This window comes from Mytilus californianus, unplaced genomic scaffold, assembly GCF_021869535.1.
Source record: "Mytilus californianus isolate M0D057914Y unplaced genomic scaffold, xbMytCali1.0.p SCAF_8, whole genome shotgun sequence".
Lineage (NCBI taxonomy): Eukaryota > Metazoa > Mollusca > Bivalvia > Mytilida > Mytilidae > Mytilus > Mytilus californianus.
The window spans coordinates 81588990-81661078 of NW_026262734.1; the positions used below are offsets into that span (position 1 = coordinate 81588990).

At 31.4% G+C, this 72089-nt stretch overlaps 1 protein-coding gene across 2 annotated transcripts; it reads right to left on the reverse strand.

Annotated features, from left to right (window-relative positions):
- Positions 1–8732: 8732 nt before the first annotated feature.
- On the reverse strand, positions 8733–33199 carry LOC127710728 (uncharacterized). Of its 2 annotated transcripts, XR_007986301.1 has the most exons (12): positions 33073–33199; positions 30267–30337; positions 27324–27492; positions 25020–25328; positions 23640–23706; positions 19305–19387; positions 17481–17519; positions 16646–16705; positions 14196–14309; positions 13115–13265; positions 11838–11881; positions 8827–8924 (listed from the first exon to the last, which is right to left on the reverse strand). XR_007986301.1 is itself a non-coding variant. In XM_052216687.1 (11 exons), exons 1-11 carry the CDS (start codon positions 33164–33166, stop codon positions 8832–8834), a joined length of 1143 nt encoding a protein of 380 aa, XP_052072647.1. In that variant the 5' UTR covers positions 33167–33199; the 3' UTR covers positions 8733–8831. The 2 variants fall into 2 exon arrangements, 1 of the variants encoding a protein (XP_052072647.1); XM_052216687.1 differs by lacking the exon at positions 13115–13265 and having other exon boundaries at positions 8733–8924.
- Between the last annotated feature and the right edge of the window lie 38890 nt (positions 33200–72089).

The window sequence follows — 72089 nt, forward strand, 5'->3', positions numbered from 1 at the left end:
TTATTACTTGTTGAAGTCAACCTTCAATTTTGCAGGTGCAAATGTCGGTTTTTCGGTCTGTAAACTTAATTTTACAAAAAAAAAACCGTATAAAGTCGTTATTTCTCAAATATCCGCGTACCTGTTGCTGCATGATATTTCTGGTTTTAATGATGTAGCATGAAGCTGAAAATAATATATTTAAATGACATGTGGGTCATATTACAGGTTAAGCCAACGTGATATACCACTTATCTGATCGACCGAATTTGTCCGCTGTATTTTAATTCATTATCAGTTGGTTGATGCAGGTACAAGTGGACTAGCAGTTCGATAAAATCAGCAGTTGCTGTTAAAGTACGTACTATGCTTTATTATTTATAAAATAATCATTCAAAGAATTTGAATATAAAAAAATAAATAGATGAGTGAACGAACAAACAACAGACTGTTATATTGTATAACGAATGAGCGTATCGCGTTGCTCATTTCACAAGTTGTTTATCCAAGAGGTAAATAATGTTCGATATTCGAATTCTTTTATTAATTTATTTGTATTGCATTGGAAATGCAAGGAACCATTTCTATTTCTATGCGTTCTCACTACATTGTAATGCGACAACGCTGGTGATGATGATGACGGATTGGTGTTTAACTTCCAGTGGAAAATATAACATGCATATCAGGACGAAAATAAGTTGATGTAATATGAATATGAACACTGCTTTTCACTTAACCGCCATGCTGAGCCGAATTTTTAATGTGCTAGTTTACACGGTATAACGAAGAAAGACATGTCAGACTACCCGCACACATTATTCTTAGTCCGAACCGGTCAGTCGTTGCTCTTATTCCTAAATACCGCGTGATTAACGGCAGAGGATCAAACAAATGACCTGGCACTGTCGAGGCAATCACGCTACCACGAGACCACCAAAGGGGTTCATAAATAAAGGCAACACTATTATACCGCTTTTCAATAGTCGTAAATCGATTTAACTGAAACAAATCCGGGTCACAAACCAAAACCGATATCAACTATAAGAGGAAAACAACGGAACAACTTGAACACTGAACTGCTACAATAACAAACGCCAACATACATAGAAACGGACTATTTGATAACAACTGCCATATGCCTGACGTGGTACAGGACATTTTAAGAAAAAAAGGTGGGTTGAACCTGGTTTTATGGCTAGCCAAACCTCCCGCTTATATGGCAATGATAAAATACCGATAAAATGACAACATTACGTGACAGGAATACATTACAACAAAACGCAAGAACACTCAGGACAGAGACATACATGAATAAATAATATAATAGTACATAACAACAGGTAAACCACAGAATAAAAACGGAGACCTCCCATTTACACCACAATAGAATTATGAACTGTGTGTGTAACAGCCACTATGTTCCGTCAGTTTCTTTGTTCCGGCGGAACTTTTCAACTAGTTATTTCGTTCCGATGGAACTTTCCAACTAGTTGTTTTATTCCGGATGCAGTCGAAAAGTTCCGGAAAAAAGTAGCTAGTTGAAAAGTCCCGGAACAATGTAGCTAGTTGAATAGTTAGTGCGGAACAGAACAACTAGTTACATCGTTCCGAATATACCATAATTCGTCCTTTTTGTAGAAAGAGGGGGGAAGAATGAGTATCAGTATATATAAGAGCAAATCATTAATTTACAAGAATACCCAACGCACTGAAAGGGGTTTCTTTGGGGACAAATATGCAAAATTTAAGTTGTATTTCATAGCTCACATAAAACGGAATAAGTTGCATTATCATGCAAATTTAGTATTCATAGTACCCCCAAGAGAGGGAAGAATGCCCCCCTCCTCATGTGGTTCTTTGCATCAATTCTCCAAATGGAACTTTGGAACTGGTTGATAAGTTCCGTTGGAACTTTTGGGCTAGTTTGTTAGTTCCGGTTTTGACTTATTTGCCAAATAGGAACTTTGTGGCTAGTTGATAAGTTCCTTTTGACTTTTGTAATCAGTATCTTGGTTTCCCTTTGAAAGGTTCAAATATAATATGTTGCGCTTTTACTTTGCATCAGTTCTCCAAATGGAACTTTCTGCCTGGTTGACTTTTGGGCTAGTTTGTTAGTTTCGGTTGTGACTAATTTGGCAAAAAGGAACTTTCTAACTAGTTGATATGTTCCGTTGGAACTTTTCAACTAGTCACTTTGTTCCGGTTGAACTTTAAAACCAGAGGAAGAACAAAGTAACTAGTTAATAAGTTCCTTCGGAACTTTTCGGCTAGTTAGTTCTTTCCACCCGGAACTTTCCAGCGTCGGAACAAAAGAGCATTTACATGTGTCACACGAATGTATCAACGCCAAAAAAAGTGACGTCACAGGTACATTTCTAAAAATAGAATATAAAATTGGGATTAAGTTTGTAATGGTGTTATTTTATGTATTTTCTAACCATTATACAAGAATATTAATATAGAATTGTGTTAGAAATGGTGTAATTATTTGTATTTTCTAACCGGTTTGTCTTCTTAATCAAAATTGTAAAAACAAATAAATCCTGTGCATATAGTAGCTTTAAACTAAAAATCATATAAACGAACTAGCTGATTAATTATCTTAACTTTTACATACATGTAGAAACTAAAAGTAGAATTCAAACCACAAACAATAAGACAAAACACAATATCCAACCAGAATTACAAACGGAAAATCATAACTAAATACATGAATGTTGGATGTATTAATACCGAGACACGTCTAATAGCAATGCAAATTCACACTTGGGAAAACAGTCATATTCGGGAATAGGTCACGTACGGTGCTTAGCAGACCAATCGACATAGATGGTAAACCACAATCTAAGACGTGGTAAAAAATGTCGTTAGTTAGTTTAGACACAGACACATCGTATAGATCATGACAATCAATTCGTGATAATGTCCATAAAATTTATGGAGTGTCATTTTTAATCTTTCCTCCTCATAACTCTGCTTGAGCTGTTTCTGCGTAAGGAGCACACTCCTGTATATGAAGTCCTTATAGTGTGAACATGCACGAGCATAACGTATCACCTGAGATATGTAAACACCATACGATGGGGCAGAAGGTATGTTACTGATGAGAAATGGAAAATTGATAATTGGGAAGTTAAAATCGTCCCGTTTGACATAGATTTTAGTGTGATGTGAAGTCGTCCATATGTGTCAATATTGAGGAAAAAATCAAGGTATGAAGCAGTCCTTCTAGTATCAGTAGTATCTTAAATTTCAAATTCACTGGGATATATGAGATGTAAGTACTGACTGAAATATGGGTTATTCAGTGATAGCACATCATCAATATATCTGAAAGTAAAATTAAAGAATTTCGCAAGGTGCTTTTTCTTTTTGTCTTTTAGAAGGTTCTGAATGAATTCTGCTTCATACGAGTACAAAAACAAATCGGCCAGTAGGGGGTGCACAATTAGTACCCATTGGGATACCGACTGTCTGTTGAAATATCAATCCTCCAAACTCAACAAATATATTGTCGATCAAAAAGTTCAGCATTTTGATAATATCATTTTCAGTTTATGTTCTGATAGAATCAGTGTGGTTTTTCCAAAACAAGAAATTTATATCTACGATTCCATTTTTATAGAAAAAGCTCTGTTTGATGAGATGGTAAAAGTCGATCTTTAAATTAAGCATGGAGATACTAGTGTAAAGCGTAGAAAAATCAAAAGTTTTAATGTTGCTGCGAAATTGCAGAGATTACGATCTAAGATTTAACAGTAGATCTTTAGAATTTTTAAGAATCCACATCTGATTGACACCACTGGTTGAATATATGTCATCACAATATTTTTGAAGTCCATCTTTTACTGTAGAAAGAATAGTAGTAAGCACTTTCAAAAGATGTTAAGTTAAACATCTTGATGATCCAGATATGTATCGTTCTTTATAAGGAGTTTTGTGAAGTTTTGGTATCCAGTATAATGACCGTAGATTTTCTTCGTTTTCTTTGATGATAATTCCAAAAGAAAGAAGGACAGCTTTAAGATTTTGTAAAATATTATCCTTTGTAAATGATGTTAAAGAACATGTAGGATTACCAGTTTTGCTGTTTATTCCAAGCTCTTTTGTGAGACATTCCAAGTTATGGTTTTTACATATAAAGACATTATTATTGGAGGCTTTATCTGCTGGAACAACAACATATTTGTTTTGCAAAGAGGATAAAGCATCCACAACCTCCGGGTTCTTGAATGGGTTAGAAACCTTTGTGCCGATAGTATATTGTAGTTTCAGCGTCTTTGAACATATCTAAATAATATTTATTGTTACTTAACGTTTCTTTGCAACCAAAGTTATAACATAATTACATGTTTTGATTCAATTTTTTTGAAATTTTAACCATGCAAAACAATTTCGTATATAAATGATGTTCAACTATCTCACGAAAATTCACTGTATTTTGAAAATAAGAATAGGAATAACAGATGATTAGTGTATTAACAAAAATAAATGTTCATATGTGCTGGCTAATTTTGTTAATAAAGTATTTTTGGGTTACTTTCTGTTATATATCATTCATTGTATTTATAGATTTTTGACATTTTTACTTGGAGCGTTTTTATGGAGGTAAATGCAGAAATGAGCATCTCATTTAGAAAAAAATCACACACCTAATTAAATGAGCATTTTAAAAGTCAGAATGCGAATATATATGTTCAAACTCTTTTAGGTCATTTTTTAGTAAAAACAAACAAAATAACTATGTCAATTGGACCTGTTTTGATACGATAACAACACTTGAATTTTTACTTTTTTGTTCGCTATAGAGATTCCGTTTATCGTCAAGTTATCGGAATTCTAATTGGGATTAACTGTGCACCACTTATTGCGGACCTGTTTCTGTATTGTTATGAGTTACAATTTATGACTAAAATCAGCAAAGACCCATAAAAACAACATCTGATACAAAAATTTAATAACACTTTTAGAGATTTGGATAATATATTGGCTCTTAATAATGAAGACTTCAGTATGTACACTAAATAGATTGATCCTGCTGAAATGACTTTGATAAAGCTAACACTAACAATGAACACTGCACTTTCCTGGATCTTGATATCTATATCTTTAACGGGAAGCTTAATACCAATATTTACGATAAAAGAGATGATTTTTCATTTCCTATTGTTAATTATCCATTTTTAGATGGTGACGTTCCCTTGTAAACATCTTTTGGTGTTTATATATCTCAAATTGTTCGATTCGCTCGTACATGTAACAACGAATTTGATTTTAACGAAAGAAATCTCTGTATAACCGAAAAATAATTACACCAGGGTTTTTGATATCACACACTTGTCAAAACATTTACTTAAATTTATCATCGGTACAAGGACATCATTCGTAAATATACATCAACATGCAGACATCTTATATGTTCAGGTATTTCACATCCATTCTTTTATGGTAATATTCTATACAAAGCACAAAAATGTCGTCATTCACCTCAAAAGCTAACCAAATCTTTAACAGACTTATTCAGAAGGGATATAGTTACGATACTGCTGTCAGGACATTAAAAATGGCATATTTTGGAATTAATATTGATTCACTCATAGGGTCTTTGCATCGGAAATAAACACATAAAACCAGTTGTTGGCATGATACGGGTTTTTCCCATATATTTTATGATGGTCTGATTCCAAACCCCTAACTGGAGGGATTGTACTTCAAACTCGGAAGTAAAACTAAACTCTTCGATAAAACCTTTAAAAAAAAAAAGATCTAAAAAAATTAGTTTATGACACTCCATTCCTTTGGAAAAACAAAAAAAGGCCGGAACAATAATAAACAAACAACAAAAGAAATAATCAAACGTAGAAAAGAAAGGAAAAATAGGTCAGAACAACAATAAACAAACAACAACATAAATAATTAAACATAGAAAAGAAAGAAAAAAATAGTTAAACATATCGCATTTTTCGTGTTCTACATAAGACAAGTGCTATATATCCTGTACCGAGTCATGATCTAATATGTTGGGAAGGAATATCAATGATCTCGTATCAAAACAACACATGAACACAATGCATTGCATTAGTAGTTGAAATTAATCGGTGGAAAATGATGAGACAAAAACAAGAACGAATGACGTTTCTGAGTTGTCCTCAAATAGCTCTGTGTTGACTTTTGTTAGAGATGACAACGTAGTTGTCTGATAGATAAAATTACAAATTTGAAATATTGAACCAAAAAGCATGTAAAAAAATGTGTCAAAAGTTTTTTTCTTTGGTATTATATTTCTAATACTTTCAAACTATTTTAACACCAGGATAAATATTGAGATGAATAAATCGAATAAGTTATTGTAATTTTGTTTGACTGATCTTGAATTTGCATTTCGAGGGATCTTGTTTGGTTACAGAAAACCGTAAACATACTGATGTTTACTTTCCGGTTCATGCCTTGTATATGTTTTCAAATTTATCAATTATTATCAGAATATAGATTGTCAAATCTATGTTTTGATATTGTTTATTTTCATCATTTTATATTTGTATCATTTTTTTTCTTCTTTTGTTTTCAGAGTATATAGCTTTTGTTTTATTTCCAATATTTCATTTTTTATTATTTTTCTATTTATGATAAAAACATGATTGCTATTTATTTTAGGTGTGGGTGAGTATAAAGAAGCAAATCGTGAGTGATTTCTCCCTTGAAGGTTTTGTAAAGGTTTTTTGGTTATTTCTGAGGAGGATTTGTTCCAATCTTAATGATTTGACAACAGGAAGACAATTTGTAGCTGTCGTTTTTGCATTAAATTTGTCTGAAGGAGTCTTTATGAGACGATCTTGTCATAGACCGACTCTGATGTAATACATTATGCATATTTTCATTTACTATTTTCTGAAATATTATTAGTCTAGGTCGTAGACGGCATTCTTGGAGAGTTTGCCAATTCATGGTGTCTAACATCTCAGATACACTGCTGTTTTTATGATATCTGTTACATGCTTACCTCGACGCCCGTCTCTGAACAATTTCTATCGATCTTATATTTTCATTTGTTTATGGGTCCTTTACAATTTATCATAATATGATTTAGTAATAATCTAATAAGAGTTTGAAAAGTTCTTATTTTAATTCTTTGTGATTGCGCTTTGAGCTTTCTTCGGACGATAGATATGGATTCACTAGATTTGTCACCTGGGTAATTTCAAAATCTTCAAAAAAGCATTAACAAATACCGAGCTCCCACTTGTATGGCAGAAAAAATTACAAGACGTTCTTTGACAAAACCCTGGCTCATTTATTTTTGCTCAGACACCGATGACGTTTCACAAAATGTTAGTAGCAGCTGCAAGCTCTTGAATATCGTATGAGTTGAGACACGTATACTCCATACGTAGATAAACTACTGTCGACTTAATTAAGACATAATCAGGTGCAAAAAATCTACTTTTCAATGAAATGTCATTATGCATATCTAATTACAGATGTCTGCCTACGCTTGTGACCTATAAAGAAACTATTTAAGCTACTTCATGAATTGGAATGATATTTGTATATTTTTGTTTGCAGCTACTGCGAATTCAAATATCTTGACAAATATGATTGATATGCAAAGGATAAGAAAATACAAAGGGACAACCAAAAAGAGGAGAAAGACGCATAATCTCTAAAGATACAATATTCTAAAAGTTAAGTATCAGTGACAAAATCAAAAGTACGTGTAATTACAGGCACTCCTGACTGCTCGACAATTTACTCCCGTTGTGTGTACTGTTTAGTTCATTTCAGGACAAAAATATTTACTTTAGGTATAAATATGGAAAGAAATGCAATAATGAACTTTTATCCATCAAGGAGATAAAACCAGATGAGTTTCGTATGCAGAACAAAAACAACTTACTGAAAGAGTAGACACAGATATATATTTGTTTATAAAAAAAAAGGATATCTTTAGTGTTATTCACATGCGTTTTTGCATGTCTGAAGTCATCGACCTGGTATTTGATTTTTGTATCTTTTATTTTATCTTTAGGAAACTTTATGTTGTGGGTAAAGTTTTGATAGTCCCTGTGAAGTTCATGCTTACTGATTTTGACTTGGGGAGATTAAGTGCTTTACATATAGCATATTCTTTTGGAAAATTATGTGAAGACAGCATCTTGACCTGCAGATTAAAGTAATTAATGTCTGCATATTTGAATAACCTTAATAAATTTCTAGCGTCCGAACGCTTCATCATGAACACTGAACCTCAAACTTTTGAAATTCGTTGATGTATAAATACGGAAAACCTTTTAGGGCTATGTAACCAGAAAGGACGTATGAAAAATAACCAAACTCATCTAAGGTAAACTTAGACTCCAAATATGTCTTTTTAAAACCTGGTTTCTTATAATGAGGAATATCTTATCTTAATCATCATAGGTATTATAATGCTAAAGGAGGAGGTATGATAAGGCCACCATATAGCCCCTTAAATTTATCAGGGAGTATCTGTAAATGAATTTAACATACTTTAATAATCACATAGTTGTATATGTATACACAGTGATAGACCAGTGTTTTAATGCAAGTTATCTCATGTCACACGCACTTATAGGAAATCAACCTCGTGTCATTGTAATAGCATAATGGTTATTTGCTTGAAACGGTTCTGTTTCGTATTGCAAGTTAACATGGTCTTAAGTGATTTGAGATAAGCATAGATTCATTATAAACTACATATCTTTAATTAAAAATGTCTATCAAGAATTTCACACAAAGCATTCTTGTTTAGTGTCTTTGTACCCTATCCATGCTTTAAAATACCGAAACGTTTCCCCTGCCCATTTCTTCAATTCGCCAATAACAGTTGTGTTTTAATGCTCTACTTCCCTTCTACGAATAATGTAATCACTCTTATATTCCTCAAAAAGTTTTTGTATTGCTTGTTCCTCTTCAGTGTGCGCAATCTGTGAAAGAAAGATATTTAAGATACTTCAATACTATTAAAATTTTGTTTATAACAAGAAAATCGTATTAAGATGAATAGAAATTAAGCCATTAATGTCACGACAGCCTATAATATTCTAGTATCAACGATTCTTGAATAAGTCAGAGATTTCATTGGCATATCTTCCAATTTTTGTAAACAAATTGAATCAGTTTAAAAACGTACAGCTTACTCTTTAAAATGTATCTGCCTTAACATACTTCAGACACCAATTTTACTACATATTCGAAATGTGGTGTCAGCATACCTTTATTCTAACAAAATAGTCAAAAATTAATTACACAATGTACTAGTATTTCAAATTTACTCTCTGTTGCTTTGCTAGTACAATCAATTTGCATTGCAAATCTACCTTTATCTGTGTTCGTTCGGTTTTTTGTTTATTTTCTTCTTTACCCGTATTTTCAAAAAGGGTAATGCTATTGCCGAAAAGGTCAAATAGGCCGTGTTTAAGATCATTTTATTGACTTCATCTGCTTTACTTCATTTTTTTAAGGGTAATCTTACAGTAGTACAATACATCTTTGACCTCTACGCTCAACAAGTGTTTCAATTTTACTTTTTTCAATATACCTTTTCTTTAGTATGATTTAGGTCGGTGTTTCGTTACTTCATTCCCAAACTTTTTATATTAACACATACAGTTAATATATAATCAATAAAAAAAAACCAGATCAACGAAAGTGCAATTTAGTCTTATATCTTGTCATGATGTTTATAATGTGTAATTTATTTCCGACATTTTCCTACCTTGTTGTGTAGATAGTTGGTAACACTAACATCGGAAAATAATAACAAATAATCCCTTTTTTATATTTAATACGACACTTGAACTACATTAACAACAGTATGAAGAATAATATAATGATAGTTTCAAATTGCTTTTATAGTCAAATATAAACCAGTTGCACGAAATTCACATGAAGTACCTGAAAATTTTCACATAATAATACAATTACCGGAGTCGAAATTACAAAGAACGGAGAAATTTCTAATAATAATTAGCGGAGCTCAAAATAATATTAAGCGGAGAATAACAGTCCATAAATTTGAATAATGAATTTTTCGCTATTCGCGACACTCCCAACCACAAAAATGTCACACAAAATGTTCAAAATAGTCAATAACTACATCATATGTGCTGCCTGTTTCTTCTCCATTCACATAGTGTGTTCTTTTCCTCATTGATATTATAACTGTCTGAACATATTTTCCTGACCGTCCAACAGTAGTGTATTCACTCAACTCGTCGTCACTTATTGTTATTACACTAACGGCTTCAATGTTGTTTTCCTGGCTATTGATGTCCGTCTCCATATGCTCAGCTGGTGGTTCTTCGTTGGATGATTGACTATCAGATACCTCTAACTGTTGCCCCATATTATCATCTTGAGATTCATTGTTGTTTTCATCTGGTATAATTTTATCTACATCGAATGTTTGTGATGTGTCACTGAAATCCAGCTCTTCTATAAGATCGAAAATGGTGTCATCCTCACTGATATCTTCATAATAGGAAGGTTGTTGATTCTTGTCACCTCTTGTAGATTTCATTGCCATTCTTATTGATTTTACTTTATCCAAACCATGAATTTTCTGCAAATGTCTGTACAAGTATTCTCGTCTTATAAACTTCCTTTTGCACTTGCAAAGACTGTTGAATTTATGAGTGATTTTACATAAGAAAATATGTCATGAACTCTCAACTGAAATCGATATTTAACGTTAAAATTGTTTTGTTAAGCAGTTGATAGGTTGATAGTTTGTTTCCAATCTTAATATTTATATATTATTGTTGTCCGCTTAGAATCGATGTTATCAGTTAAACCTTTTACAGTTTGTTCTTATGTTGTGTTGTTACACCTTCGCAATTTAGGAGGAATGTACTTACAACTATGTATAATCCCGCAACATTCTTTATGTGTCTCTCACAAGTTATTATTATTGGTTGGTGTATGATTATTGATTTTCGTTTACTGCGGATTTATAGTTATTCGTTGGATTCCTATTTTTGAGGATGTCATGGGAAGCTGGTCGAGGTTATAAACTAATATGAATGTTAAACAAAGTACAAATAATTTTAAGGCTTGTATTCAGATATTGGCCACATCAAGAAATCAAGTATTTTCGAAATACAATGTTTCCTTAATCGACAAAAACTTGTACCATCAGAAATAAATAATGCCTAAGTAGTATGCATTCCTGCATACAAACTTTTGGTGAGACGAAATGGAAGAACTTTCCTTTTCCAGCTCCACTAAGATTAGCCATAACGACCTTTTTTTCGTTCTAAATTTTATATTTAGGTTAAAGTATCTGAACATTTCAGCAAAATCAGATAAAATAGTATTATCTAAACAAGGATTTAAATAGTTAAGATATCATCTTGATAACCTTGATATTTTTTAGATGCAAACAGGCCTTGTTTTTTTCAATACAGTGAAACCATATAAAAGACCATGAACCAACTCAAATGACAAAAGGGGGTAAACACAGGGTAATTTTCTTGTCAAAGAAGGAGATTTTATAGAAAAATAAAAAGATGTGGTATGATTGTCAATGAGACAACTCTCTATCAGAGACCACCTGACGTAGAATTTAACAACTATAGGTCACCGTTGGGTCTTCAACATTGAGCAAATCCCATACTGAATTGTAAGCCAGTTGACCAGATGTCGCAAAGGCAATTATATACCACAGCTCTTAATTTTTATATAAAATTTGGATTTAATCTATCAATCTTATTATATTGTTTATCCTAGTCAGTAACATTCTAGCATTCAAATTATTAAAATGTAGTTTTTCTTAAAAAAAACTTCAAGCAGTTTTATTTCATAAAACAAACGACACTAACATCATTTAAACTACTTACATATGTCGTATTTTTAGGAGAATCATAAATTTCTATCGTTCCATCTAAAATACAAAATGTACAATAACGTAAAGAATCTTTTCGTCACCGATGTCTGGGCAGAAAGTTGATGAACCAGGGTTATGTCAAACAACATCTCGCCCTTTTTCTAAAAAGTTCATCGGAAAATACCAAGACCTTGTTGATAATTATTCCGTATCAACTTCACAAATAATACATGATGGTCTTGAAGTATAGATTCTAGGTACTGATGTTGTTTATGCTCTTAATTACGTTTTATAGTGCGCTTTTTATTTGTCTTTGTATATATTTAACCTTAACTGTTTATTCCATTTTTGGTAATATACTTTTGGCGTGGCTTTGTATTTACACATCCTGCCATTGTGATATTGTGCTATTGTCATTTTTTGTATTCTTGTCTTTCGTTTTTGCTTATGTACTTTGCCTATAGAGTGTTTGTATGCGATTTTGTTTTTCATTGCTGAAATAGTTATTTGTTTTTATAGTGATTGAGATTATTACACAATGGTGACTGTTGTACCCCAATTTTTGACTATTTTACATATTATGTCTGTTTGTTTTGCTCATTCATTGTTGTCAATATAATGGAATTCTATGCAACAGTCATACAAGTGAGAGGTTTAGCTAGCTATAAAACCAGATTTAAGGATGTTCGCTACTCTGTTTCAAAATCACAAGATTTTTAAAAGACTGTTATAAATTAATAGTATATAAATAAAGAAACTAAAAAAGCAGAAAAAAATGAAGGGTCCGTGTCCTTGTTTTCGAGATATAAGCCATTGAAAATCTGGCGGGAAATAATTCTCTCTAGATTTTTCATAGATTTAACATTGACACCTTTTTCTTTCAAAAACGATGAAGAAATAACAAGGATTTTATAAGATTTTTCAAAGATGACATTTTAAACTATATGTAATCAAATTATGGAAAGAAAAGTAGGGGTTAGTGGGCAAAATTTTTAATGGCATTACATGGATAAAACCAAGGGATTCCGAATATCTGGCAAAAATTCAAAAACAAGAGGAGCGAACATCCTTAATCCATCATTTTCTACATAAGTAAATGCCTGTACGAAGTCAGGAATATTACAGTTGTTTTCCATTCGTTTGATGTGTTTGAGCTTTTCATTTTACCATTTGATTAAGGACTTTCCGTTTTGAATTTTCCTTGACGTTCGTTGTTTTTGCTATTTTACTTTTTTCTGTCGTCACAATAACATATATGAAGAAGGTTACCGTCAATAAGTAATCACGCACCTTCACAAACTGCTTCTGTTATACCGGAACTTATATTACCCTTCCCGAAATGTCAAGGGCACTCCCGGGTTTCTTGTAATTCACGAGACATAGTTTGTAGATTGGGGATATTTTTGTCTTTTCATCCCTTTTTTGTCAGCTTGGTTATTGTCTATTTAAATAAGAAAATGTTGTATGAGTGCCAATGAGACAACTCTCCATCAAAGTCACAATGTATAAAAAGCAAACAATTAAAGGTCAAAGTACGGCCTTCAACACGGAGCCTTGGATCACACCGAACAGCAAGCTATAAAGGGCCCCGATATGACTAGTGTAAAACAATTCATACAGGAAAACCAACGGTCTAATCTATATAAAAAAATGAAGAAACGAGAAACACTTATGAACCACACCAACAAACGACAACCACTGAACAACAGGCTCCTGACTTAGTACAGGTTTTCTTTTGTAATTTGATATGATTATTCTTATTCGAGTTTTATAATTGTTTTTCTTATAAGTCTGCTATTCATCTTAACCGCCAAACAAGTTGATAATGTGGACACTAAGTTATTAGTCCTTGAGGTTTTTCTGGTCCCCTATATGCATTAATGTATGATACTGATTTTGGTGTCCATGAAATGCACATCAAATACTATCGAGACCAAAGATTGATTACTTCTTGAACTTATTGTATTATACGAATTCAATAGGGTATACAAAAAGATCTTTATTTCATAGTATGACTGCAATTAAAGTTTATTTTGGGTAATGGTTTTATGAGTTAAGGTCTGAAATTATTTTATTTACTAAATGTGTATGAGCTACGTCCTTAGTCCTTAGCTTTACACGGGTTGTACCAATGCTAAAATGCGAAAATGTATGTTTTTATAAATTCAAAATATATTTTGCCCAGAGTGAAGTTAGAATATGATGTATTTTGAAAATGAAATTGTTTTTTACATTCAATTCTAATAAGATGAATACATAAGGTGATTAACATATAATGATATAAATAGTAGGTGATATTTACTATATGCTGGATGCTGGGTATATGAAGAAGAATAAAAAATACTTATGCAATAATTAATAGCTCACTTACCTTCAATAAGATCTTTTAATACTGTAAATTCATATGGTTTGTTCTGGTAAGACTCCAATTTGGCTTTGTGTATTCTATATTTACTTTTATATTCTTTTGTCTTCGTGTTTTGATCTTCAGCAAAGACAAAAAATTCGAAAGTAATTTTTACATTTATTTTTCCTGCAGTCATTTTAATAAGTTCTTTACAATAATATTGAATTCATTCATACAACTGTTACATAAAGAGATATGGAAAAAAATGATTTAACGGAATTAATAATAAAGAAACCAAAGATAGTTTCCTTATGATACATGTTAAACATGTTAAATGTATTGCGGTATTAAATGCTTTACAAAATAGTATACGGATTAATGGTGTATCATTTTGTGGCCATCTTGCCTTTAAAAAAGTACTATTGTGAAAACAATGGTCGATTTTGTTAAAAAAAAGTAAAATGTTTTAACGGGACATTAGCCCACCTTCGTAGCTCAAAGTTTTTAATTTTATTTATTAATTACTAAAGTATTTACAAGAATTGCTAATTGCTGTTTACTTTCCAAAGCAATTGCCTATCATTATTCTTTTTCAAGATGAAAAAGATTCAAGAATCAGCTGTAGTAGAGGGAAGTTGTCAAAGTGTTAATTTTATCTTCAGTTGAGATTGTTGTAAGGATTTAGTTTCTGCAAAATGAACAAACGAAACTTTTTTTTTGTTAATTTAGATGAATTAGTTTTGAGAAAATGTGTTTTTGCAGCTATTATATTGGCATTATCTCTTACCTAACTACTGTTTATAGAAATAAAATATGTTTATAAATAACAAGTATTCTATTGTCAACGTGTTGACCGATTTTTACACCCATCCCTTCTAAATCAAAAGCACATGTAATTTGGATGAAGTCAAGCATCATTTTCCGGATTTACAAATTGTTGTGTAAACAACACATGTCAAGACCACCTGGTCAGTTAACATTTCTTTATTGTATTTATTAGAAGTTTTAAATCGCTATTTCTATACTCTTTGCATAGACCATCGTAAGGGTAACTACCTTACTCAATTAAGTAACACATTTAATTAGTTGTACCTGAAACAATCCCCCAAAAATGTAGAGGTAAATTTTGAGAATAAATCTGTACAACTAACTGCTCGTTTTACTCATTACTGTTTGGGGTGAGTCAAATAGTTTATTATTCGTATATAAGGTTGCTTTTTTCTGTTTTGCTATTTTTGAATGACTGATTTTTCTAAACATGCTTAATAAATTTTGGCAAATATATCGCAAAGTACTCTTAAGACTGGTTAAGTTTCCTTTTCCATAATGGTTCAATTTGCGCACACGTGCATCACTTTAGTGAGATAGTTTTCATATAAGTAAATATGTTAATTGGAAAGGTCATTGAATCGTATCGAAATTATAAGCATACGAAGTTTGATGATATACATGAATTAGATGCTTCTATTATTTGCAGTTCATATCGTATCGATATTGTCGATTATAATTTCACTCATTTTATTTGACTACTCCATGCGCGTTTGACGATAAAGATCGTAAAACATATTTCACTGCTTTACTCATTTCTATGCCAGGCTCTTGCTCATTTATCTTTGTTGACAACAAACCAAAGAGTGTTGTTGGTCTAACCAAGCAACACAGTATAAGTCAGCTACCCACATCTCCAGAATCTCTGAAACTATTCAAACTAAGGGTCAAACAAAGGTTAAATGCTTCCGAACTCAAATTATTTTGAATTAGTGTCTTGTAAGGCAATACTATATCAGTGAAGCTGTTTAGGTTCATTTTACAAACTTGAACCAACTGTATGCTTATAGCGAATAATTATTTCAATATTCTACTTTTATTAATATAAGAACAATACATACTTTATTTGTTTTGTCTTAACTGTGGCTAACACCCCAGTAAACTATCTACTCTCTTAATAAACTAAAGGAACACACACTAAGACATTTCAGTAAAGTATGAAAACAAAGGCAGGTGTACCAAAAGGTTTTCATGTCCTATAAGATAGATACAATTCAATTTCAGATTTTCAGCCGTTATGTATCAATAACCCCATACAAGTCACACAATTAGTTTAATAATGTTTTAAACAAATACATAAAACTAAACTTATTTTTTATTTGATCTTCAGTGATTAACTTCAGTATTCTGTTTAAGAAGACATGAATTAAAAATAATAAGTAACGGAGAACAAATTATGGCAAAAAGAAAAAAGACTAGCAATAGTACGCAAAATGTTACATGCAAAGTTGATGATTTAGCAACACGCACCATGGAAAATGGAAGCATTGTCATGTGTTTCCAAAGGAGACGAACATTCTTCTCCACTATTATGTGATGCAAACCCGATAACCAAAATAGAAAAACACATTAATGAGAAGAAAACAAAAATAATACTCATTTAGTATGTTTTTTTATGTATATAGGAAAGGTTCATAATTTCATACCTGTGTTAAATATTTCAACTGTTTCATGTAATAGTGGGATAAGGAACATACACAGGATACCTGAAACAATAACAAAAATGAATCAAGTGATATGTCTTTAATCACCCATTTCTTTTTAAACATGTTAAAGAGGTTGTCGCAATCAGGCGTTTCATCTGTAAAAATGATTACAACTCAAAGTAATTGATTTAATCACAAATGATGTATATGATACACACTAGCATCTTGAATTCTGAAATAATCATCTATTTCTTTTTAGTATTAACCATTTATATGTTGAAAGAATAACTATATATGTTTCTCGATTACATTAAAGAAAATATAACTTAATATCATTAATTGAAAATAAAGAGAACAAAATTCTTGAAACTGAACACATAAATGTAAACTTCTAACGGTTTCTTTAGTGTAGCAACTAGAACCTTCACGATGTAAGATAGAATTTTTAAATATTAACTAATCAAGTGTTTCACGTCATCAAGGGATATTTGCAATTCTACGCATGAAAATAAAATATGGCAACCCAAAACTGCAGGTTAACAAATGTATGTCAAGTTAAGAAATTAAACGTTTTGATTATGAATATTAAAGGAATTTTGGACAAAACTATATTAGTTCCAATTTGACCCCAAGGAGTACCTACTTCATCGTCTTGAAATCGAAAGGAGTAAAGTAATAAGTTTGGCCCTAAAAATCTGAAAATTTTAATCTCCGAAAATGTTGGTTGAATTTGATGAACACATATTATAAAATGTTTTTTTGTTTCAGTTTTAAAACAAAAATCACCAATTGTGTCTTTAGTGATGTATTTGTGACGATTCAAATACCTACTTACCAACAACTATGATTCCTGCTGAGCAAACAATCAAAACTTCTATTAATAAAAATAACAGGGACATGATAAATGTTTTAAATATATAATAAATCCAACAGAGTAACAGAGTTTTGTGAAGTATTTATAACATTAGCTATGAACTGTTACAGTATGCTCCATGTTTCTCCAATTATATCTTAACATTTTTTTTGAAAAATAAAGTTGCATCCAAGTTAAGGTTCAATGTACATGTATAATATAGTAGATATATATGAGAGTAACTACACTTTGAAATAAGCTGACAGCAGCCATTGAATACTTCCAAGTACCTCATTGCATGATTGCTGTTATATAATAAATGAAAATTTAAACGAATATGTAAAATTGTAACCAAAATCAGTGAGAGCATGAACTATGGATAATGGTGACACTGGGTTTGAGGCAGATCTGTTTCTATAGATATATGTCTATAACTTTGCATGACTGAACGTTAGTTACTATTTGCGTACTAAACTTCAACTCGGTAAAATATAAAAGAAGTCAATACAAAATGAAATATTTATCATTTTAAGACATTCACATTTATACCGTAAAGGTCTATTAAAATGTATGTTAAACATGAAAAAATGTATTCGGGATACAAGAAATACAAATATTATACGCATCCATACATTATCACAGTTGTTAATCCGTGGTAGTTATATTGGAGAGGTTAGAGTCATTGTGAGAAAGACGATTTAAGGCAACAAAAATAATAAAATAAAAAACAAACAAACCAAACAAAAACAAAGCACTAATAAATATCTAATTTTACTTTTAGATCGGCAAAGTTTAGGTGGATAAGTGTGAGAAGCGAACTAAAGAAATACAGTATATAGCAGGCGTCTATTTTTATGAAAGTATTCATGTAATCATCATATGTAGTCCGCACCTTCATTGCACGAGTTAAAACAGACAATGTAGTATCTGGTACAAAAAGTATATCTTTAAAATATAAATCCGATATTTTGTTTGCTAGTTTCACTCAATATGAGCTATTTTTTCCAAAATGATAAAGTTAATTATCCTTTTAAAGCGTAATATTATTTACAATTGCAAATAACATGTTTAAAGACTGTTTCCGACAAAATACAAAAAAACAAAGTATTAAAAACAAAGGTTCCTCCGACGTAGGATATTTATATCGATAAAAGAACATGTTAATAAATGCTTTCATACATGAATAACTAAGATAATTTAATGTTTCTACTTACATCTTACATAAAATAAAAAAAAACAAACCAAACAAACAAACAAATACAAAGCACTAATAAATATCTAATTTTACTTTAAGATCGGAAAAGTTTAGGTGAATAAGTGTGAGAAGCCAACTAAAGAAATACAAGTTTCTTGTGCTAAGTGAACGGAAAGGAGTATATAGCAGGCGTCTATTTTTATGAAAGTATTCATGTAATCATCATATATAGTCCGTACCTTCATTGCATGAGTTATGAGTTAGAACAGACAATGTAGTTACTTGTAAAAAACGTATATCTTTCAAATATATATCCTAGTTTCACTCAATATGAGCTAGTTTTTTCAAAAATGATAAAGTTAATTATCCTTTTAAATTACAATTGTAAATAACATGTTTAAGGACTGTTTCCGCCAAAATACAAAAAAAAATTATTAGAAACAAAGGTTCCTCCGACGTAGGATATTTATATTGAAAAAAGAACATTTTAATGAATGCTTTCATACATGAATAACTAAAATAATTTAATGTTTCTACTTATATCTTCCGAAGGAATAGAAGGGAAACACTATACAGATGAAGCGATTAAAAATAATTCATTACTTATGTACCAAGATTCTTTCCATTCTGTCCGACCAATTCATTTGTATTTGTTAATACATTTTCATTTAATTTTTCAACTTTAGTTTCACTTCTGCAAGAAAACGATCAATAACGTATAAAGTCATATGATATTTCAAATTTAAAAAAAAGTTGAATATGTTTTATGTACTTGAATGGCGAAGTTTTACTTTAAAACAAGTGTACGTGGACTTTCTTGTTAAAGAAAATCTTTGATCTTATCAAAATCTTCAGAAATGTACTGCTATTGAATTATTGTTTTCTCGTACACCAATTCCCCTTTTTTTGCCATATGCAGTGAGATTAATTACGAGACCTCTCGTTTTAACTTCGGCCACCAAGTACGCGGAAAACCCGTGATGAAAGAATGTAAACAAACGTTCACTGGCAGGTAAAACGTGATAATTCATTCTTAAAGAACAAATTAAATACACCAAATCATTTTACAACTATTGTGAAAAAGTTTTATTAATGATTGGGATTGCATGGAAAATATAAAAAAAGTTAACATCGTTTTATCAATTCACTTATTTTTCGCGTGGTCTAGATTCTGCGTTGATGTTAATTAATTTCACGATCCGGTAAACTTCGGCAACACACTCGAATGTTAATAAGCTTGCGATCAAAAATCACTGTATGAAATATTATCTATCGATAATACGTTGTAGATTCGTAATTAATGTAAAAAATAGAGGAATTCATTTAGTATATGCATGTATGCATGCATTGGTTCAATAATTTCGGGAACATTAAAATTACAAAAAAATCGTTTCGTATGACTTTAATCTATATTAAGTAAAATATTGTTTGGAATTGGTATTATTACGTGAACTTGAAATAAAGAATGAATAATACCATTATAATCACATTTATAGTTCATAACTTATATCCCGGGGAATCGTATTGATGTTTAAAGAAGAAATGCTAGATCTTAAAAAAAGTGACAGAGAATCATTTCACAGACTGGTTAACTCGACATGTTCAAGCGCCCGTCTAGAACCAGAAATATTGTCAGTTGATGTTGTATTTTGTTATATCTTAGTGGATTTTGTCATTTAATTAATTTGGTATTGATAGCAGACTTTTGATAGTCTCTGATAATTTTTGCCCCATGAAATCGAAAACCAAAAAGTATTATAAATCCGTAAAATAATGTCCTCAGATGTTCAGAAGTGATTTTCAGAAATCAGTATATATATTTCTTAATTCTATCATTGATATTTACTTTAGGGCTTCTCATTTCTTGCAGTAAACTTGAAACTGCAAAAACTACTAAATAACCTCATTTTAAAATATTGTGTATTTAGGAATGAGACAAGGCCAGGAAAAGATAGTTTTCCACAATATGTCTTATAAAACATTAATATTGATAAAATAAGTGTTTTAGTACAATAATACAGTTGACAAGCAGACTGTCCACGGATAATTTTTATTTCACATGTAACGATTAATCCTTAAGATATTATTTTCAAAGTTAGTATTTATATACATAGATAATAAATCTAGCGATGAATATATGCAATCCCCAAAGTAGTAGCATACAATTATATCTACAATTGGATTAGCAATTGTTTCATGAGTTTTTATATATACTGACCAAAACAGAAGGTTCCAAAATTTTTTAGATAATGAAAAACACATTCCACAGAAACTTCTGTAGCTTTTTCGTTGTCCATCTTAATTTGTTTTTTAAACTACTTCGCATTTGACATGTACGCAATCTGTGGAGCGTGATTAATTATTCATCAATATCAATCATACAACCATTAAAGATAGATAGATACTTTATTCTCTAAAAATTAAATACAAGTTTACAGAGAAAGTACAATATAAATACAAATACAATGGCTGAGGATAAACAGTTGCAGTACCATAATGTAAAATTAAGTACGACATTATGATATCATACATGTATAATAAACGGTTAAACTAAATATGAAGAAATCAGTCTGATGCTATACGTTAACATAGAGGGACTAACCTTTTTATTGATACACTAAATGAATGAACACAGTTTTCTTAAAACTAATTGTTTTTTTAGCATATATTGTATATCATTATTCATAAATAGGGATATAACATTATAGTGATATCACAAATGACATTCCATTGTATTATGTCCCTATTGGCTCTAATTTGTACGTCCTGTTAATTCATATCATTTTTATTAAAACTGTACATATTGTTGATTTCTTGATTGCACCACGATGCTCAGCTATAAGTTGCATTCGATCTTCAAGCCACCTTAAAAATTTTATTTCAAAATTATCGGTTCTGATTGGTGGCCTTATAGTGACGCTTAAGTTATATTGGCTAGAATGAGAAATAGAACTGGGAACATGTCCTGGACAGGTGAAAATATCAAATACGGAAGATACGAGATAAATTACAGTATGGGTATTCAAGACTCGATCAAAAAATATCGCTTAATGTTGAAGTAATTTATGCATCTGCGAAGCACTCCGTTACTTTCTAAAAGCTTGTGTCTTTTTAGTTTGTATGAGTACTAGGGTTGCTGTTTAATTGACGTTATCAATATATAATTTGGCTTAAATTTTAGAAATATCATAACAATTCAGGACTTAAACTCTCATGTTTCTGAAGCAGAACAATTACCAACAATCGAAAGCGATAATTGAATCTGATCGGCTGTCAAATATGCCGAATTTAGATATAAAACAATGTCCGGAATTTTTTTTTTTTATATAATAAAACTCGTTTTGAATTTTGGCAAAAGAAGACTTTAAATTTGATTACAGAGGCCCTTCTGGTACAGAACTATGTTGAATAATACAATACAAATATAGACCATCTAATTAAGCAACCGAATTACACATTACACACTGATGTGCTTAGCGGGTTATTTTAAGAGTGTGCATCACATTTTTTTATGTTATTTTGAATAGACAGAAAAAATATTACAGTCATTCCTTAAATAAAAATATTTAAAAGCCAACTAGCTGTTTATGTAAAGATTATTTAGAGGTTATTTGCATTGGAAGCGCGATTCAAAAGGACGAGCGTCGAGACAACTTATCAATGCTTTGGACCCAAACAAGCTAAATAGAATAACTAATAATAATGCAAGATTATGAGCTTCTTGATGACGATGCTGTACAGAGAAATAATATTGAAATAAAACAGACATATTGTAGCGAAAACAAAGGTGGAATAGATAAAGATGACACGGCTCTTTTTCGATATTTAATAATTTCTTTGTTGTCATTCCATTTCACTGACTTATCACCAACCTTGCTAGACCCTCATGAGTAGTCAATGTCGTTAAACACCCCATAGTAGTACTGACTGATCATGAATGTTTTACAGGAAAAGAGAGATGAAATATACCAAAGGGATATTCACACTTATAAGTCGAAAACAAACTGACAATTCAATGGCAAAAAACAAAAAACTAAAAACGGCCAAAACACAAAAAACTGTAAACAAAAAACAACATAGAAATCTAAAAACTGAGGAACACGAACCCCACAAAAACCCGGAGCTGATCCCAGGTGCTCCGGAAGGGGCAGGAAGAGAGAGTAGAGCTTTCACAAATAAATCTAAAAGAGAAACTCTGCGATAAAATTAACCAAAATTCTATTTCTATTAAGCAGATTATTCTTGTTTTCATTGATCGATGTTGGTCAGGGTGAATGGTAATGTTTCTTACAAGAAATATCGTGCAAGCATGACGTGTTATGGGTTCCACATGTAAGGCAAAATATGCTTACACTTCCAGAGCACCTGATATCATTCCCAGTTTTTGTTAGGTTCGTTTTGCTCAATCTTTGTTTTCTATGCTGTTTTTTTTTTAGAATGTTGTTTGTCTTTTAGTCGTATTTCGTTTATTTGCCATGACATTTTCAGTTTTTCTTTGACTTACGAATATGAATATTCTTTTGATATCTTCCGCCTGTATTTTATTTTTGAAACCAAAAGTTTGAAAAGCCCCTCCCCCTAAAAAAAAACAACAAAAAACTACACATAGATTGGAGAGCACAAAAAGCAACAAAACAGTTTAAGACGCCTGCTTTCAACATTGCATAAGATAGTTGCAATTTGTTGTAATGCTTTCAATCGAATATATGTGAGTACTAATTTGGAAAGCTGCATATTCAAACACCAATATGATTGAACAAATACCGTAAACATGGCAAAGCACTGTATGTAGAAAATGATGTGCATATTATATGTTATAAGTCACAAAAGCCCCAGCATTTTTTTTTTTATTTAATAAAAGGATATGGTTAACTCCAATGGCTCACTTATTTGTTCATTTGAATAGAACTGGTCATATGATAGGCATTCATTACATGTGTACTTACGATTGAATTTCAATATCTTTACAAACAAACTTTCCGTAGGAATCTTCGATTTTGACACATTGGTAGTCTGGAATTATTGTTCAAGTATTAAGTATCATGAGAATAATGGTTAAGAAAAACGATCCAGATGGGCTATGAACGATAATCGTTTTCATAAAAAAAATTGAAATAATAATTTTTTTTTATGATAATTATTGTCATCATCTAGAAGCATAAATGTTTTCGATAGATAAATCGTTCTATTTACAGTTTCTGTCATCGATAAAGAAGACATAACGCAAAAACGTATGTCTGCACCTAAGCCCAGATGACCAGTACAATTTTACGATATCTACGATTTTGATTTTCCTCTTAACTTTTAAATTTTCTTGCAATGCGCAAGTATTTCTATGAAATTTGTTTTTAAGAGATATGTACTTTAAGGGTTGGGCTTAAGGAAATATTATTATTTACATAGTTTGCTAGTGACCTAATACGATATATATATATATGGAGTCAGTAAATTCCATAGGGGGTAAGAGGGAAGCTCAAACCCCATATGGAATTTAATGACCCCATATATATTGTATATGTCTTCAATATTAAGAACCTACTTTCATTGGTCTATACAAAAACAAATGCCAACAATAACAAATTGTTAGCTTTTAATGTTTTCTGCATTTATTTCAATCGTTCATCATCAATTTCTTCGTCTGTTGAAACCTTTCAGATTTTCCTTCAACACCTAGTTGTTTTTACAAAGGGACGTTACACCACTACTAACCGTGTATTGAAATAAACCACGCCTACTAACCCCATATGAAATATACAAGGTCTCCACGCGGTGGTTTTTAACCAATGATATTCCTAGAAATGTATAAAAGGTAAGATAAAATTATTTACCAGCAGTATTGGGAAGCCGTATATAAGTGACGTAGATATTTAGAATCAGCCGATCTTCCAGGTCCATTATCTTTATAAACTGTTTTCATGCCGACGAGACAAACATAATTTATACTTTTTTAAAGCCTAGTTAGAAGATTGATATGGGCATTGGACAAATGACAGGCGGAGATACCACAATATTACAGAGGCTAAAGTATTGGTTCAGGATGAGAAAAGGAAAAAAAATTGATTCCGCGAATTGAAATATCTTTATTTTGGATCTAAATTTAATGCAAACAACTTATAGTTTTTTTTTTCCTTTTAGCCTGTTTAAGTTAAGTTATTGGATAGAGAATGTCTGTCATTAAGTTGTTACATATTTAGATGTATAAATCAAGAAAATTAGTATTACTGCACCGTAAGAATTGTCACATTTGATATCTGACCAAAAACAACTGATCTGCAAGATAATCCTAACCCCAAACTATTGTACATAAACTGTACATACATTCTTACCAGGCGTCAAAATCTGTCCTATGCTGCACAGTTTGGTGTAACAAGAACAGTCTTCAGTTGTTGGATCACAAGAACACATGTCAACTCTTTTTGCCGACACAAAACTAAAATTCTTTGTATAATCGCATCTGCATTTTCTGTCGTATACACTAGTTCCATTGCTATAAATCAGTTGTCCTTCTTCAATACACATTGTTTTCTTGTAAATACAATTATTACCTTGAGATGTAGAAAAAGAAAAGGGTTGGAATCTCATCAACAAGCATGATTCGGTGTCAAAATTTCCGCTGTTAACCACTGTTTTGTCGCCTGGATTAACAAAAAAAGTTGTTTTATTAGATTATATACAATATACAATTGTTTCTTAATATATTCCAAATTTATTCAACATTGTTGCAAATACTTGACTGTATTTATATTTACATATTTCACGTACGACGATTGCAAAAATAACATTTGCGTACATTTCTAAATTTCTCAGTATTAAGATACGTTTTTAAATGTAATGATATTCAAAATATACAAAATGCTCTACACAAAAATGAATGTATAACAGATAAAACATTTTCGAAGAGTTTATTGCGGCTTCAAGTACATAGAAATGCCCTAAACCTTATAATTATTATACAAACTATGTGATTGTTTGTGTTACAGAAATACTTTTGCAGATCTCTAGAATGCATACATAGTGTAGTACATTCCGATAATGTGTATCGCGCACGTATACAGAATGTGATGAACAAAGGTAAAATGTTGTCCATTAAATCTTGGGCGGTAAAGATGTACAATTGTGTTGATCGATATTTATCTTAATTTTGTTTTTGCTTTAAAACAAGCGGATTGTACATAATGCATGGTGAAATTTGGTAACGAAAATTTAAGCCGCCTTACAGTTCTTCAAGATTACAATGTCTAACAAAACATACTCCATCACAAAATTCACAACACAAAGCGCATGTAACCAATTTCTAATTATGCATATTAAATAAAAATTGTTTTTTTAACAATTTTCTGAAGTCCTAATAAGCATAAATCAGAAAAAAATTATACAAATTATCAATCTCGTATATGATGGAAAAAAGTTGGTAAAAGAAGAATTATAATATCCTTGTTGTTAAATGCTTAATTATGGAAAAAAAGATCGATATATAACATATAGAACAGAAACATAATACTGAAGGCTTAAAAAATGTATTAATGGGGTTAAGTGATGTTGTTCGTATAGTACTATTAATTATAGATATATGACCAATGTAGAACACTATATTAAAAGCATGTCTGAGAGGACGATAGAACAGAATGAGTCCCCGGAAAAACATCTTCAACCGAGGCGAGGGGTAACAATCTGCAATTTTTGTAACCCTCTCAGCTATGTTATTTGATTAATTAAACTGACGTTTTGGATGAATTAAGTCGACGGTTGTTTACCAATGTTTAAATCTCGTTACCGATAAGGAGGAGACAAATTGAATTAACAAAAATTGGTTGACTGTTGTTTGGCTAACAACCAATTAACAAATATTTCATGCATGTTCAGGATAAGAATAGATTAACAATACATACAATAGGTAGATCCTGCCGAGGATGAAGGTCGGGAAATTTGAACCGCCACTAGAAAATGAGGTAATACTATTTTGGACAGGAACAAAACTTTTGACTTCAAACGGACAACTCAGTGAGCTGTTGCAGGGTTTTTAAAATTACAGAAAGCGTGAAACTCTGTCTTCACGAGGCATCAGATATACCGTTCCAATTCTGACAGGACATTGCTGCATATTCATCGTTCCAATTCTGACAGGACATTGCTGCATATTCATACATCTCGCACAACCAAACGCTCGATCCACTTTTGCAAGGGTTTCACTGCCGGTCAAATGAAGACCAAAAGTGACCATGTTTTTATTGACCAGTCACCCTTGGGGACAACAAAAACTGAGGGAATCGTAATCTCTATGAGACAGTAACCAAAAAGCAATACAATAAGAAAGACATCTAGAGGTCAACATAAAGTTTTAAATAGATAGACGAATGATTTATCATATAAAAAGCTTCCAAACACCGGAGGAGTACAGTATTTATTTTGTATATTTTTTGTTCCCAAATTGTGAAAGGATTCAAAAGAGAAATGCTACGGCCTGATGTATATGAAAAACAATAAAAAAAACTTACGACAGTCATATTTCATCGATACCCACTAAATTACAACGTACATAGATGCTGTTACGTTTGGTTCAAAACAAATCTGACAAATATGTTATAACTCTTATATTTTTGTTCATTGTTGATTGCAGAATTATTACCTACCAGGTGGTTCAGTTTTTGGTCCGTTGCAGTTTTCTTTATTAATGTTGTTTACATAATCCAACAAGCAGGTATATTTCTCCACAGATAAACAAACTGACTTTGCCCTCAGGTACAATTGTTTTCCCGATGGACATTTTACTTTGATGAGTGTGTTTGTTTTACCTGAAAACTGTAATAAAGAAATACAATGAAATGTAAAAAGAAATACAAGCGTATGATTCTAAAATATAGTCATATGTTTAAATGTATTAAATGCACGTAAAATACAAATTTAAATTTAGAGAAGACAGATTTCAGAGATGATTTAATATGTTACAATGTTAGTGTCACTTTTCTCTCAACTTAAAAATAATTGTTGTCTTAACTTTTATTAAAGTTCTTTCAATAAATGAAGATACGTCACGCTATTTTGATTAATGGACACACAGAACACAGAATGTTACCACAATCTAACGACTAAACATCACAAAATGATATCTAGCTGTCAATACACGGTCCTCAATAAGAGACAAGTGTATTTATATTATATGTCGAGCTCATAAGGTCCTCCATGAGTCTAGACAAGGTATATATGTAAATGAACAACTTCTAGGCAAAGCACTACAGCATTTGGAAAGGAATATGGAAATATGGATATAAAAAGAATATATTATTAAAAATCATATTTTCCGATATATATTTGATCATAGTTAGTCCAATAGATGGAAAAATATGAAGGTTGCATCTACAAATTGCCGGAAAAACACCTGGAATGATTACACAATTTCAATCTGCATTTCTGGGATTCTTGACCATTTTTAAATATCCATGTCAAAGATAACAACTGATATGTTCCATTTGTCATAGTCACAATACCGTTCTTCTTTCCTCAACTCACCGAAAGGTCTATTATCACTATAAAGTCCCCAGGGACAAAAACCTTGAATATGGCTACTACAGACACCCAATGATAATATATCTTATTTAGGAAGGGCACAAATAATATGTTACTATCCATGGTAATGAGTATATAATTCATAAAGAGGAGTATCCTGATAAAAGAGAAGAGTATATAATTCATAAAGAGGAGTATCCCGATAAAAGAGAAACGAAAGATACCAAAGGGATATTCAAACTCATAAGTCGAAAACAAACTGACAACGACATGGCAAAAAACGAAAAACGATCAAAAGACAAACAACAGTATACATTACACAACATAGAACAATAACGACTGAGCAACACGAACCACACAAAAGACCGGGGATGATGTCAGGTTACCCGGAGGGGAAAACAACTCCTGCTCAACATGTGGCACCCGTAGAGCTGCTCATGTGAGTACAAACCCGGCAATAACTCTAATTCGATAGGTCACATTCGAGGAAAAGAGGACGGGATTGCAATTTCGACAATTGGAACTTTCTCATCTATTAAACAGATATTCAATAACGGTCAACCAACTCGTGATTACATTTGTTAAGTTTTTGAAGGGGTGATTATAATATCACCACTTGGAACTCTTTGTTTAATAGTTTCCTTGTAAGCTGCAATCCTCTATCAAGGAAATCATGACAGGAAATGCAAGCTCTTGAATATCGTCTTAACTGGGATAAATATATATACTTCATCTGCAGGCGCTGCTGGACCAACCGACCCTCATTGCCAATTTCTTGATGTAAATCAAGATATGAGGCAGACTTACTGTATCTGTTGTATGCTTTATTTCAAGTTTGATGAGATAGATGTGTTCAACAGAGTCATCAAACAATAATTGAGTGAGAGCCTATCATCTATTTAGCGGAGGGTTACGTTGAAGAATATTTCTAGCTTCTTCATTTTCATTTGGTTCTTTTCTTTTCTTTTCAGAAGAAGAGCATAGTCTGTTCCTATGGGAAGGCTCATTTCTTGTTGGAAACACATCCTCCAAACGTAACAACAACCGGGTATGTTGTTAATCAAGAAATCAAGCATCTTGAAAATGTCAGTTTGAATCAGAGTGATATTTTACAAAGTACGATCCATGCCTCTCTAAGACCAGGTGCTTGTATAAATTCTTTTATTTTGTCTTTAAGTTTGGAATGGGTAATACTATGTGTAAAGGCCAGAAAAGACAAATGTAAGAGGTAAGAGCTTTTTATTATCCACATATGTTTCACGCCGCCCACGAGTAGGTAATTAAACAATATCTTTGAAGACCGGCTTTTGTTGCTGATAAAATTGATGTTAATAATTTAGAAAGAGGTTTCGTGGAGCACTTGGAAGACCCAGCAAAATAACGTTGTTTGTATGGACACTTATGTAATCCAATACAGTGAATAAAGATTCAGTTCTTCATCTTTGGTAGTAGATAATTTATGTATATGACAAGAAATATTGTTTTTTTTTATTAATATAAAGTTCAACAGATTGAGGTATTAAAATTAAAACGATTTTATAACATAGAAAAACACACATTTCTTGCCTCTTGACTTACCTTTGTGATATGGTTATGGTAAAGCTGTTATATCTGGTATCATTAGCATGATAACTATTCCATTTGTAAAAATTTTGCAAAGATCAGTTGTTGCATTGTGGAATTACTTATACAAAACACAATAGTTTTTTCTAAGATTAATACATAAACTACCTATATCATGTATATGTGTTGCTTATAAAATTACACTGATGACCACTGATTTTAATTATCCCCTGAAAAGTGTCCATTCTGATGGCAAAATAAGAGATAACAATAATAGTTAACAAATCGCTACCCAGGAAAATTGACAAATACGGATGGTAATAAAATAAAGCCGTTTTTGCTCTACTCGAGTATCTGTCGTGTTAACCATAACATTTAAAAATGAAATTGCAAGTCGTATTGCATGAATAATAGTGAAAGAAGACAAATAAAACTCATCCTTCCTGATTGATGGTGAACATTCTTCTTGTGCGTATATGCATAATTGGAAATGATTAATTACTCACCAGAAACACTATTAATGCAATAATTAGTATTTGTTCATGCATGATCAATTCTGTGTTAGGACTAATTCTCCCTGAAAAAAACAAATTGATCAAGCATTTCAACTTTATCTCCCTGAAAAAAAAAACAAATTGATCAAGCATTTCAACTTTAACACTTGTTTCTAATCGATCTTAAAATTTCACAGGTCAAATGTTCAAAAAGATAACAAAAACAGTTGACAAATAGCATTGCAACATAAGTATTAGTAGAAATTTTTTCTATTGTCTTTTTTTTTTTGGTAACGGTATCTTGTTTGATGTCAGTGTTGAGGTACTAATCTACGGATGAAAAAATAAAGTTTATGTTTGTTTTAAAGTCAATTAACTATTAGGGGACATTTCTACGCTTGCAAAACCTTAGAATTTTTTACCCGGAATTCAAAATATAAAACAATTATTCGTAATAATGGTCCTAGTGCAAGAATCTCCTGTCGTCTTCGTTCAGTTAGAATTGAACCATGCATTTTATTCTTGTAGAAGGAAATAATTCACTTTAAACAAGAATGTCATTCGGTTAATTGGCGACTCAATGATTTACGTTTGAATAGACTATATAGAAGGAAATTACGTTGATTGTGTAGGCTTCGGACCATTATAACTTCCTTGCGAGCAGCAACCCTCTATCAAGGAACGCATGATAGGAAATACAAGCCCAGGAATATCGTATCAACTGGAAGATATAGACTCCGTATGCAGGCGCTGCTGGAATGTTGCTACATTGGATCAATGCTGGAAATTGCATACTAACATGACAAGAGCACTGAAAAAACTAAATCCGAAGAATATTAATTATTTTCTTGGCAATGAATGCACAAGAGGGGAATTTATTGAACAATTTGTAACAATCAAACCTTTTAAAAAATTTGATATTCCTATTTCTTAATTTTAATGTTTTTTTCAGTGATTTAAAAAGTCAATTTTACACGCGGACAAATATGAGTTTCCTTATCACGTCGGATACATTTCTGTTGTTTGAATCAGAGTGTTTTTTTACCGAGTCAGATTTACCCCTTTCTCTAACAAGATAATTGTATCTACGTCGGACTTTCTTATGAATGAAACGAAGTTGGACTTACTCTTTCAATCCATTTTGAAGTTTAGAATAACGCATATATTTATAATGGTAGAGGACTATTTTATTCTATTGCAAGTGAAAAGAGATTTTAATTGTTTCATGTCAAACAGATCTTTGAGGCAACGAGGGATACACGACGCTATTTTAAATCTATATGTCTATAGAATGATTGTGGTAAAAATTCATTCCGAAATGCCAATTGTTTTAAGAAGAGAACAGTTTTGTACTAGTGCACGACGTGAACTACAACGGATGCCTAGTGATGATGCCTTCTGTCCATGTAGAGCTGATAATAGCCTTAGTTTCAAATCTTAATTCAGATGATAAAAGATATACAATTAAAATGTCTATATATTAAACACCTGACAATCTATAGAAAGCAATCGTAGCTACCTTTATTCTCAACCGACCAATCAACCTACAAAGTTTGAAGAATCAAAAGATATTTTTTTTCAAATAAACATGCAAATCCTCGAAAACTATAAATAATTAAACCTTTTACCTTTTAACTCTCTCAAAATGTAACTTAGGGCAATGATTTGAAATAGCTATAGCCTGATACAATTAACATAGTATTTTCAATGCAACTGATATCACGATGCTCAGTCTTTAGTTTTCTATGTTGTGTTTTATGAACTGTGGTTTGGCTGGTGGTCTTTTTCTTTTTAAGTCATTGTGTTGTCAGTTCATTTTCGACTTATGAATGTCCCTGTGGTATCTCTCGCCTATCTTTTCTTTATCTTCATATTTATTATCTATATATTTTTCACATTATAACTTTAATCAGCAGTCTCTTTTCCTATTCAACTCAAACAAACCAACTGAGGAAATACCAACAACTAGTGATGGACTACTCGTGTGAGAGACAGTTCACCCAAAACTTGAAACACATAACAACATTGATGAAAATTTGGAAATTGAAAAGTAAATAAGAAAGCCAAAACAATCTGACACCCTCATCTTTTTTCCGAGGTTTCAAATATAAATTGTGATGTTTGTATATGTAGCAATACATTTATTGATTCATTGGCCAAACTGCCCAGTCCAGTTCTCAATATTCCCCTTAAACGAATTCGTTATATTGTATAACGAAATTCGCTATATCAATAGAACAAATTACGTTTGTAGTGAAGTTATACCACTGGACTCCAGAAATTCGTTATAAGCAAGTTTTACTGTAGTCAGTTAAAAATGGGGTTGTGTGTTCAAACAACCGGTTTTGGAAAGGTGCGCATCATTTCAATCGTAGTATACCAGGATTGCCAGTTAAGACTGTTTATCATGCTAGTGAGAATTGTTTCGTTACTGTCATCGCTTTTAATAAAACGAGCTCCTCTTATATATACTCTCTCTATTTTACGTAGAGAATCTGTGCTTACTATATTGAATAGACATTTGTTTATTTAAGCTTTGATGTATAATTCCTTATATGACACATATTGAATGCTTATAGTGAATGTGGAAATTTAAATAATTTGAACTTAAATTGTTGAAATATTAGAGCAACATTTGAGTAGTGACAATGCAATGAATGTAAAAAATGAAATCGAAAGTTGAATAATATACATTTTGTAACTGGGTGTATGTCCTGAAAACAAGCGCATATGTTATTTTTTTTATAAAGAAAACCCCACACAAAATACAAATTTAGAAAACCATAACACAAGTACATGATTATATATATCCACATACCTGGTTTTAAGTAGATGCGTAATGAATACAAGTTCATTGAATTTTCCTTTTCTTTGGTATTTTTATCCTTCATGGGAGAGATAATGATTAACATTTAGAAAAAATCATTTGAACATTTGAATACGGATCGAGTTATTAAACACAGTTATGTATTACAGTAACTTGATACACACTTTAAAGAATTATTCTTCTGTATTTCAAACATTTAAAACTCTGTCGATAAAATTTTGGCTCGATTACTTATTGTAAATCGACAAATATATTATCACGCATTTCCTACGCTTAAGCAGTTTAACACTTGCATATATATATACACATGTATATACTTACGCTATTGTGTATTCTACATATTACCAGTCATAATTGATTAATATACGAATGAGATATATACAGCCCTGTGGACTTTAACAGAAAAGAATGTGTTATCAGCTATAAACATATATATCTGATAACATATATTTATTTGTTATATATTTAAATACCTTCGATCTTTATACAAATACAAAAAAGATTTATTTAAAGGTGGTCATGGTTATAACACCAACAACACAAGCTCAACCGATAATTTTAAGATATAGACATTTAAATTGTAGACGTGTGTTGGTAAGGTATTGGATAATAAAGAATGTGGCGGGGTGAAAAATGTTTATGAGAGCTTAACCCTTCCTAACCTGGGACATTGCTGGGACATTGATGTAACGGCAAACTATAAGAACAAACTGTAAAATCAATTGCAAATAGCTCAACTCAACAGATTGGTACAAAGCACAAAAAACTACTGACGCAAAATAAAAGACACAAGGTAGCGATCAAACTCCCAGTGACTGGAATCAAGTTCATAGCCAATGACAATTAACATATATTTGGAAAAATTTATCGCACCACCCTGATTTTTTCCCATAAAACAAAATATCAAACATATCGTATTATGAATGGTCCCAAAAGTATATAAACTTATTAATTTTGTATTGAGAACATAACAGGCAAAATTAAAATATATTTGGTAGAAAAATAACAAATCTAATAAAGTACAATTTTTGTTGCTCAGTCTTTAGTTTTCTATGTTGTGTTTTGTGCTATTGTTTTTCTGTTGGTCTTTTCTTTTTTAGCCATGGCGTCGTCATTTTGTTTTCAACTTATGAGTTTGAATTTCCCTCTGGTATCTTTTGCCTCTCTTTTGAAAATCATAAGGATATCTTGTGTAATAAAAATTTACTATGACTAACTTCTTTGGATGCTTACAAGTAGAAAAGTTCAATATCACAATTAATTTTGCTTAGATACGCTACATTACAAAGAAAACACGACAATGTCAATACCGAGTGAAACCACCGTTCACACGAATCATCTATGCTAACCGTCCTTTCATTCCATGATTTTGTTCTGATGATTATTAGGTCTTTCCACTTTTCCGTGGAAAGACCATTTGCTTTTGTTCTGATTATAATTTTTTTCTCTTCCGCCTAATTTTTTTCTTCCGCTGTTTGGTTGTTTCGCAAGATGTTGCTTAGATATTTGGTATATAATATTACAGTTAATACGCTTTTGAAACTGACACCGATTAACCGAATACTTTTCCTCGTAAGAGTTATCTTCCCGAACACTGTTTTTCTTGTTATTTATAATACTTTGCAACCGTAGTAGAAACCGACAAATTTATTTATCCAAATTGCTGAGGTCAAGGTCCAAGGTCAAGGTAATATTCTAATTTTTGATATCGTCTTGTTATCACTTATTTTCAGAAATTGTATAAGATATCGACAAAATGTTTTTATATAATCATGATAATTGTTAGTTGCGACATGTTGTTACACATTAATTTTGGTTGAAATGGTACGTAGACATTTAATGGGAGTTTTCTCCCCTCTTAAATTTAAAATTAGCTGTATGGTGATATAACTCATTAACTATAATTATTAGAGACCTAGGGTCATTTGATTTGAGGCCCTTGCTTTATGACCTTAACATTGATGTCAAGGTCAAAGTCTGATTTATCGTTCGAGATTTTGACCTTAGCTTTAACTTCTTATTGATTCAAGATAAAGTCAAAGGGTCTTTTACATTGGGTAACAGATATATGACCTTGAAGAGGGTTTACCGGTAGTGACCTATTGTAAACCGGAAGTAGCCATTTTTGTATTATTTTCATGTATAAGTTACTAGAACTATATATTTTTGGAATCAGTGTGAAGTAAGGTTGGAATGTAACCGGAAATAGCATTTTGTAAACCGGAAGTACCTTCTTATCTCCCTTATTTTAAAGAAAGCATATAAAAACCATATATTTTCGGAATCAGCATAAATTAATATATTATCTGACACCAGATTTGACATTGAATATTTTCCTTTCTAGATATGTCTACTTGGGGTGGAAAGACCTTCATTGGTTTTTAATTATCAATATTATTTTTTTTCTTCCGCCACTTTTATTTCTTGCGAAGAGATTTTGTTTCGCAAGATGTCGTACAGATATTTGGTATATGATATCAGACAGTATATACCCTTTTAAAATGACACCGTTTAACCGAACACTTTTCCTTGCAAGATTTATCTCTCCAAACACTGTTTTCCTTGTGATTGCTACTCTTTCGCAACCGTAAAAGAAAGCGACAAATTTATTTTTTCAAATTAATCGTTATATCCTTAGGATTTTTTCTAAAATTTTGACCGAAGCAATCTGTCGACTCCATATGAGAGTAATTTCCCCTTATGTATTTGATATAAGCGATATGTATTTGTGACTGGTAAACCATAGGTAATAGAGACCTAGGGTCTTTTGATTTGAGGTCCAGGGTCCACCAAACACAAAATGAGATCAAGGTCATGTTCTGAAATTTGATTTTGGCTTTTTGTAGCTCCTCTTAGAAAGCGTATAATATATCGACAAAACATTTTTATTAAATTGTTAGTTGCGACATGTCGTAATACAAACATTTTGGTTAAAAGGGTACGCTGACATTTAATGGGAGTTTTCTTCCCTCTTATATCTAAAATTAACTGTATGGTGACATAACTCATTAACCATTTAAAGAAGAATCCTAGGGCCTTGCTTTATGACTTTGAAATTTTGATAAAGGTCAAAGGTTAATTTGATGTTCTAGATTTTGACCTTTGCTATAAATTCATATTTATACATGATAAAGCCATGGGTTTTTTTGCATTATGTTGGTAGATATATGACCTTGAAAAGGTCAACCAGAAGTGACCTTTATTAAACCGGAAGTAGCCATTTCCTACAATGATTTCATTTAAAAGTACATAGAATCATATATTTTTGGAATCAGTGTGAAGTAACCTATCAGATGATACCTTAAGTGACATTTTGTAAATCGGAAGAAGCAACATATTTCCCTAATTTCATCTGGTTTTTAATATATTGTTATTTTTATAATGAAATAAATAGCATGCTAAGCAAGTATAAAACCCTTAACCTAACAAATAAGGGATTGATCCTAAATCGTATTGACATTTCGATTTATATTAAGCCTCTGACTATCACTTACGTATTATTTTTTTAGAATTGATAAAACTGATACATATTCAAAAAAATGTATGAAATAAAAAGAAAGAAGAATTTAAATCTTTAATGTTGAATCAGAATACCGAAATGGAACATGATAATATCGTCTTTTGATTTGTGGAGTGTTTGTCATCTTTAATATCAGTATTATCCTTGCAAAGTAGTGGCCGGTGTATGACTCAATAATAATAGCAATATCATAATAGAGGAAAAGATGATGAGACATATCCGTGGTCATTTGTGACATAAACACTCCCTATCGTCCATTCAGCGCCCATTTACACTTTTCGTGGGACGACAAGAACTGTCCCATCAGAAAACCCTGATTGAATAGCTTCCTTGTAGGCAGGAAACATCAACGAAAACATGAGAAGACAAAAGCCTTCAACAACGAGCAAAACCAAATTTACATTTGTAGTAAGTATGCTAAAAAAAATCCCTTTACAAAACAATAACGAAAAACATAATGTATGATACACATCAATCAACGACAACCACTGAATAATAGGTTCATGGCTTGTGACAGGCATAAACAGAACGTGGCTGAGTGAACAATGTTTGCACATTTTTTTATTTTTTGTAAGAAAAAAAAGATTCATCTTAAATTAGTTAAAATATACATACATGTGCATGAGTAAAACATACATGAGCAGAAGGTTGGAAGTTAAGTTGGCATATATAACAAGTTGACAGGCAATGACATATTCTGACTAGTTCTATTATTGTTATTGAATTTGCAACCTATTGAATCTTATAACAAATAACAAAAAGATCCCCATTGTACCATCAATTGTGAATTTAATGGCGAAAAAAAACAAGCAAATATTTCATCGAAATCATCCACACAGTGGTGTAGACGAGTTTTTTTTATGACGACTACTTGCCGAAAAGAATGAAAGAATTGTATTCAGAACTGTGGACAAACAAAAAATTTTAACCGATGAAAAAAGTGATCATGGTTATTTAGATCATAAATGAAAATAACAATATATCAATTTCGTACGTCCTCAGATCTATTCTGTATTAACTTTAATCCGAAACGTCAATCCAAAACGATTGAAAGCCAAAACATGTACAAGACCCTGGGCTTTGCACACGAAGAGCGGAATGACCAAAAGGGACCTACAAAAATTACAAAATTCATCTAAGATCTACTCAACATATTGTGTATATATTTGACTGTCGATCGTAGTAATCTGTGTGTTGCCCGAATATGTCTTATGATTATTGTTGCCGTTGGGTTGCTGTATCATCATCTTATAAACTGCATTTCCTTGTATGACTATGTAAATATATGCACAATGACAACATGGATATAATATTGTTAGAAAAACAAAAAACAAGTCAGTTGAAAGCAAGACTTCATTGTTTACGTTTGCATGAACAACAATGATTTCGTAATCAATATGTGATCCCTGGATACGAAAAATCATGAACTCGGGAATATAATACGCAAATGATTTCCTATGTTCTTTTTTTTTCTCTTCACCTGTGATTGTTTGATCAATAAAATTGAGAATGGAAATGGGGAATGTGTCAAAGAGACAACAACCCGACCACAGAGCAGACAACAGCCGAAGGCCACCAATACTTTTATTTGAGTCTATTCTGAAAGAAATCCACTTTTGTCTACTTCAGAGATGTGGCAATAGGCAGTTTTGTCGACTAAAGTGTTATTCCGGTGAAGGTAGCTTGCTCGATCATACGTGCAGTCTACTGAAATTTCATAACCTGAATCGTACGCTTCTATTGGCGGATAAGGACTGCATAAACTTTGATCTACTGTACAATTAAAATTGCTCGTAGACGGAATTGCATTTTGGCTTTGTTCGTCTTTATGACAACTTGATTCCTTTGTTCCGAGACTGGTAAATGGCTGTAGGTAACTTGCCCGATCATCGTTACAATTTGTTATACTTTCAGAACTGGACGAAACATTGTCATTTTCCAGATTAGAACTGAATGTATGGGGAAGTAATATGCTGTCCAAATGACTATCATCTATGCTTTCGTAAAGGCTTTCGTGGAGTTCAAAAGTTTCTTGTGTTGCATGTTCTTCTGCTTCATCAACATTTTTTTTACGTTTTGATTTCGAAATACACATACGTTTCTTAACACAGTTTGAAATTCCTAAAATTCCAAGTAAAACAATAATCCCAGATAAAACTCCACATAATAAGATAAGTAGTTCTGTCTTTAATAAACCTGCAAAATTAGGTTGTTTTGTTAACAATTAACTAGTAAACATGTTCCAATTGATTATTACAGTTTGATCTTTTGTTGTGCTGTTACACCACTGTCCAGTGTTAGTGGGGGAGTTGAGCACTCACAAACATGTTTAACCCCGTCTTTGTGTATTTTTATAATTAAGTAGTTGTCGTTGGTTGTTGGCTATAACATTAGCTTTGTCAAAGATTTAGGCGTTGTTTTTTTCGTTTGAATTGTACAACCTATATATAGCCTTTTATAGCTGACTATATGTTATGGGTTTTATTCATTGTTTAAGGTTGTACGGTGACACTCATATCACGTTTCTGTAATTTTATATATTCTTATTTATATTTGTTTACTGTTCAAACAGAATACACAATACAACTTTGAATTCATTTCATATCCCTTCTTTTTCCTATAGACAATACGAGACGTTTGTATTATTCAATGTAAACTGCTTAGAAAATTTGTGAGTTAAGGATTTCAATATTTTATTGAAAAAGAGGTAGACGATACAAAGGGGACTGTCGAAACACTTGAGCATAAGAAAACAGACAATATCATAGCAAAAGAGAAAAAAAAAGACGGACTGACAAACAACAGTCTACAGAACAGTTCACAGAAAAATGATCACCAGGAATAAGGCAAAAATGGAGGTGATCTCAGTTTCTTAAAAAAATATCTGTTCGATGTATAGCAATGCATTCAGATGTGAAAGGAATATCTGTAGACTGAACATTAGTTAAAAACCAGAGAGCTACTGAACATGCTGAACCACTAAATTTAATGCAAGCAAGGAATTCAATAATGCTTGATTTAATACAAGGGAATATTTTTTGTCTGAATATTTTTGTAAAATCATAGAACTTTTATTATGCAGAAATTTCAAATAACGCACATACAATAAACTTAATTCAAATCAATTTTCAAATTTTCTTTTACTTTGTGATTGTTAGTCATTGTAAATTTCTTTTGTCTCTTCTGTCAAGAAATTTAGACCCAATACATCATAGCGAGTCATAGCCCATACCTTATTTTTGTAAACATGGAATAATTGTAGTCTTGCTATCTTTTAACAATACTTATAACATATCTTAATTTCAATTTTACCATCGTTTTGTTCTTCTTCGTGTATCTTTGTGACACTTTCTTCTGAAGAAATAGCTGTAGCAATATTTGAATGGGTTGTCACTAAAAATATAAGAAAATAGAATAACATGAGTTTTCTATCGTTTTGAATAATATCAATAGAAAAACAAAAGTTAAATTCTACAATGTTTTATTCTCAGTATACATTATATGTATGAAAAAAGAAAACATGCACATTGGAGAATGATACATCAATTTTATTTTACATATTGTTATTCGATTCTCTTACTCGATGGTTTAAATACATTTATACAAAACTACGTGAATAAGAATAAGGTATCTATATATCAAGTTACACATGGAAGGTAGTTTTTCTCGACACATTCCATCTCCCCGACTCATAGGTATTCAGGAAAAACAACATAAACATTAAAGACTGAGCTACACAAATCTAAAAAACAAAAAAAACAGGGGATGATCACATGTGCTCTCGAATGATAAGCATATCCAGCTCCACACGTGGCGCCCGACGTGTTGCTCACGAAATAAAACTCGATGATAATTCAGTAGGTCAAATTCGAAGAAATGAGGACGGGATTATGGTAACGGCAAATGGAACATATCCATCGTCATCTATGAAACAGATATTCCAAAACGGCAACCCAAATCGTGATCGAGTTCGTAAAATGTTTCGAAGGAATGATAACGACCACTTGGAACTCATGATGTGAGGCATACATTACTGCATATTTTGTATCCTTTATTTCAAGTTCGATTGGAAAGATGTGTTCAACATAGTTACCTTACTTTGAATTATTCAGTGGGACATTATCCGTATCGCGGAATGTGAAGTTAAAGGATAATGCTAGCGTCTTTTCGTTCTTCCCTAGAAGCTCCTGTATGAAGTTTTATCGAGTATTATGTAGACCAAACGCACATCTTGAGTACAAATTTAAAAGACAGTATCTTTAAAATTTCGAAAAATTTTAAGGTTCACAGCATTTGCCAGATTAGTATTTTTTTCCTTTTCATATCAGATCAGATGAAGCTATTAAAATTCTTACACCTAGAACGAGAGCATTGTATTGATTCTTATGATATGACTGTAAAAATTCTCTTTTCTCATTGGCTAAAAACAAGGAGAATATCTTTGATAAAACATTATATTCACCGCGGTAAAATCACGGGAGGTAACTATAAGATTGGAACAGCTAACGTGTACCTTTAAATACTTTTGTTCCTATACAACGTCAAAAACGTAGACTTATTACGTCATGCACACTCTCGTTTTTCTTCTTCTTTATTTCGATGTTATTTTTTTTAATAAATCTCATTGAACATTAAAACTTATAAAAGATTAGCAACTGGTAAGGCAGATAATATATTTAGTATAAAAGGAGCAGTTAGATATCTTGAGCAAATGCTAGAAATTTGAGATGGATAAAAAATTAGTATAATAAAACAGTTGTTGACTTTTGATTTCAGTTGATACAATGATTTATCAACCCCGTTTGCCTCTGTGAATATCATATTTCTGGGGTTGATAGCTCAGTGTATCAACCTCATCAGAGGTCAATAATTGTATAATACACGTTATTACACTTATGCAAACGTACGATGCGTTTTTTCTAGCACGAAGAGCAACGATCAAAATTTTCTTTTTACTTCTGATTAGCATGATTACTGGCAATTTTGGCATGCAATATAAGACAATTTAAACATGAATATTAAAGTTGAAGTATGACATTCTTTATATCTAACAATCAATATTACCGGTCATTGCTACAAATCGATAATATTTGCTGCGAACGAGAATTACTCGTGCTAATATATAAACAAGAATCAAATCCAGGTTTTTGGAATTGAATTTCTTGAAAATGCTATAGCAAAAAGTAAAACAACAAAAATACCGAACTCCAAGGAAAATTCAAAAACATTTGGCAAAATCAAAAGCTCAAACACATCAAACGAATGGAAAACAACTGTCATATTCCTGACTTGGTACAGGCACTTTCTTATGTAGAAATTTGGTGGATTAAACCTGGTTTTATAGCTAGCCAAACCACTCACTTGTATGACAGTTGCATAAAATTCCATTATATTAAAAGGATCAATATGTTCTATTCCTGAAGACCGTAAAGTAATTATATTCTCCATCAGTACCAATCTGATTGCATCCCTGAATTAAGGTTTGATTATATTGATAACATATAGAAATCAAATATTCATACAGCAGGAATTTTTATAATCAAACATCCTCGTCGTTTTTTTAAGAACTGAGCATTTTTATATAATAGATGTAATTTGTTATTAATGTCCATGCAAAAAAAAAGGTATCATACAATCATCACAGATTACTGTTTTTTTCTAAAAAGGAATAAATAAGTAGCGCACTGTTTTTAGATACATAAAAAATTACATACCCATACTTGTGGTCTCTATTTCTACACATCCTTTGACATTGTCACATCTGTTGACAATATAATAAATATTATAGGTAAGTCAGTGACATACCTAGTGGAGCAGAAATTTCGAACTTATCTGCAGAACTTCCCCAGTTATGATATTGTTTGTTATATGCTCAGCATATGGATTTATGTCTGCGTGTGTTGTTGTTTTTTTTATAGAAAAGTTCTGTTATTATCATGGTTTAACTTTCCACTAAATTTGGGGATAAATACGGTGCTGCAGATTGGTAAGAAGCTCCTGTCCCATATGATTTATATTTTACCAAAATTTAATGTTCGAAACGTTCAATATTTAAACTATAATTGTCAGAATGAAATAGAAGCAAAAAAAGGTAAAGACAATTAAATATATTGGTTACCTCCCAGAGAAAAGAGATTGTTTTCTCATTTACATCCATTCGATATTCTCCACAATTATAACCAAAGTTATTTCAAAAACATTTTTTTCGGTGTAAATCCATCCACTAACGATAGTCCGAAAGTTTGTTTTATTGTATTTGCGAGTGAAAAGCCGATATAACACAATCATTCATTCCATAAAAATAATCTATGCTACTTCTCATCAATTACAAGGCTGAACAGAATAATGTCCATACTGTAATAAATGATAATTAAAAGAACTGTGTTATCTGAATATTCATACTCGCAATGTCAATGAAGAGAATTTACAAATGTGTAAGTTTTTGCTATCGACAAATGAAATTCAATCCTAAGGATGTTCGCTCCTCGGTTTCAAAATAACAAGCCTTTTAAAAGTCTGTTATAAATAAATAGTATTTAATAAACGAATTTAAAAAGCAGAGAAAAATAATTGGTTCGTGTCCTTGTTTTTGATAAATGATCAATCGAAATTTTGGCGCAAAAATGTTCTCTAATATATTAAACATTGGCACCTTTTTCTTTCTTTCAAAAAAATATGAGTAATAACAAGGATTTTAAAACAATTTCAAAAATGGCTTTTAAACTGTATGTAATAAAATTATGACAAGAAAGTAGGAGTTAGCGGGCAAAATTTGACTGGCACTACATGGATAGGGTAAAACTAGAGGATTCCGAATATCTGACAAAAAGTCAAAAACAATAGTAGCGAACGTCCTGAAATACACCATTGGAATTGTAATAAATTAAAGTAGTATATCAAAATTACCACTTATATCTTTCATTTATCTCTTAACTTCTTGTCTTTTAAATATTCGTTCCTGAAAAGGTAACTCCAGAAAAGCGATACGGACGTATGAAATTTATAAAGTGTTGTTTTCATTTTTTAACAGTGCATAAATTGTCAGCCAAGAAATTCTAGTAGTATCCTAATCTGAATCTCCTAAAAAATTGGAAATTAACTCTGATGGATTAAAAGGACGTCTATTGGCTACGGCAGTGGGTATATGTCTCTAGCAAGTGCAGACATCGAGGCAATGTAAAGGCCAACAATTTTGAGTTCGTTATGCAACCGTAGAATAGCTCATTTCACTTGTTCATTCTCAAAAGTAGTTTCGACCTAAGAATACACCTTCTTTATGTTTAATACTTTCACAGATAAACTGTTCATTGTCTAAGCTCTATTTCGTAAATGGCAATGAACAGAATAAATTAATATAGTGTTATTTTCCTTTATATAGAGGGTATCTTCTCTAAAACGACATATCCAAATTCATGTATCGTAAATTATTTTGTCTGAGTATAAAAACATACACTTTTGGCATATGCTTCTTCGTAAAAATAATAATTACTTTTCAATACAATTAACCAAATTTTTGATGATGTTAAAGATCATAAGACATGTCCCGAAATCCGATGACATCTTGATAGAGACAGTTTGTCATCAGTATAGTCCATTTTCTTGCAAAATTTTAGAAGTTTAATCTACATATTCTGCAAAATTGAAATAAAACGAAACATTAATATTTAAGAATGAGCCAGTCAGAGTTTTCTTGATTTCGTTATATCCGTCCATCATGGAACAAATTATCTATCATCTTTTGAGGACAATATTTGTGTCTATTCATACATAGGCTTCTTTAAATTAGCGCAGTTCATTAAAATCGGTAAATTAATTGTAAGCTGCCACCAACCTTCCATCAACAATAAATTCTGCCAAAAAAAAAACAAATACTAAAGAAATAACTACAGCTTGTCACATACGAAATATTAGCTATAGCCTTTTTGTTAAAGATATAATATCCACATGATCTGTCTTACCTTTGTAACTCGTTGCACATACATGTAAGTGCACAGTCATTACCAAACAAATTAAAAGCACAGGGTTCACAAGAATTACCCTTTCTCGACATGAATCCGAAGTTGCATTCTGGAAAAGTAAATGTAAAGGAGTAACATTATATATATAACACATAGCTGAGAGGGTGGTAGAGCAGATTGTTACCCCAAGAAAACATTGTCAACTGAGGCGAAGTCAAGGTTGACAATGTATTTTCGAGGGGTAACAATCTGCTCTATCACCCTCTCAGATATGTGATATTTAATTTATTATACTGAATGTTCTGTTATTACCGTCGATTAAATTTCAAATTCCAAGTAATAAACTATGACGTCTTGTACATAACAACCATCCGTATTTAATAAATCGCACACTTGATCAAGCGTCTCCGCTAAGGATAATAGAGTATTTTCCACAGGATAGAGTCGTATTTAATAAAGCACACACTTGATCAAGCGTCTCCGTGAAGGGTAATAGAGTATTTACCATAGAATAGAGTAAATTAACACCCTCGTATAAGCCAATCAAAATATTGCATTTTTACGTGAAGTATAATAATATGATATAACAGCAGCTGTTAGAAGTTATGTGATTTAATGTAACATTGACATTGAATTATAATGACATAGTCTTCAATATTTTTCTATTTTTTTATATATTTATTTTTCAATTCTATATTTGTACTGTGAATAATTTCAAATATTTCTTTGGTATGTAGTAAATTTCTTGTCTTCCTTTTAACCATACGGCTGTCTACATACTTACTGATACATTCTTCGTTGATTTCTTCATAATCTGAACAGCAATAATATTTTCTGTAAAATAAAACAAAATGTAAAAAAAATTATATTATTCATGCTGAATATATTTTTTTGTTCTGACGTATAAATTGATTCTTTATACAGAAAGATAAACCCAGACAAAGTTGACCTTAGATGACGTAATAAAGGATTTCGCATACATGTAAATGCTTATGGGAAATTCGTTATTGAGTTCAAGTTTCAAAAATTATAAGAAAAAAAGTATTTTTTTTATTTTTAAAACAAATATGACAGAATCGCGCAGTGTCCTTGTATACTAGTGAAAAAAATTACAAAGAACACTGGTGTTAATTGCATGTCGGTTATCATTGTCGAGGTTGTTGAAAAATGCAGATGTTTGTGTCATGAATGGTTGTCAAAGCAATTAGCATGGTAAATCTGGAAACCCATATATATTTTTATCATCATTTTGATGAAGATGGATTCGAAGCTTTTGTAATAATTAAAATCAATCGTTCAGAGAACAATTGAAGGTCTTTCCACATCAATTTTCTAAATTATTGATGAGAAGCTACTTCAAGTTTACTCAAAGTAACTATTGGCGTCCAAGCATAGGTTTCTTCATACTGATTCAATAAATTTATGTTTTAATATATTTTTGCCTGAAATAAGGGAGATAATTGTCAACTTCCGGTTTTAAAAATGTCACTTTCGGTCTCAGATGATAGATTTATTCAAACTGATTCAAAAAATATATGGTTTCTATATACTTTTGCCTGTAATAAGGGAGATATTAGGTACTTCCGGTTAATTGAAGGTCACGTCAAGTCTCAAATGATAGGTTTATGTATGCGTATTTAAAAAAATATAGTTTCTAGGTACTTTTTCATGAAATAAGTGCAAAAATGGCAACTTCCAGTTTACTCAGGTTCACTTCCGTTGATATTGTTCAAGGTCATATGTCAACCAACAGTTTGCAAAAGACTCTTTATCATGTACTAACTTGGAGAGTTAATCAATTAACCTTAAATTAAATCATTTCAGGAACAACAACTCCTATAAGATGTCATTGGATTGTTTCAGACCAAATGTATCATATCTTCATCACAATAAGGCAAACATTTTGCACTATTTCTTTTATATGTATCTTGAAAAGTGACAGAGGAGATCATAAAACAAGGAAAAGTCAAAATTTAGAATATGACCTTGACCTTTGACCTTGACCTCAATTTCATTTTAGTGAACCAAAGACCCTAAATACATAAACCTCCTACAGAATAAGTACTCGGTTAAGCGGGGTCAGTTTCAAAGGCACATCAACTGTGCAATATCATATACCAAACATCAAAGCGACATCTTGCGAAACAAAATTTACACGCAAGAAATAAAAGTGGCGGAAGAAAAAAAAATATAATCAGAACAAAACCAATAGGTCTTTCCACAGAAATGTGGAAAGACCTTATAATCAGAAGAAAATCAATATGTCTTTCCACAGAAAAGTGGAAAGACCTAATTACAATATTTTAATGTTGCTCTGTTTTGTACTTATGAAATTCCCTTTCGCTAAGATGACCTCATAGAAATTTGTCTTTTGTTTACGTCCCTTTTGGTCATTTAGCTCCCAATTATTTTGGTTTCTTTGGTTTTCGTACAGTAGGGTTTGTGCGTTCCTGATGAATGTAAACCCAGAAAGGAGCTTCAGACGCACCTATAGTTTTAAAGAGTTATTTGCATTTCCAATCTCTATAAAAAAAAAGTCAGTGATATATTCAAAGTAATAAAACTCAAGACCTCCCAAATTTGTCAATAAATCATTATGTTCAAATTTTGAATTAAACAAATAAAGACTGCTTATTACATCGATCTAAGTAACAAACTAATGGGATTTTAAAAAACTCCGTTTGTTGATATCAAGAATATTGATAAAAGACAACGTAACCATGAGTTCCAGAGTAAACCGTAATAAACAATTTCAAACTCGTACTTATTCTAAACTTTATGATTTCTAACATTGTATTAATATTCATTAATATTCGCGACTAACGGTAAGCACCATTCATTATGAAAACTGGGTGAAATACCAATAAGTAAACAATATAATATTTTAATAGAGTGTGATGTTATGTGATGTTTCAGTCAACTCTATGAGTGCCGACGTGGCAATTAAATCTTTTTGTCGCTATATTATATTTCCTTATATTGCATTAATTGATAAATCTGAAAATCGTAATCTTGAAATAAAATACTTTAACAGAGGTATTGATTTCACTTACCTATCTAGTATAATTATTTAAAATATTCACAGTCCAAAACTGTATACCTTCCTATTTTGATAACTTATAACCTCCTTTTATTTCGTTTATATAGAAATGAAACGTCAGTATAGAAAATTATTCAGCATTGAAATGTAGATATGATTCCTCTAGCCATGAAAGTGTAGGGCATCTCAATATCGTTCATGACTTAGAGGTTGTACATTTTCTGAAGAGAAACCAGATTATCGCACACAGTAGACGTTTGAATGTCCCTATTATGTATTGACAACCTAAACTAAAAAAACGTAGAATATAGTTTTATGTAGGCTTTAAGTTAATGTTCAACAAAGAACTGATATTAAACTTTGTGATAAAGTATATAAAATCAATCTTTGGTTGTTTTAGAGAGATAGGTTCTTGTGATGGTTGACAGTTTTCGATTTCCTACATTTCAACTGCATACAGTCTTATTTAACAGAAAATGTTTTAGTCGTTTAAATGCTCCTTCAAAAAACCTGAGTTCTAATTTATACGTAGCAATGCATATCAAATTTTTTTTTGAATGAAAAGGTAAATATGTTAGTTATCTTTAGTGGAACTGAAATGATTAAAGCTAATAATTGTTGTCTTGTCTAGGTTCTTGTGATGGTTGACAGTTTTCGATTCCCTACATTACAACTGCATACAATGTTATTAAACAGAAAAATGTCTTATTCGTTTAAAAGCTCCTTCAAAAAATGTATACGCAGCAACGCATATCAATTTTTTTTAGTAATGAAAAGGTAAATATGCTAGTTATATTTAGTGGAACTAAAATGATTAAAGCTAATAGTTTTTGTCTTGACAACATCTATGTATGTTTATCAACATGCTGTGGGTTTTCCTACGAGTACCGATTTTTATCCGTTCAAGGCAGATTTGTTTCTCACATGTTATGAATCTCAGTTTATGACCAATCTCAGTTAAAATCAATTTATATTCCATTATCATGGAACTCTTTAATGACGCTAAACGTGACCTTGATGATATTTTAGCTTTAAATAATCAAGATTCCTCAAATTATACATCGAATATATTCTGAAAAGACCAAAAATGTCAAAAGAAAATAACATACAGCAACAACTGTCTATGCCGTGATTTTTATTTTCATGTTTCACACTAAAAACTCTATACACATATTTATGACAAAAGAATTTTCGTTCCCTATCCCTTTTTTCCTTTTGATGAATGGTGATGTTCATTTTGCCCTTTCTTATGGTGTTTATTTTTTCTACTCGTTTGCTATGTCTGTTACTGTTGTAATGTATTACAATTGTCGTAATCTTTGATTGACACATGGATTTCGTTACCACAAAAAACTTTTACTACATTCTTCCATATATATTACTATTTGGTTTCGATAAATTCATCATGAATACCACGCTTAAAATTTTGTAAGCCAGACGCACGATACTTCTACAAAGACTCATCAGTGACGCTCGAATAAAAAAAGTAAAACAGGCCAAATAATGAACGAAATTGAGTAGCATAGAGAACCGATAATTCCGAAAGGTTTCGCCAAATACAGTTAAGGTATCCTATATCTGGGTCTGTAAAACCTCAATATTTCGAAAAATTCACAGTTTTGAAAACTGCTAATTTTTTATTTTGACCTAATCAATGAAAATGCATGTCATCACAGAAGTGCTGACTACTCGTGATGTATAACATTCTTATCCTCCAAATTGAACCAAAAGCATTTCTATGTCTATAAAACAAAGATACAATGTTATGAATTAATCTGCAGTTCTATAACTACAATGCAGCTCTAAATCTAAACTTGGAATTTGTTAATTTATTTTCCATAGTTTTAACCATTCATCCATTCAAGATACGACTAAATGATTTGGATATACAGTTAAAAAAGAGAATCCCTCAGTAACTGTTTTGATAAAATGTGTCCCCTGATCGGACTACTAAATTTGATCAACTCATTTGTCCCGCTATCTTGTCTACTGCTTTCCCGATTTGTTAAGTTACTTTTTTAATATATAGTAAATTCCAGAGCATGTAATTAGATGATGATGATGATGATGATGGATGACTGCTTAATGTCCAGCGGCAAATTAATATGCATATTAAGAACGAGAACATGTTAATGTAATATGAATCCTGCTTTGAACTAGACCAACATGCTGAGCTGGATTTTTAACGTGCTAGTTCACAAGGAAACAGTCCGCAGGAAGACATGTCAACTTACCCAGACATATTATTCTGACTGCGAGCTGACCAGTGTTTGCCTTTACTCCTTAATGCCGGGTGCTTGGCGGAGAAGCAGCAAATACCAATTTTAAAGTCTTTGGTTTGACCCGGCCGGGGTTCGAACCCACGACCGCCCTCACTCGAGGCGAACACGCTACCACGAGACCACCGATACGGTGCATGTAATAAGAAGGTCAGTGTCTGGGTTGATATAAATAGTATCTCTTTATTTTCTAAAATGCTGTTCAATTTACATTAAATTTGACAATCTTAATTTATTTTTGGAAACTTTGCTTCATTTGAAATTTTTGTTGTGCTTTCACTGCCAGTTTTCAGTTAATTTTAACCTAGTTTAGGAAAACCAAAATATCTATTTTCGGTGAACTTTTAAAAGGGATTTTTTACTGAATTCTTTACCAACTGGTTTTTGTTTTAACTTTTATATTAATATACTGCAATATCAAGCCATTTTTTGCGTCTTTGTTATTTATGTTTACGTTAATGAACATGATTTGTCTGTTAAGTTATACAAAATTAAATCATTTTCACTAGTGACCGGGTTTGTCACTCTTTGATGTTCTAAAATAATGTGTTGTAACAAAGTTTACAATTTCATTGATTAAAGTTTCAGATGACAGTTTTTAGATTAATAGTATTTTTAAGTCATCTTTAATCCATTAGAAAATATCAACGGTAACTGTTTTTCATCAGGAAATATATAATGCTAAATTTACATTCATGAAATATTTCAGTATGTGCATGATCTGGAGTAGTTTTGAAGTATATTACTGTGTTATTGAGACCCATACTTACACAAACGACTTTACTCATAACATTAGGTTAATACTATAAAAAAAATATCGAAATGATTGACACATATTCACTTGTAATTAATTTTTCCGGTTTATAAATTTTTTTTAATTTTGTTTGATTTCATTTAAAAAATGTACTTCAACGTATCCTGAAATATTAATGAATTTACACAATATACTAAACAATGGTTGAATTATGTCCGTATTGGAATTTTATTTCAGGCATTCATTAAAGTGTCGGAATGTTATATGACGCAATAAGTTTTTATGGAAAACAGTCAAACATTCCGGTGTTTTTTGTTTCCTGACATAAATAAAATTCCGGTACGGACATATTTCATTCAAAGTTTAGAATATTATGTTTTTTGGCACTTAAATATTCCAACAAACGTTGAGGTACATTTTTCAAAATCAAACAAAATAGAAAAAAAAACTTTCTAAAACTTAACCCGGTAAACCCTAATTGCAATGAAATAGAATAACTGCAAGTATGTCGATATATTTTATTACTCTTCATATAAATCTTACGATGTTCTGTTCATAATTGATTGGACATCACACATTTAAGACAAAAATAAAATATGACGCTATCAGTTTTGGTAGAAAACAAACAATCAAATTTTGTTCCTGACTGAAATAAAATTCTTATACCAATATATTTCTATCAATGTTTAGAATATCATGCGTTTTGCATGATATATTCCAAGATACAATACCTAGAGGGACATTTTTTAAAATCCAACAAAATTGAAAAAAAAACATTCTCAAACTTAACCCGGAAAACCTTAGTTACAATTAAATAGAATAATTGGCAAGTATTTCGATATTTTTTATTTCTTTTAATAATTCTAACGATGCTCTATTCATAATTGAATGGACATTACGTACAATTAAGACAAAAATAAAATATGATTTCCAAACATTTATCAAAACGGAATATAGAAATACTACGTCGATATAAACGGCCAGCTTTGCTTAATTTGGTCAAAATAAGCTTGCAAGTGAATATTGAAAAACAACCTTGTCTGAATCCTGATTAATGCAACCTGTTATTCGGCCGTTGGATGGAAATGAATTCCTATGTTCAAACCCCTGCTGATAAATTATAACGAGTCCATGAATTGTTTATTGTTTCTTTTGGATTTTTGGTAAATTAGATATACATTTTTTGTATTGTAAAAATCAAATATGACAATTTAAGTCAACTCGTAGAACATGAACTCGATATCAAATGTCCCTTTAAAATCAGCATTGTTTACCATATAGTTTTGAGTAAAAGGCTGAAATTAATCATTTTATAAAAATGTGCAATAGACATATATATCTCTAAGTTTTCAAAATATTTTCTAATTCTAACAACAGTACTACCTAGTATATTATCGCTGATCGAGGCTGACTATGATTAAAAAAAATGTTGTATTGTGATGTCGTACAGTAAAAAAGTTTATTGCATTTAAATAATACATAAAAAAGAAGGAACACTAAGTGGGTTTACATGATACAATAAAGTAGTGTTGATACATTTACCGTTACATGCTAGTTTCTACAATAATATTGTAATGAGAACAAATAGTTCAAGAAACTGAAAATAGGGAAATTGTGTATTCAATCTTATAAATACGTTAGGATTGTTATAATTTTGAGAGAGTACTAAGGATTAAAACAATGGATGTGGATTGAATCAGAATAAGGCTACTATTTAATATTGGGCGCGGTTTATGTTCCATTTTCGTTAGAAACGCGTAATATAATCAAATTTTATTGACTGTTTTTATTGTATGTCGAGTGACAAATATAACAGTTATATCAGCAAAGTGCATATTCATAAGAGATAAAACTATGGTCAAAAAGAAAAATCATGCGAAATCAAACATCAGTCTACAAACTGATACATAGAAAACGGACAGAGCAACTCGAAGTCTTATTAAAGATTTTATATATATATTCTCGCTTTTCTAATCATTTTATCCAAAATTTTTATTTTTTTGTATTCTTAAAAAGACTACAGTTGCTAATTATTATTCAAGAGGAAATTACTAACCCTGCTGTTTTGTCAAAACATGTGTAGTTGCCATATCTTGTTAAACATCTGACCAGGTTACTTGTACAAGTAAGGAGCAAAATGATCAAGCCTCCGGACATTTCTCTTTCATGATCCAAATAAAAGTCCAATAGGGAAATGATTTCAATAATAATGTGCAATATTGTGTATTTTAAAGCTTTCAAGTGTTCCAGGATACGATTAAATACTCATTATGTAAAACCAAAACACAAACAATACTTATTTTTACCAGTTTATCCGAAAGAAAAACGTTTAATGCTTCCTTGTATAATAGTATCTATTTTGTCTATTCGTTTCGTATTATTCCATTTGTTTTATCTGACATCTTTGGTCTCATATAAACAAGTGTATTCGTATTGGCTTTTATGTCAGTTCATATTCCTCTAATTAGTGTTAACATTCGTAACAAATCACGACTAAAATCCTTTCAGATATATCCATTTTTACTGTATAATCACATTTATTTTGTCCGTGCCTGTACCAAGTCAGGAATGTCAATGTTTTTTTATCCCTCGTTTCGTTGGTTGATAACGTTAACAACACTTTAAAAAACGTAGTACACACAAACCCAAATGCTGCAGAGATATGTTGTGCTGTATTAACCTATATGCCTTTTGTTTGGTTGTTGTTGGCGTATACAGACCAATTACCCTCCATTCAAACAAAGCGTATGTGAAAAGGTTCAATGTCCTAGCGTAGTATTTACAAAACATTCTCTGATATTATAGTTTGAAACGGGTCACCATTTCTAAAATGCATTTAAATAATGTTATATGTACAAATTAATCATTTACTGATATTAAAATCTAATAGCATAACACTAGAATGTATACAAACTGGCTCAACATAAAGTTATAAGTCTATGTTAGGATTGGAAAAAAAAACTAAAACTGTAGATTAAGGTATAATTTAATTTGGAAAGAAAAACCGTAATAAACCATTTTAACTGTTGTGATTGCTGCAGTAGAAGATTTATAAACCGATTTTCTAAATCTGCATATCAGTTGTGAATTTATTTCAACGGTGAGTACAGAATTGTGCAGTAACACGTAGTTAACCGCCAAATTGAACTAGTCTTATCTTTATCGTTCATTTACATCTGCAGATTACATTTAAAAAAAAGATTCTTACATTGGTACCAATTGAAATAGTTAAATTATCGAATTTTAAAGTCCGAGCGTTGGCGAGGACTTTAAAATTGATAAATTAACCATAGACATCGATAATCCACAATAAACTTTGTAAGATAAAATTAAGAATGGAAATGGGGAATGTGTCAAAGAAACAACAACCCGACCAAAGAGCAGAAAACAGCTCAAGGCCACCAATAGATCTTCAACACAGCGAGAAAATTCCGCACCTGGAGGCGGGCTTCAGCTGGCCCCTAAACAAAAATGTGTACTTAATCAGTGAAAATGGACGTCACACAATACTCCGAAACATATAAATGAACTAAAATTAAAAAAACATTCAAGACTTAAAAAGGCCAGAGGTTCCTGACTTGGGACAGGCGCAAAAATGCGGCGGGGTTTAACATGTTTTGTGAGATCTAATCCCTCTTCTATACCTCTAGCCAATGTGGAATAAACAAACACACAGCAATACGCACAGTAAAACTCAGTTTAAAAGAAGCCCGAGTCCGATGTCAGAATAGATAACAGAAGAAATTAAGCAAAATGACAATGATACATAAATTAGCAAAGGACTACTAGTAGTTACTGATATGCCAGCTCCAGACCTCAATTAAACTGATCGAAAGATTATGTCTTCATCATATGAAAATCAAGCACAATCCCTACCGTTAGGGATTTAGTATCATATACCATCATAAAATATATGAGAAGAACATAACCCGTATCATGCCAACAACTGGTTGTAGAATAAATGTGTTTATTTCCGATGCAAAGACCCTATGAGTGAATTAATACTATTTCCAAAATATGCCATCTTTAATGACCTGACAATAGTATTGTAACTATATCCCTTCTGAATAAGTCCGCTAAAGGTTTTTGGTTAGCTTTTGAGTTGAATGAAGACAATTTTGTGCTTTGTATAGAATATTACCATTAAAGATTGGCTGTGAAATACCTGAACGTATAAGATGTCTGCATGTTGATTTTTATTTACGAATGGTGTCCTTGTACCGATGATAAAATTTAGAAAATGTTTTGACTAGTTTGTGATATCGAAAACCCTGGTGTAATAATTTTTCAGTAATACAGAGATATTTTTTGTTAAAATCAAATACGTTGTTACATACAAGAGCGAATCGAACAAGTTGAGATATATAAACACCATAAGATGGTGACAAGGGAACGCCACCATCTAAAAATGAATAATTAACAATAGGAAAGGAAAAATCATCTCTTTTATCGTAAAGTTTGGTATTAAGCTTGCCGTTAAAGATATAGATATCAAGATCGAGGAAAGGGCAGTGTTCATTGTTAGTATTAACTTTAATTGAATTAGTTCAGCAGGATAAATCTCTTTAGTGTACATACTGAAGTCGTCATTATTGAGAGCCAATATATCATCCAAATATCTAAAGGTGTTATTAAATGTTTGTATCAGATGTAGTTTCGATGATTCTTTGCTGATTTTAGTCATAAACTGTAACTCCTAACAATACAGATACAGGTCCGCAATAAGTGGTGCACAGCTAGTCCCCATTGAAATTCCGATAACTTGACGATATATGGATTCTCCATAGCGAACAAAAATGTTATCTAGTAAAAATTCAAATGCAGTTATCGTATCAAAGCAGGTCCAATTGACATAGTTCTTTTGTTTGTTGTTACTAAAAAATGACCCAAAAGAGTTTGAACATATATATTCGCATTCTGACTTTTTAAATGCCCATTTAGTTAGGTGTGTGAATTTTTTCTCAATGAGATTATGCGGCAAAGTGGTATATACGGTAGAAAAATCAAAACTTTGAATGAATTCGAAATCACCAATATGAGCCTGAAATTTATCAAGTACTTCCAACAAATTTTGACTCTCCAAAAGTAATTAATTCCAATATTTTCAAAGGCCTTATTTGAACAATTTATTACCAGTTTTTGATTGTACCAAGTATACTAGTAAGTAGAATAGACAGTTTAGTAGTGGAATTTGTAAGGTGCTTTGTGCAGCTTCGGAAGCCAGTGCATAGTTGGAACTTTCATTGTATATGGTTCTGCTTGTAAAGAGGTAGCTAAAAGTTTATATTTGTTCCAGATGTCATTTTCCGAAAATGGAGTCAGTTGGAGTGTTTGTGAATTCTTGATTTCAATTTCAGAACCTCAATGTAAAATTTACGTCTAACAATAATGATATTAATGGCAGCCTTATCAGCCGGGACAAAAACAAATTCCTTCGCGCGTTCTTTTTGCTTATGTTTGATACGAGAAATAGAGCTATTATGGTTGTTGTTAGAAGTAAAATGTTCTTTAAAATGTTTAATACGAATATCAACTATGTGCATTACTGGATTAAAAATTAGTCAAAGGATTTTTTGTCAACTTTTTCTCGTTTTATCCATTTCGTGCAGTAAGTAGAGAGTGAGTCGTGGATGATGTTACGACACTCATTCCAATTAATAATTGACGGAAGACGACATTTAGGTCCTTCACTGAGGAATGATTTCAACTCTCGGTCATGGACGTTGTGGGAACTGGGGTCATAAATGTATTCGGCATTACCGTAATTTTATGACGTAGGTGTATTGTCACTGATATTAAGATGTTACACACTTTGCTGTAATTAAACACATATTTGCGGGTAGATTGTTTATAAATATAACAAATAAGAAGGAGCTCAGTATTATCAAAATAAATTTGTTCTTTAACGGAATGATCATTAAAAATACCGGCAATATTTACAAAATCAAAACCTTTATTGACAAATTAGATTTTAATAAAATGTTTTTTATGATCTTCAGGGCGATCAATTTTGGGAAACAGTTTAGAATAACAATATGCAATTATAATTTGGACGATTTCATACTTAGGACTGCAGTATGGAATTGTGTTGCAATCCTCTAAAATTTGAAGTAATTTATTAACAGGTACAGAACAGAGCTTGGTTAACAGATAATGTCTGACTTTGTATTTTGAAATGGTAATTAGGTCCGAAATATTTGTATTGTTGGTACGAAATTTTCTCTGATTACGATTTATTCTACGCCCATGAGAACGGTTTTTACGAACAGTTTAAGAAACTATATCCAAAATGTTAACATAATCGGTTCTTGATATATTACCAATTCCCATGATGGTATCATTAAGACCGAGAGGATAGACTGTCTATAATTTTTTAATCAAATTATTATCTGTGATCGTAAAAACTTTGAATGAGATTCCCCAGGCTGCTAATTTACTACTTCTTAAGGTTGAACTGTTAAATATCTAATAGGATGATTGTGCTGTTTAAGGTGTTGATAAATGATACTTTTAAAATTGATGGGGTCTTCTAAAACGATAAAGATGTTCTTGCGTGCATTTAGATAAATAGCGTCCGGTTTCACCTACGTACTGAATACCGCATCCCGGTTTGTTTCATGTGAGTAAATAGATAATACTGTTAGTTATTCAATTTATATCAGTTTCAAAATTTAAGGAAAATGTGCGACCATTAAACGTGGACCTTACCATATTGTTGGTGGAAAGACAGGGACATGTAAGTCATTTTTTTTGGCATGACTCTTATCGATAGAATGCTAACCACGATTTTTATTATTAAAAATGTTAAGCGATTGTAGTATTTTTAGATAAGCGATTTTGAAAATTGAACCCTTTGAACGAGTTTGGTATTAAGTATTTTTCCATTTCCTAGTTTCATTTTGTTATCCGTATTTCCAATTGATATAGCAAAGACTGGCGTCCAGAATATAAACCAGCACACAGGAATTGAATAAAGTAAACAGATAAAACTGTTCGGCTAAAGACATCAAACGCTATCCGTCATCAAGTACCCGACAAAACCAGAGGACAAAAACAAAAGACAGGGTATATCAGGGTAGACGTCTGGTTTAATAGTAGAATGGGACTGAATAGTGTAATAGGAGTTTTAGATAAATAATCCTAAAGTAATGAACATAGAGAACTTCTCGCTCGGACACACTGTCCGTTATCTAGTATATTATAAGAACATAAACCTGAAGCATGGGGAGGCACTCTACTGTCTCATCACGGCACTAAAGACAAACTCTGTAAAACATAAAATTGAGAATGGAAATGGGGAAGGTGTCAAAGAGACAAAACACCCGACCAAAGAGCAGAAACCAGTCCAAGGCCACCAATGGGTCTTCAACACAGCGAGAAAATCCCGCACCCGGAGGCGGGCTTCAGCTGGTCCCTAACCAAAATTTGTACTAGTTCAGTGAAAATGGACGTCACACTAAACTCCGAAAAATATAAATGAACTAAAATTAAAAAGACATACAAGAATAACAAAGGCCAAAGGTTCCTGACTTGGGGCAGGCGCAAAAACGCGGAGGGGTTACACATGCTTTGTGAGATCTCAGCCCTCCCCTATACTTCTAGCCAATAAAGAATAAACAAACACGCGGCAATATGTACAGTAAAACCGTAAGAGTATGTTTCTCTAATGGTTATCCAATAAATTTTCCTTTTTAATAAACGAATTTCCCATTCGAATGCCTTCCAATTTCTACAAAATTATATTTTTCTTACACCTGTTAGCACATTTCGATTCAACCAGTGGACTGATTTGGTTATGACCCTTAAACTCAGCCATTCATCTTCTGAGATCATCGGCAACCTCACGTTGATTAATTTTTTTTTATACAATTGGTCCAAAAAGAGATAAATTGCCAAAGAATTAGAGAAATAAATATATCTTATTGTAAAGACGGTTATATCGAAAGTTCAAAGTAACAAAACACGTGAAATCCTACCGATATGATAAAAGAATATGTGTGTAAATATTATGAGACATCAGTATAAAAAAAATATGTGCCAATATGATACCATGTCCGCTTGCACAATCAATTTCCTTGGTCGATGAATCATGAAATCGGGGGTCAAAACCATACTGTAGCATATGATTTTAAAAGCTCATACCCCAATGAATGTGTGTACTTAGTTTTAAGTTACAAATTGATGTGACCACAAACTTCCTTTACAAAGAAATATTTAAACTGATAATACACTGGTTTAACACTATTATTTTTCAATGATCATTAATTCTTAACCTTGCAATTAGGCATAGAAAAAACAATGTTTACATACTAATGAACAAAAATAAGAATAAGAATAGGAATATTTATTGAATCCAATTAAAAGGGCCCGTTTCCGATAATATACATATATATATATATATATAGTATTAATTATACAGTAATTTTCAAGATATATTACATTGAAAATAAATGAATAAATAACTATACATCATACCAGATGGTGTTTGAAAATAAATAAAATAGAATATTAACCCTCTCTAATACATAAAACATAAACTAATTCACTTCTACGTGTATTTTTAGTTTCTGGAATGCAAATTTTCTCTTATTTCAAAACAGGTACTAATGAATCTTGACACTGACAAATTAACATTTTTAGACTCACTAGACATCAACCAAATAAACTGTTCGTACTTTGGAATATCAGAGAAGTTTTTACATTGAATGCATGCTTCATTAGGAATAAAATTCCTTTCCTTTTCGTATGCAGTGCATACCATTAAAAAATGAAACTCGTCTTCAACCTTCATATTTTTACACTAAAATTGAGAATGGAAATGGGGAATGTGTCAAAGAGACAACAACCCGACCAAAGAGCAGAAAACAGTCCACAAAATATTTAATCTTTATCGATTTTTTTATATCGACCTTTCTCAATAGCTAACTGATGAGCACTGATTCTAAATTGAGTTACGCTTTTCCGATACTGAGATTTGTTAACTTTACATAAATATGCTTCCCTTTTGAAGATGTTTTAAAATTTAAAGTAAGTACGCAATTTTCCTTTGTTAACATTTGCATTATCGTCTATAGTATATTTCCAGTAAATCCTATATCTACAATCAAAATATTTTTAACCTTTTCAATGTCAAAACTTTTCATATCAATACAATACATCTTAAAATATATACAATACTAGAATACCATGATGACTTATTACATTTGTGGGTGTCCATACTTGTGACAAGGGCTTGTTTTAACAAATGATCCACTTCTAAAGCATTTATTCTTTGCAAAAATTTTAATTCAAGAATAGAACAAATGATGTCAACAAGCAATGAACTACGACCTAGCTCCCCCATAATAGCAAAATTACTTGACTTTTCATTTACCCGAAGAATATATTCGTAAAATTTTAAACTAAAGTTCTCGCAATCAAACTTACTAAATTTTTTCTCAATTTCAAAGAGGCAGTCTGTTAGACATTTCGAAAAATTAAAAGTACAAGTTGAACATGTGAAGTGTTTAAGTTATTGTCACTTCAACTTCATGGTTACATACCTTAACCAAAACTTCAACGTCACACTGGACGAATGAACAGCATAGCTAATGGACGGACGAACAGACCAGAAAACATAATGCTCCCTTCTGTCGTTGGTTTCTAAATTTACATAAAAAAAACTCGAAGGGGTCCTCATTTATACAAGCGTAATTAAATAAGCTTACTGTTTCCATCTTGATTATTTAAAAAAAAATGCTAAATAAAACCAAAGAAATAGTATTAAATACTATAAAATTGGTATTACAAAAACAGAAACACCAACAGAAGATAACCAATGTTTCATAAATCATTTGTTTGTATACATTGTGATAGTACTCTTGCTTGCTTTCAAAAAGTTAAAAGTTCATTATATGTTGATTTGTAATACAGGTCTTCTTACTATCTATTATCGGCAGCTGTTGTCTAAATACATACATGTTGCTATCACTTAGCATATTTTTAAAAAGACCAAACAAAACACAAAGTAGTGCAATGCCTATGTTTAATGAAAATAAAGGATTCTGATAAATAAATATGAGACATTTCATATTTGTTTAGTGTATATGGTGATTTAGAACTACTTTACCAAGAATACAATATGCAAATATGTAACAACAAATAGTATAATTATCATTTTTGTCATTGCGATTTTTTCTACAGCAAAATCCGAAGGACACACTTCAAAATTGTTTATACCGACTGTATCTTAAATAATTGAGGGTTTTTTTCCAACCGATCTAGTTAGCTTGTTTAACTCAATTTTATATTTCAACATTGCCATATTATCGGGAGGTTTGGCTAGCCTTAAAACTAGGTTCAATCCACCATTTTTTCTTAAAATGTCCTGTACCAAGTCAGGAATACGGCAGTTGTTATCTCATAGTCCGTTTCTATGTATGTTGGCGTTTGTTTTTGTAGCAGTTCAATGTTTCTGTTGTTCCGTTTTTTTCCTCTTATAGTTGATGTGTTTCCCTTAGTTTTGGTTTGTGACCCGGACTTGTTTCAGATAAATCGATTTATGACTATTGAACAGCGGTATACTACTATTGGCTTTATCTATATAGTACTTTAAAATTTTAGTTTAATTAAGAAGATAATTAGATATTTTGCCCAACTTGTATTATCAAAAACCTTGTTTTAAAAGTGTTTCTTTTTATAACTAAAAGATATTTTATATTCATGATACTATTATTACAACGAGCATGAAATACAAATAGCGCAAGGAAACCTATAAAGGGGATTCAATGCCAAATCAAAGAATAGCTGTCTAAATTATATCATAATAAATTGAATTTTTGTTTAGGCACTTGTAACGTAATTTGTCACCTGAACAATATTGTTTCCGTTTAGTAAAGTTTAAAAGATAGGCAAAAGATACCAAAGGGATATTCAAACTCATAAGTCGAAAACAAATTCACAATGCTATGCCAAAAACGAAAAACGACGAAAAGACAAATAACAGTACACAAAACATAGAAAACTAAAGACTGACCAATACAAACCCCTTAAAAAAGTAGAATAGAAATGGAAAGTTCACAATTGGGAAGCTGAAATCATCTTTTTTGTTGCAAAAGGTTGTAAAGCTTTGTTCTCAACCAAACCCCCGACCAAAACCTTGGATGATCTCAGTTGCTCGGGAAGGGTAGGCAGATCCTGCTCCACATGCGACATCCGTCATATTACTTCTTTGAAATACAACATGTACATTGATAAGTTATATCATGTGATTAGGCATCACACAATATCAGATTGGTAGTTGACTTTTTTCTAATCCTGAGAAATCACAAAACTAATAAACCATTCGCCAAGTTAATGGTCTAACCCTGAAACTTAAACGAAAGTGAAAATTTGAAATAGAAACACGTTTGTCATGACAAAGGATAGACAAGACAGTTATCATTTTAACCAAACAGACATTGAAAAATTAAAAAGCACACAGAACAACAATTTAAACTTGAGCAAGAGCAACAGGAATCCTTTTAAACAAAACTAGGGTGGTCTTGAGTGCTCCGAAAGGAAAAAAGATCCTGCTCCCCATGTGTATAATGGTAACCTAGTTTGCATACAACGATTTCCTCTAGTAAACAAATAACAAAAAAACATACCAAAGAATGACATGGTGACTGTGATAACGCAATCTGGTCACCTGGACAACACCGACAGAAATACCAATGTGGGGAGGTGGATATCGGGTGTCAGATTGTTTAAATGAATTCATCCAATTTCAGCTTGAAATGTAAATTTGAACTTATTGAAAGATACAAAGCATAAATATCAAAATTCCTTAATTTGTTAGCGACTTCAACAAAAAATCCTATGACTATTGTATATGGGTCCGTAGGTGACTCGTTTTATTGAAAATGTTCTCCTCGTCCTATCACCGTCCTTACTGTAGACATGATTCTCCATTACTTCAAAGATTCCTATTTGGCAAATCCTAACATTCTTATTTATTGTTTAATTTGTTTTGTCTTGAAAGCGCTTACTTGAAATATCTGTTACTGGATGTTAAGAAATGAGGGGACTGATGAGGGGGGTCTCATCACGATTCACGAGTTGATTTTTTTGTCAATCACGATACACAGAAAATAAATTTCCATGATCACAGATCACGAAAATATAAAAAAAAAAAATCTGTAAAAAAACGGATCACGATAGCGAAAATGCGCCGATCACGAAGAACGAAAATAACCCATCAGGCCCCTCAGAAATCTGACATTACCAATCAATTCCTTTTGACATAAAACATCTGTTTACTACACGTGCTAGCTCATGAAGGACGAAAGGACTTTAATTTGCTAGATTGACAAGTATTTCTCAAAATAAAAGTATTGATGAAAGTAATTCATGCTGTAAATTAGATATAATTTCATTATAAAAATTTTGTTGTCGTTTACTATTCAAATTAATAAAAACAAATCTTTATTGAATCCATTAGCTTGTCAAAATCATCTTCTAAAAGTATTACTGTGGATTCATTAATATTCGTTGGATACCGATTTTCGTGGATTTCGTGGGTACAGTGGAACCACGAATTTAAATGTTCAACAAATTACAAATTTTCTAAAAGAATGTATTCAGACTTTGCCAAAACCACGAAATTAAATATCCACGAATATGCAAGTTTTTCTCAATCCACGAAAATTGGTACCCACGAAAATAAATGAATCCACAGTATGTGAGAATACAGTCTTTATCAAATACATTAAGTTAGTACATTGATTCAGCCAGCAGGTTATCGTATGCATATGACCTATAATTTGTATCTTTTCCATGTAGTCGGAGTTATCACAACACGTGCGCAGTTAATAAGGATTAGAAAAAAATGAGAGTTCTAAACGAACACGGCCTTTACCTACAACCACCACCTATAGATACTTGAAACTATTGAATGCATAAAATAATATGTTCAAACATTTATATAAATAGAACAGTATATTTTTCTGTAATGTGCCGATCTGATGAGTCAATCCATTTCCCACTTGATTTTACATTTGGTTCCTTTGTTGTGTTGTTACTTCACTGTTCAATGTTAGGATAGAGTTGAACATATTTATCCCCGCTTCATTCAGTATGTCCTTTTCCAAAACCAGGAGTCCGTTATGCTGTGGTTGTCGTTGGTTTTATAGCTTATGTTACTGTATATTACTTTTATAGTTGATCGGCCATAATTGTCTTACTATTTCTAGACCTTGTTGGTTAAAGCCTTTCATATAAATTTCATAAAAATCAGGATATGTAGGCATGGTGTGTTTTTGATATAAATAACATGATTATCAAAGGGACATTATTCATGTAAAAAAATATTAATCGACACTGACTTTTGAATTGGTCCAAGACCTCGCTGATATAAACCTTTAATATGAGTTTCTTAAAAGTAAAAGTACAAATGTAATCGCAACGTTCCATAGAATTTATATTGCCGAAGGACATAATTCTTGTTAGAATAATTGATCAGTGCTGATTTTCGAACTCGCACAAGGCATTGCCTACATTAACCTTTGATATAATTTCATAAAAATCTTAGAGGAAATGTACGCTTGGGAGTTCTGTTAAATGCAATTTTCCATACGAGTTATATTTAATTCTAAGGGACACAACTCCTTGAAAAAAATGTCTGCATTAATTTTGAACTCGTCTGAGATAAAGCTGATATAAACCTATATATTCCATAAAAAATGCCAAGAATTGTATTCTTGTGTCTTACATGCCTGTCAAACAGACATTCGGTATTTCTATTTTCTATGCATCGCTTTGCGCCAATACAAAATATTACCACACTTTTTTAAAACAATCTGACAAATAAGCAAAAATATAAATTAATACCATGTCGGCTGAAAACAAATATATTCATATGCAAACTAGAACAACTACAAACTTTACCGAAATGTTGAAAGCCAAAAACGCAGGTGGTTTAGAAATTTACCTCTTTTCTCTGTTTGAATATCACCACAAAAAGAAAATTGTTCAACTTTGAAAACTGTATAGGCATTCCTCTAGAAAATCTAATTGTGTTTCCTATCTCACTATCTACTCTGAATAAACATGCTTACCCCAACCCACTTTTCAGTAAACATGGCAAAGCACCGTTGAATTCGAGACATTTTGGATTTCGCACCGTAAAAGTTCAAAGCATTTCTTTATATTGCCAATGTAAAATATTTGAAGAAAAAAATAAATTATCAACCTACTAGAATACCTTATTTTTTCATTCTGCCAGGTATCATGAAACAAGTGTATGGCTTTATTTTTACTTAATTCAGGTTTCACACCCCCATAAAATGTATATGTTTATCTATTTGCAATTCCGTCGCTGCAACATTCAGTGTTTAACAGAAATAACATGTTAAAGTTTTCATCAACGTCTTACATGTGTTGTAAAAAAATGAAATGAATCTATTTATTTATATCACTTTTTTTCTTTTGATAATATGTACCTTAAACTTTCGACTCTGTCTGTCTATATAAGAGTAATAGTCATGATATTGCATTAAACAATTGGTAATGTTTTGATATAAAGACATGTTACAACAATAGTTCAACACACGTTATGAATTACTCATATACACTGTAAAATAAAACAAAATAAAAAAAATATATACATAAGTGAATCATAAGACTAAAGTAGAAATTTGAATGAAATCTACATGTATAAGAGAAAAGTGACAAATTCTGTTGTCTATTCATTTGATCGAATCATAAAGATTATGATCTTACAAGTTGTTTTTATTTTTTTATAAAATTCCCTATGAAAAAAGACTTTACTTACATTGTTATGAATCACAGTTTTTTTAAAAATTCAGGAATAATCCGCCTAACTTCTATTTATGATAAAAACAAAAGTAACATTAACCGTTACCTTGATGAGATTTGCTCGTTAAATAATAAAGATTCTTTAAATGATCTGAGAAGTATATACCATTTCAGCTGGTCTTATGTTGTGATGTTTCACGACTGTGTCAGATAAGGCCTACAAACATGTTTAATCCCTTCATGTTATAATGTGCCTGTCCTAAGTCCGGAACCTGTACTTATGTGGTTGATGAGGGTTGATGTGTATCATATTTGTTTTTGTCTATTGTTTTGAGCATAAATCAGGTTTTCTTGTTTGAATTGTAATGTCGGGGACATTTATAGCTTGTGACACAGTTCGCGAAGGATATGTTCCAATTGTTCAAAATAATGTTGTAATCACAATCCTGTCCTCTTTTCCCTGAATATGACCTACCGAACTAACATAATGATCAACATGACGGCTAACACATGTGGAGCAGGATCTGCTTACTCTTACTCAGCACCTGATAACACCGCCGATTTTTGGTGGAGTTCCTGTTGCTCAGTTTTTAGTTTTCTATATTGTGTTGTGTGTACTGATGTTTGTATGTTTGTCTTTTTCGTTTTTTGCCATGGCGTTTTTCTACTTTCGAATTCGAATGTCCATTTGATATCGTTCGCATCTTTTTAAGGCCAATAACTTTTATTTGAGTCATTTTTGAAAGAGGTTCTGATTTGACTATTTCCGTGATTTATTACTATGAAAGCTTTTTGAATAAAGTGTTATACGAGAGAAATTGGCATGATCGGGCATTTGGGTACTAAAAACTTGAAGTGCCCTCTTTAATTGCCAGATACAGACTGCATGAACTTTGATCTACTATGCAATTTAATTTCTTCGAAGACGAAAATCTCTTTTGGCTTTTTTCCTCTTTGCGACAACATGTAAAGAGTGTAAGGAACTTGACTAACCAACGTTACAATTTGTTGCACTTAGAGTAGGACTGCATGCATTTTTAACTAATGTGGTGTCCAATATACTTACGTCTATTGTGTCGTAAAGGCTTTTGTGAAATGCAAAAGTTTTTTGTTTTGTATGTGCTACTGCTTTATTTACTTTTTTTGCAGTAGGTTTAACACTTTTTGATTTCGTCATACGCATGCGTTTCTTAAGACAGTTTTTTATAACTAAAATTCCAAGTAAAACATTAATCACAGATGAAGCTCCAGAATATAACATAAGTAACTCTGTCTTTGATATACCTAATAAATTAGAAAGATTTGTTATTACAGTAATCATTAGTCGATATAATCTGATTTATATTTATTACTATTCAAACAAATTTAACAACACAATTTTGAATTTAGATTATCTCCTTTTATTGGAAAAAACTACAACTTTATAAAAGTTGTAATTAAAAAATGTAAAATTTCATAGAAAAAAGAGACAGAAGATACCATGGGGAAAATCAAACAGACAAATCCATAGTCCCAATTCCCAAAAAATATAAACCAATAAGACAAACATCAGTCCACAAAACACTACCCAGAAAATTAAAAATGTATCTGCACAGCTCTAAAAACTAGGGCGAGTTTTGCAGCATTAATAAAATAAAGTTAAAGTATATAGCAATACATTCACATATGATAAGAATGTCTGCAGGGGTTACATAAGCTGATCTTTAACAGGGCTACTAAACATCTGAAGTATTTTTAAGAAAAGAAATTAATAGTTCTTGGTATACTAGGACAAAATTCACTGTCTCAATGTTTTTCTAGTATTAAAAAGATATATATGAGAAAAAAAATAAAACTCTTATTTCGACTTAAATGTTAAGTTTGCAGACTTTCAGATTAAGTTAAGATTAAAATGAGAATTTATTTTATTAACTAGTGTTTTATCTTTCACCAATACTTATGATATATCTAAACTTTAATTTTACCATCGTTTTGCTCTCCGTTATGTACCTTCGTCACACTTTCTTCTGAAGAAATATCTTTATCTGCATTTGATTTGGTTATCACTACAAATTAAGATAATGTATTACTGTTCAGACAGTTCACTTGTAGTCAATTGAGATCATTTCAGTATATTTTCAGACTTTTCAGTAGTGTTGTTATTTAACTTTGCAATACAATAGCATACTGAATTGTCTGGGAAGGTACTATACAGTACTAGATTAACTACAAGCCAAAAGTCTAAACAGTACTAAATTAACAAGACATATATGAAAAAAAAATTCAAAATCTTACTTCGACTTAAATGTTTAGTTTGCAGACTTTTTAGATTATGTTAAGATTAAAATGAGAATTAGTTTCATTAACAAGTGTTTTGTCTTTTAACAATACCTGTGATATCTCTTAACTTTAATTTTACCATCGTTTGCTCTCCTTTATGTACCTTCGTCACACTTACTTCTGAAGAAATAGCTTTATCCGTATTTGATTTGGTCACTAAAATTTAAAAAAAACTTATTAATGAAAATATGATTAAAAAAAAAAGATTAAAAGTATACATGATTGATTATTTCACACTATATACATTATATGAAACAAGAAACATGGACATGCAAAAAACACACATTAATTTAAATTTTTGGTGTTATTGATAAAATATTTTTAATTCCTTCTGTTACTTGATAGTGTAATATTATTTATACAAAACAAAATATTAATAATTATACTGTATCAATATATCCAGTAACACAAATATTGTGATCCTTAAATTGGTGTTCAAAAAGCAAAACACACAATCCCTCTCCCCGGTCGATGGGTTTTCAGGAAACATGTGATATGATTTTTTATTGGAACAAATACGGTAGTTAAAGCAAAACATAACGTAATGAATTTAAAGAATAATTTAATAAAATATAATGAAATTCATACCAGTTTTGGAGATTATGTATATATTTTTTATAGGTCAATAGACAGATTTCGTATTAACGTCTTAACGTGATAAACACAGAGGGGATTGTAACATTTATTGTTTTAGTATCCTAATATACGGTATTACAAAAACTTTTAAAAAATTAAACCTATTTTTGTTTGTTACTTTCAAGATTCCGTAAATGATGAATGTACCATGATGTCAACATTTTTATTTGTTTTAAATAACAAAACCCTTAGGTAATGGTTTTTCAATTTTCAAACCAATATACAATAGATAACATTTAACCCATAAGCCATACATTACGTTTATAAGGCAGTTTAACTTTTAATAGCAATGCTTCATACAACGTTGCTTTTCAATTCAGACATTTTTATTTTGTCTATGGCTTTCTTATCGCCAATTTATCAAATCTGGCTGAGTTCGACACAATAAGATTACATTTGAAGTTAAGTGCACACCTGTGAATAACATGTCCCGTTCCAACCGTTGCTTCTGTTGTAGTTCAGTGTCTTTGTTGTTCCGTTGTTTTTCTCTTATAGTTGATGTGTTTCCCTCGGATTTAGTTTGCTACCCGGATTTGTTTTCGCTTAATCGAATTTTGACTATTGAACAGCGGTATACTACTGTTACCCTTATTTTTTTCTGAAAGAATTTTGTCTGGAAAAGCTATAGACTTGTTTATTTTGCTCCGTGTTGAAGGCCTCACTGTGACTTTGAGTTGAAGAACGCTGTTCCTCTGCTTTTTGTGTGTTTTTTGTTGTACATCTACGGATTGTGTGTCATGGATGGATACCCCATATCCTTTATTTTTCTATCATACATCTAATTGAGTTGATATAATAGTATCTATCTATTTTAACGAGACAGTTAGAAAGTTACAAAAGACAAATAGTTTTCACGCATATAGAATGGCTTTATAAAAAAAAATGTTATCTCTTCCCGATTGATGGCTATAGATAAAATACTTTGCTGAACCAATTGAATTAGAAAAAGTACAGAAACTTTCTAAAAATATATACATGATATACGCAGAGTTTTATGTTTGAAAAAACCCTAACAGATTTGGTTTTTGGTTTCTTTCAGTATTGTCATAAAAAAATCTTTGAGTACGAATCGCAGAATATAAAATTAAATGAAAGTCAAATTCAGGTTATCATCAATGGTTTTCTTGAACAGTCTTGCAAAAAAGATATAAGTATCTCATTTAAGAAATCTTTGAGGTAAACATTTCACAGTAAATTATTTTCTAACCATGTCAGAAACTTTCTCAAAGTATGGATGCAGAGTTTATGTTTTGAAAAAAATACCCAACCGATTTGGTTTTGGTTTCTTTAAGTATTGTCATATAAACATCTATGATCACGAATCGCAAAGTATAAAATTTAATGAAAGTATCTTGCAATGTCGTCATCAATGTTTTGGGGACTGTTGTTTTTTTCATCATATTTTGTTATCATTATTAATTATGTCTTTATTCGATCAAAATTAAAAATATAAAAGAATCGTCCTATTATTTTTTAAACATTCATAAAACAAGACATACGTGTACTTGTAGTCTCTTTTTCTACACACCCTATGACATTGTCACATATGAAATAAAAATAAAAATCATGAATGATAAGAAAAAAATATTTATGTCAACCGGGTTTTCGATGTGTTGATAATACCAAAAAGTGTCTATGAACATTTTGTTTTTGTTTGTAAGTTAAAAATGTTTTTTTTAAAACGTGACATCAAGTTGTAAAAAATATTTTTGTTAATAAAGATAATAACATGCAGTTGTATAATTAATGATAATGATAATGATGAAAATAACAATAATAAAAACAATAGTATTTTTACTAATAATGACAATATTACCAGTAGTAGCAACAATAATAACTTCTATAAATAATGATAAAGAGTTGATCCGGAAAGTGAAACTTAGAAAATAATATTCAATATCGACATTGACACTAAGAATTACAAATATTGCGACAATCAAACATATATTATGGATTAAAAATAGAACATAAGGTACCAAATGCTGGCCAAACAATAATATATATATATATATATTCAAAAGTGAGAAAGATCTAAGAATGAGGGCTTCAAATATACAGCACGATATATTCAGAAGTGAGAAATATCTAAGAATGAGGGCTTCAAATATACAGCACGTGCGGACGAGTAAAGTCAGTACATTAAACTCTGAAGATTTGCTATGCTGTAGTTTTTGTAGAATTTTAAATTTTAGTCTTTCAATCACTAATATATTTGAGGACTTATAGTGCATACTTTATACTTCTCGAAACCACACTCCAGCCTCCTAATTGGTGAACTGGAGACTTAGACTACATAGGAATATATATTAAGTCATTGTGTCATACTCAAACAATATTTATATAAATGAATATCGTTTACCTATGAAACAATAGTAGCAAAAGGGGATCGCAAACGTGATGTTTTTTACGTGCAAATATTGTAGTTATACGCGCAAATGTAATGCTTCGTTTTCGGTTGAGGTTTCCCTTACACAAATATGTTTGTCACAGTTGACATGGATTTGTCCCATTTGTCGCAGTCACTACACTACCGTGCACTGTTTCACTCTTTTTTGACAAATAACTGATTACAATCTCATTTTGCATCGGCTTCATATATGTGCTGCATTAATGTAGCAAAACCTTCATACCTATCAGAAGCTGCATATTTTTTTCCCAAAATGTATCTAAGGTCTGTGTTGCTATGCATTTGGTTTTATGTGCATGGTTATTTTTCTTACAGCTGTGTTGTCTATCTTCCTGCTCCATTTGATTTATATTTATCAAAAAATTGATATTCAAGACATTTAATATTTAATAATTGTCATATTGAATAGCAACAAAAATTACCCCAGTTTTTATTTCCTAAAGCAGGAGATAGCTGTCTCATGTACATATTTTTCCTACTGTAGTAATATAGGTTATAATGAATTATCTATTGGACGTAAACATACACATACACGAATAAAATTCGAATGATTTAATGCTTAGTTTCTGAGTTGAAGATCTTGTTAGGTGTAATACCACCAAATCATAGTACGGTTGCATACGAAAATAGGTCTAAAAAAATATTCCCTTGAATTTGACAGTTGTAGGTAATTGATCCTACATTTCATTGCAGTAAAACATTTCTGGGTCATAAACATATATCTTGGGTATTTCAAAGCACCATTATTATTTTATTTGGGGTTTCTATAAAATATTTTGGAAACTTGAAGTTACATGGTTACTAAAGCTTGTACACAGGTTAAAAAAGGGGAAAAATTTGATTGGTTAACTTCCAGTGATGGTTATTTTCTTATATGCAATGAAATGTTATGTGAAATTTTTTTTATAGTACTGGACAGGATAAAACTTTACTCATGCCAAGTATTTCTTTATTTGAAACAAAGATAAATTCTGCACAATTTTTTGAAAAGTGCAAATTTAACAAAGACTAATAGGGGAAAATCAATGGTGGTATTACACCTAATATGGGAATCTGTACATGCACTTTTGACCTTGTGAGTACTCTCGTGTGTTAAAATTTCTTGCTATTTAAGTGAAATATTACAAATAATGAAATATTCTGAGTGGATTGAGTCTCCAAAACACATTTTATAAGAACATTTCCTTGAAATAGGACTTTACCATGAATATTAGTTGACAGAACAAGCCATACTTAGAGTTTGGGTGAGCTTTTTCTCCTTATTTATTATATTCTGCTATACTAGAAATTTTTTCCTAAGAAATACTTAAATAAATATAT

Bases quoted from the DNA above. Each gene is read 5' to 3' on its own strand.
- LOC127710728 (XM_052216687.1), bottom strand. From the start codon at position 33,166: ATGTTAATCATTATCTCTCCCATGAAGGATAAAAATACCAAAGAAAAG. The intron at 30,338-33,072 runs GTATGTGGATAT...TGTTTTTTTCAG, and splicing joins ACGCATCTACTTAAAACCAG to GGAGAATTAGTCCTAACACA. The intron at 8,925-11,837 runs GTAAGTAGTTTA...TTTCTTTCACAG, and splicing joins CTCCTAAAAATACGACATAT to ATTGCGCACACTGAAGAGGA.